The sequence below is a fragment of the Arachis hypogaea genome, chromosome 6, assembly GCF_003086295.3.
Source record: "Arachis hypogaea cultivar Tifrunner chromosome 6, arahy.Tifrunner.gnm2.J5K5, whole genome shotgun sequence".
Taxonomy (NCBI): domain Eukaryota; kingdom Viridiplantae; phylum Streptophyta; class Magnoliopsida; order Fabales; family Fabaceae; genus Arachis; species Arachis hypogaea.
The window spans coordinates 15,068,283-15,140,371 of NC_092041.1; the positions used below are offsets into that span (position 1 = coordinate 15,068,283).

At 39.1% G+C, this 72,089-nt stretch overlaps 1 long non-coding RNA gene and 4 other non-coding genes across 5 annotated transcripts; 3 read left to right on the plus strand and 2 right to left on the minus strand.

Annotated features, from left to right (window-relative positions):
* Positions 1-3,728: 3,728 nt before the first annotated feature.
* Positions 3,729-3,836, plus strand: LOC112699768 (small nucleolar RNA R71). Its single transcript, XR_003152707.1, has one exon. It is a non-coding gene; the product is annotated as a small nucleolar RNA R71 (small nucleolar RNA).
* Positions 3,837-21,938: 18,102 nt separating this feature from the next.
* LOC112698109 (uncharacterized) lies at positions 21,939-25,698 on the minus strand. Its single transcript, XR_003151377.3, has 4 exons — positions 25,450-25,698; positions 25,185-25,319; positions 22,688-23,077; positions 21,939-22,164 (listed from the first exon to the last, which is right to left on the minus strand). It is a non-coding gene; the product is annotated as an uncharacterized lncRNA (long non-coding RNA).
* A 14,274-nt stretch (positions 25,699-39,972) lies between these two features.
* Positions 39,973-40,076, plus strand: LOC112700611 (small nucleolar RNA R71). The gene has a single exon (XR_003153518.1). It is a non-coding gene; the product is annotated as a small nucleolar RNA R71 (small nucleolar RNA).
* Positions 40,077-52,747: 12,671 nt separating this feature from the next.
* LOC112700133 (small nucleolar RNA R71) lies at positions 52,748-52,855 on the plus strand. Its single transcript, XR_003153051.1, has one exon. It is a non-coding gene; the product is annotated as a small nucleolar RNA R71 (small nucleolar RNA).
* Positions 52,856-57,352: 4,497 nt separating this feature from the next.
* LOC112700517 (small nucleolar RNA R71) lies at positions 57,353-57,456 on the minus strand. The gene has a single exon (XR_003153425.1). It is a non-coding gene; the product is annotated as a small nucleolar RNA R71 (small nucleolar RNA).
* Positions 57,457-72,089: the final 14,633 nt, after the last annotated feature.

Sequence of the window (72,089 nt, forward strand, 5' to 3'; positions counted from 1 at the left end):
AGAAAAACACACAAACTCATAGTAAAGTCCAGAAAAGTGAATTTTAACTAAAAACTAATAAAAATATACTAAAAACTAACTAGATCATACTAAAAACATACTAAAAACAATGCCAAAAAGTGTACAAATTATCCGCTCATCACAACACCAAACTTAAATTGTTGCTTGTCCCCAAGCAACTGAAAATCAAATAAGATAAAAAGAAGAGAATATACTATAGACTCCAAATTATCAATGAAACTAAGCTCCAAATTAGATGAGCGGGACTAGTAGCTTTTTGCCTCCGAATAGTTTTGGCATCTCACTTTATCCTTTGGAATTCAGAATGATTGGCTTCTTTAGGAACTCAGAATCCAGATAGTGTTATTGATTCTCTTAGTTAAGTATGATGATTCTTGAACACAGCTATTTTATGAGTCCTGACCGTGGCCCAAAGCACTCTGTCTTCCAGTATTACCACCGGATACATACATGCCACAGACACATAATCGGGTGAACCTTTTCAGATTGTGACTCAGCTTTGCTATAGTCCCCAATTAGAGGTGTCCAGGGTTCTTAAGCACACTCTTTTTGCCTTGGATCACAACTTTATTGCTTTCTTTTTCTTTTCTTTTTCTTTCTTTTTCGTTTTTCTCCTTCTCTCTCTCTTTTTTTTTTTGTTATTCACTGCCTTTTCTTGCTTCAAGAATCATTTTTATGATTTTTCAGATCCTCAGTAACATGTCTCCTTTTTCATCATTCTTTCAAGAGCCAACAATTTTAACATTCATGAACCACAAATTCAAAAGACATATGCACTGTTTAAGCATACATTTAGAAAACAAAAAGTATTGTCACCACATCAATCTAATTAAGCTAGTTTTAAAGATGAATTTGAAATCCTGTACTTCTTGTTCTTTTGTAATAAAAACAGTTTTCATTTAAGAAAGGTGATGGATTCATATAACTTTTTGGCATAGACACTAAGACACTAATGATCATAAGACATAAACATGGATAAACATAAAGCATAAATTTTCGAAAAACAAGAAAATAAAGAACAAGGAGATTAAAGAACGGGTCCACCTTAGTGATGGCGGCTTGTTCTTCCTCTTGAAGGTCTTATGGAGTGCTTGAGCTCCTCAATGTCTCTTCCTTGTCTTTGTTGCTCCTCTCTCATGATTCTTTGATCTTCTCTAATTTCAGGGAGGGAGATGGAATGTTCTTGGTGCTCCACCCTTAGTTGTCCCATGTTGGAACTTAATTCTCCTAGGGAGGTGTTCAGTTGCTCCCAATAGTCTTGTGGAGGAAAGTGCATCCCTTGAGATGCCATAAATGGTTATGGAAAAACAAAAAGCAATGCTTTTACCACACCAAACTTAAAAGGTTTGCTCGTCCTCGAGCAAAAGAAGAAAGAAGAGAGTAGAAGAAGAAGAAAATGGAGGAGATGGAGGAGGTTGTGTGGTTTTATGAAGGATGGATGTGAGTGGTGAAGAGAAAGATGGGATTTGATAGGTGAAGGGTGTTTGGGGAAGAGGTATTGAGGTGATTGGTGAATGGGGGAAGAAGAGAGAGAGAGTGGTGGGGTAGGTGGGGATCCTGTGGGGTCAACAGATCCTGAGGTGTCAAGGAAAAGTCATCCCTGCACCAAATGGCACTCAAAATCACGTTTTGAGCCAATTCTGGCGTTAAACGCCGGGCTGGTGCCCATTCCTGGCGTTTAACGCCAGGCTCTTGCCCATTCCTGGCGTTTAACGCCAGTCTGGTGCCCCTTTCTGGCGTTAAACGCCCAGAATGGTGCCAGACTGGGCGTTAAACGCCCAACTGCTAGGCTTACTGGCGTTTAAACGCCAGCAGCATCTTTCTCCAGGGTGTGCTGTTTTTCTTCCTGTTTTTCATTCTGTTTTTGCTTTTTTCATTATTTTTGTGACTTCTTATGATCATCAACCTACAAAAAAGATAAAATAACAAAAGAAAATAATTAATTATAAAACATTGGGTTGCCTCCCAACAAGCGCTTCTTTAATGTCAGTAGCTTGACAGAGGACTCTCATGAAGCCTCAGAAATGCTCAGAACCGTGTTGGAACTTCCCAACACCAAACTTAGAGTTTGAGTGTGGGGGTTCAACACCAAACTTAGAGTTTGGTTGTGGCCTCCCAACACCAAACTTAGAGTTTGACTGTGGGGGCTCAGTTTGGCTCTGTTTTGAGAGAAGCTCTTCATGCTTCCTCTCCATGGTGACAGAGGGATATCCTTGGGCCTTAAACACCAAGGATTCTTCATTCACTTGAATGATCAACTCTCCTCTATCAACATCAATCACAGCCTTTGCTGTGGCTAGGAAGGGTCTGCCAAGTATGATGGATTCATCCATGCACTTCCCAGTCTCTAGGACTATGAAATCAGTAGGGATGTAATGGTCTTCAACTTTGACCAAAACATCCTCTACAAGTCCATAGGCTTGTTTTCTTGAGTTGTCTGCCATCTCCAGTGAGATTTTTGCAGCTTGCACCTCAAAGATCCCTAATTTCTCCATTACAGAGAGGGGCATGAGGTTTACACTTGATCCTAAGTCACACAAGGCCTTCTTGAAGGTCATGGTGTCTATGGTACAAGGTATAGAAAACTTCCCAGGGTCCTGCCTCTTTTGAGGCAATTGCTGCCTAGACAAGTTATCCAGTTCTTTGGTGAGCAAAGGGGGTTCATCCTCCTTAGTCTCATTTCCAAATAACTTGTCATTTAGCTTCATGATTGCTCCAAGGTATTTAGCAACTTGCTCTTCAGTGACATACTCATCCTCTTCAGAAGAAGAATACTCATCATAGCTCATGAAAGGCAGAAGTAAGTCCAATGGAATCTCTATGGTCTCATTTTGAGCCTCAGATTCCCATGGTTCCTCATTAGGGAACCCATTGGAGTTCAGTGCATGCCCATTGAGGTCTTCCTCAGTGGCGTTCACTTCCTCTTCTTCCTCTCCAAATTCGGCCATGTTTATGGCTTTGCACTCTCCTTTTGGATTTTCTTTTGTATTGCTTGGGAGAGTACTTGGAGGGAGTTCAGTAATTTTCTTGCTCAGCTGTCCCACTTGTGCCTCCAAATTTCTAATGGAGGACCTTGTTTCATTCATGAAACTTTGAGTGGTTTTAATTAGATCAGAGACCATGGTAGCTAAGTCAGAGGGGTTCTGCTTAGGATTCTCTGTCTGTTGCTGAGAAGATGATGGAAAAGGTTTACCATTGCTAAACCTGTTTCTTCCACCATTATTGTTGTTGAAACCTTGTTGAGGTCTCTCTTGATTCTTCCATGAGAAATTTGGGTGATTTCTCCATGAAGAATTATAGGTGTTTCCATAGGGTTCTCCTAGGTAATTCACCTTTTCCATTGAAGGGTTCTCAGGATCATAAGCTTCTTCTTCAGATGAAGCATCCTTAGTACTGCTTGGTGCATTTTGCATTCCAGACAGACTTTGAGAAATTAAATTGACTTGTTGAGTCAATATCTTGTTCTGAGCCAAAATGGCATTCAGAGTATCAATCTCAAGAACTCCTTTCTTCTGACTAGTCCCATTGTTCACAGGATTCCTTTCAGAAGTGTACATGAATTGGTTATTTGCAACCATTTCAATTAGCTCTTGAGCTTCTGTAGGCGTCTTCTTCAGATGAAGAGATCCTCCAGCAGAGCTATCCAAAGACATCTTGGATAGTTCAGAGAGACCATCATAGAAAATACCTATGATGCTCCATTCAGAAAGCATGTCAGACGGACATTTTCTGATTAATTGTTTGTATCTTTCCCAAGCTTCATAGAGGGATTCACCATCCTTCTGTCTGAAGGTTTGGACTTCCACTCTAAGCTTACTCAATTTTTGAGGTGGAAAGAACTTTGTCAAGAAGGCATTGACTAGCTTTTCCCATGAGTCCAGGCTTTCTTTAGGTTGTGAATCCAACCATATCCTAGCTCTGTCTCTTATAGCAAAAGGGAATAGCATCAGTCTATAGACCTCAGGGTCTACCCCATTGGTCTTGACTGTGTCACAGATTTGCGAGAATTCAGCTAAGAACTGATGAGGATCTTCCATTGGAAGTCCATGGAACTTGCAATTCTGTTGCATTAGAGAAACTAATTGAGGCTTAAGCTCAAAGTTGTTTGCTCCAATGGCAGGGATAGAGATGCTTCTCCCATAAAAGTCGGGAGTAGGTGCAGTAAAGTCACCCAGCACCTTCCTTGCATTGTTGGCATTGTTGTTATTTTCGGCTGCCATGGGTTCTCCTTCTTTGAAGAATTCGGTCAGGTCCTCAATAAAGAGTTGTGCCTTAGCTTCTCTTAGCTTCCGCTTCAAGGTCCTTTCAGGTTCAGGGTCAGCTTCAACAAGAATGCCTTTGTCTTTGTTCCTGCTCATATGAAAGAGAAGAGAACAAGAAAATATGGAATCCTCTATGTCACAGTATAGAGATTCCTTAAGGTGTCAGAGGAAAAGAAGAATGGAAGACAGAGGTAGAAAATTCGAACTTATCAAAGAAGATGGAGTTCGAATTTTGCATTAAGGGATAGTGTTAGTCCATAAACAGAAGGATGTGAGAAGAAGGGAAGTAATTTTCGAAAATTAAGTAAAAGATTTTGAAAAATTTTTGAAAAACACTAATTGATTTTCGAAAATAAGAGTGGGAAAGAAATCAAGTGATTTTTGAAAAAGACTTTGAAATTAGAAGTTAAAAAGATTTGATTGAAAACCATTTTGAAAAAGATGTGATTAAGAAGATATGATTGGTTTTAAAAAAAATGTGATTGAGAAAATATGATTTGAAAACAATTTTAAAAGATATGATTTGAAAACAATTTTGAAAAGATATGATTTTAAAAATTAATGACTTGCCTAACAAGAAAAGATATGAATCAAACATAAAACCTTCCTCAACAGAAAAGGCAAAAAATGTTCAATCAAATCATTAATTGTTAGTAAGTATCTTTGAAAAAGGAAAGAAATTGATTTTGAAAAAGATTTGATTGAAAAGATTTGATTTGAAAAAGATTTGATTTTGAAAAACTTTGAAAACTTGAAAAAAAAAATTTGATTTGAAAACAAAATCTTCCCCCTTGTGCCATCCTGGCGTTAAACGCCCAGAATGTGCACATTCTGGCGTTTAACGCCCAAACTACTACCTTTTTGGGTGTTAAACGCCCAGCCAGGCACCCTGGCTGGCGTTTAAACGCCAGTCTGTCTTCTTCACTGGGCATTTTTGAATGCCCAGCTTTTTCTGTGTGATTCCTTTGCAGTATGTTCTGAATCTTCAATTCTCTGTATTATTGACTTGAAAAGACACAAATTAAAAATATTTTTGGATTTTTAATAATAAAAATGCAACTAAAATCAAATAACAATGCATGCAAGACACCAAACTTAGCAGTTTGCATACTACTGACACTAATGAGAATGCATATGAGACACATAAACACTCAAGTCAAGAGAATTCAAAGATCAAAACAAGGAAATCATCAAGAACAACTTGAAGATTAATGAAGACACATGCATGAATTCGAAAAATGCAAGAAGAACAAAAACATGCAATTGACACCAAACTTAAAATGAGACACTAGACTTAGACAAGAAATATTTTTGGTTTTTTATGATTTTGAAAATTTTTTTGGATTTTTCGAAAATTAAGTGAAAAAGGAAATAAAGGTATCAAAATTCTTAATGAGAATTCCAGGAATCATGCAATGTTAGTCTAAAGCTTTAGTCTAAAGGAATTAGACATAGCTAGCTAAGCTTCAGCAGGACATTGCATTCAAGAGCTAAATTGATGATGATCAATCAGCTTTGGTGATGATAAGAACATCACATAGAAACACTAGAATTCATTCTTAAGAACTCTGAAGAAAAATAATACCTAATCTAAGCAACAAGATGAACCGTCAGTTGTCCATACACAAGAACAATCCCCGGCAACGGCGCCAAAAACTTGGTGCACGAAATTGTGATCACTACAACTTTGCACAACTAACCAGCAAGTGCACTGGGTCGTCCAAGTAATACCTTACGCGAGTAAGGGTCGATCCCACGGAGATTGGTGGTATGAAGCAAGCTATGGTCACCTTGTAAATCTCAGTCAGGCAGACGCAAATGGGTATAGATGATGAATAAAGCATAAAGATAAAGATAGAGGTACTTATGTATATCATTGGTGGGAGCTTCAGATAAGCGTATGAAGATGCCTTCCCTTCCGTCTCTCTGCTTTCCTACTGCCTTCATTCAATCCTTCTTACTCCTTTCCATGGCAAGCTCGTGTAGGGTTTCACTGTTGTCAGCAGCTACCTCCCATCCTCGCAGTGAAAGCTAATGCACGCACTCTGTCACAGTGCTGCCAATCACCGGTGTGGTTCCCTCCCCTACCGGAATAGAATCCCTCTTTTGCGTTTGTCACTAACGCCCAGTAGGTTACAGGTTTGAAGCACGTCACAGTCATTCAATCATTGAATCCTACTCAGAATACCACAGACAAGGTTTAGACCTTCCGGATTCTCTTGAATGCCGCCATCAGGTCCTGCCTATACCACGAAGATTCCGATTAAAGAATCCAAGAGATATTCACTAGAGCCTCGAATGCTTGTAGAACAAGAATGGTTGTCAGTCACCTTGTTCATGGGTGAGAATGGTGATGGGCGTCAATCATCACCTTCATCAGGTTGAAGAACAAGTGATATCTTGGATAAAGAATAAGCGAAATTGAATGGAAGAACAATAGTAATTGCATTAATACTCGAGGTACAGCAGAGCTCCACACCTTAATCTATGGTGTGTAGAAACTCCACCGTTGAAAATACATAAGAACAAAGTCTAGGCATGGCCGAATGGCCAGCCTCCCAAAGAGGGTTCAATCATCAAAACATGATCAAAAAGATCCAAATACAATAGTAAAAGGTCCTATATATAGAGAACTAGTAGCCTAGGGTGTACAGAGATGAGTAAAAGACATAAAAATCCACTTCCGGGCCCACTTGGTGTGTGCTTGGGCTGAGCAATGAAGCATTTTCGTGTAGAGACTCTTCTTGGAGTTAAACGCCAGCTTTTATGCCAGTTTGGGCGTTTAACTCCCATTTAGGTGCCAGTTCCGGCGTTTAACGCTGGGATTTCTGTAGGTGACTTTGAACGCCGGTTTGGGCCATCAAATCTTGGGCAAAGTATGGACTATCATATATTGCTGGAAAGCCCAGGATGTCTACTTTCCAACTCCGTTGAGAGCGCGCCAATTGGGCTTCTGTAGCTCCAGAAAATCCACTTCGAGTGCAGGGAGGTCAGAATCCAACAGCATCTGCAGTCCTTTTCAGTCTCTGAATCAGATTTTTGCTCAGGTCCCTCAATTTCAGCCAGAAAATACCTGAAATCACAGAAAAACACACAAACTCATAGTAAAGTCCAGAAAAGTGAATTTTAACTAAAAACTAATAAAAATATACTAAAAACTAACTAGATCATACTAAAAACATACTAAAAACAATGCCAAAAAGTGTACAAATTATCCCCTCATCAGTACGCGTGGGGTGATGCGTACGCGTGGGTTGGTTTTTGTGCTAGAGGCACAAATCCAGCCCAAAACTCGCACAACTCTCGGGTTTTTGTATGGGAGTGGAAAAATTTGGATCCACGCGTACACGTGGATGATGCGTACGCATGGATTGTTGAAAAGCTGGCGGTCATGCGTATGCGTGGGGTGACGCGTACGCGTGGATTGGTGCTTTGTTTTTCAAACTTTTCTCAAGTTCTTGCACTAAACCAAGCATTCCAAACCTCCAAACAGCTACCAAAATACCATAAAACCTTATTTAACCTACTAGACTCCCAAATAAACTCAACTAACTAAATAAAACATGAAATTAAATTTATTTTACCAATATTTACAAAAAGAAAAAAAAGGGAAAGATGTTACCATGGTGGGGTGTCTCCCACCTAGAACTTTTGTTTATTGTCCTTAAGTTGGACTTATGGAGAGCTCCTCATCAAGGTGGCTTGTGCTTGAATCTATCCTTGAACATCCACCAATGCTTGGACTTCCAATAAGCTACATCTTTCAAAATTGATATCTCCCAGCCTTGAAGGAGTTCCTCACAAACCATGGGCTCCCAAAGTTGATTCTCTTTGTGTGATCCGGGATCCCACACTTTGTTTTCACACCCGTCCTTGAGTTGATCATGATAATCCCCTCAACCATGGCCTCCCAAAGTTAATTTTCTTTGTGTGATTCGGGATCCCACACTTTGTTTTCACACCCGTCCTTGAGTTGATCATGATAATCCCCTCCGGGTGGCAAGAAAGCCAAATTCTCATGAAGACACCAAACTATCCTCCTAGACCCATCCAATTGAGCATTAGTCCAACCTTTGCTCCTTGACGCTTCAACCATAATGAGCCTAGATTTACTATGCCAACCAGTAAATATTCTCCTCTTACGCTTAATTTCGCAAAGCACCATAAGTTGGCCATTCGTCTCAAGCAAACCAAATTCGAGTGGCATAATAAAGCTAAAAGTTAGAAGTTTTACCCACTCAAATGAAGGATTGGATGATAAATTAGGTTGAGGAGTTCCCAATGATCTTGACAAAGCACGTTCTACTCCTGTCCATCCTCTTCTAGAGGCTTCCACCACTTGGCGAGGTTCTTCAAGTTCCACTTCTTGCCAAGCTTCCTCAAGTTCACATTCTTCTTCATCGGTGTCCTCTAGGTCTTTAAAGCCTGAAACACTTAACACACAGATTACGGCATCGAATGGAATAAAAGAGAATTAAAAATACATAATTAAAAATCTCTAGGAAGCAGTTTTCAATCATGTAATAATTTCAGGAAGGAAATGTAAATGCATGCTAAATTAATGAATAAGTGGGTAAGGATCATGATAAAACCACACAATTAAACACAATATAAACCATAAAATAGTGGTTTATCAGTCTTCCCCATCACTCAAGTCATAAATAGGAGGTTTAGTGAAGTCTACCTCATCATCAATTCCAAGTAAAATAGGGAAAGATTCCTCAAACTCAAAAGGATCATGTGTTGATGCGGAATCATCATAGATAGGGGGACCTATTGCTTGAAACACTTCTTCCAATTCCTCACTCATAGTATGCCTTGCAGGTAGTGCACTATCCTCCTCAACACCAATTCTAAGCTCTATAGAAGAGGGTTCTTCAACTTGGGATTCCTCTTTGCACTCGACATCTCCTAAATTTTCAATAACTTCCTTTGGTTCAATTATCTTTACCTCTTCTTCTTTTTGCATTTCTTGCTTCAACTCCTCTTCTTCTCCTTGAAGCTTCGAGTTCACTTCCTCCCTAAGCTCTTTGGTTGCTTCTCCACATTCAACTATGGGAGTGTCTTGATCGTGTATGCTTAGGTAGGATGAGTATATGTTGCCAATGACTTCCTTGACGGTAGCAATCACGGCTTGTAGCTCCTTGAACTTCTCTTGCTTCTCTCCTTCCTGCCTTTGGATACGAGATCTAAGATCTCCAAGTTCTAGCATAAGGGCATGGTTGAGAGGTGGTGTGGGAAGAGAGGGTTCCTTGTTCGAGGGAAGGATATTGTGATTGGAAGGTGGTTCATATTGGTGAAAGTCTTGAGGTGGTATATGTGGAATTTGTGGTTCATGGGGGTATTGAGATTGGGAATGTGGTGGTTCTAGGTATGGTTCATATGGTGGTTAGTATGGTGTGTGTGAGTTATGGTCATGTGGAGGTGAATGGTGGTAGGAGGCTTGTGAGTGAGGTTGATAACAATGTTGAGGGTTTGGGTCATAATTGGGCACATCATGTGGTGGATTGTAGCCATGAGATGTTAAAGGAGGTTGTTGCCATGAAAGTTGACCATAAGCATGTGGCTCCTCCCTAGATTGAGATCCATTCCCATAATGTAGTTCCTCATTGAAGCTTTCATTCCCTACAACATAATCGTAACCAAACTCATAGCCAACGTGATGAGAATCCATATTGACAAGAGAAAATAAAAACAAAAAATAACAAGAAACAAAGAAAGCAAAGCCCTATAACTAGCAAAAACTAGCAAAGAAACAAAAGGCAAACATATTCACAATATATACAATAGCCAATAATATAACACCATTACAATTCCACGGCAATGGCGCCATTTGTTTGATGTGTGGATTTTGTCAGTAAAGAATTTCTCAAATAATTCTTGTTGCAAGTATAGTTCTAAACCAACAAACAATCCTCAATCAATCAAAATTTTGGTTGTCACAAGTAACAAACCCCAAATCAGAATTAATCAAAGTATTTAATCTCCGGGTCATCTCACAAGGAATTACAATGAAGTCCTCAACCATTGGGTATGAAAGAACATGGGGGGTTTGATTTATAAAAAGGGGCAAGAAAATGTAAATCAAGCACTACATGAAGCAATTAATAAAGAGAGAGACATTCATGGCAAGGATTGAGAATATAGGCTTTCTATCCTAGTCATGCAATAATTAATTCATCTTATTTAGCCAACTCAAACTAAGAAGAGGCATAATCAATACTTCCCACAAGAGAAAGTCAAACAAGACTAGTTAATCATTTTACAATAATAAACAAGAGCTTATCTTATTTATTCAACCCAAACAAGGAGGAAGGTATAATGTTATCTTCCTTGTTCAAGAACGTCAAATAAGAATTTCACAACTCTAGATCGCCAACATAAATGGGGGTAATCATGAATCAAGATTGCCTAATTCCTCTTTCCAAGCCAAGAATGCTAAAAAATCTACTCTAAAACCCAACCAAGCATTTTGTCAAACACTTGGTGGGTATAAAAGGAAAGCATAATAAATTGCAAGGAAAGATAAATCTAGCAACTACCAATTGCAAAGGAACAATAACAATAACTCAAATCAATAATAAAAGAACATAAATCATCAAATTGCATTAAAGAGAATATCCAAATCCAACATGAGAGTTCATCAACATAAAAGAGAGGCAAAATAAAGGAAATTTAACAAGAGAGAACAAGAGAATTAAGATGTAGCAACAAGAAATTACAAAGGAAATGAGATGAGAATAAGGATTTCAAGCTAGATCTAAGATGCAAATAGCCCTAAGAACCCTAATTCTAGAGAGAAGAGGGAGCTTCTCACTCTAGAAACTAAACTACATGATTCTATCCTACAACTAATTGCTCTCCCTTCGTCCAATCTTCAATTCTGCATGAAATACCCTCAGAAACGAGTTGGATTTGGGCCTGCGAAGCTCAAAAATCACCCCCAACATTTTCACTTTAATGAGGTCACGTGCGAGCACCGACGCGCACGCATGGGTCATGCGTACGCGTTGATTGGCAGTTTACTTTCCACGTGTATGCGTCATGTCACGCGTACGCATCACCATGCGACTTCATCTTCGCGTGCGCGTCTGTCACGCGTGCACATCACTTTAAGCACTCCAAATCCTTGTTTCTTTATGGATTCTTCATTATACATGCTTTTCTCTTCACTTCTCCCATGCAATACTTGCCTTATGAACCTGAGATCACTCAACAAACACATCAAGGCATCGAATGGAATTAAGGTAAATCAAAATTAGCTATTTTAAGGCCTAAAAAGCATGTTTTCACACTTAAGCACAAAATCAGGGAGAATTACACAACCATGCTATTTCATTGAATAAATATGGGGTTTATCACTCATTTCGCAATTTACAGTTTTTTCAGAATCCTTTTTTTTTTCTCTAAACCATGAGCAACTAAACTTCCACTGTTAAGGTTAGGAGCTCTATCTATTGAATGCATTGATACTATTACTTTTCTATTTAATTCATGTATTGATTTCAATTTCAAGAATTGTTTTCATTCTTTATCTTATGAATTTGGGTGGAACAAAAGTATGACCCTTGTTCTAATTGAATTCTTGTATAACTTGGAAAAGCTCTTTACTTGAACAATAGCTTGAAAATAATTTCTCCTAAACTACTAATTATCTGGACTTAACGGGATACGTGACATATAATCCTCTTATATTCGGGTAATTAGGGTTTCTGTGGCATATAAACTAGAATTGAACTTAACCCTCTGATTGGAATCAAGTGACTAAGGAATTGGCGGTTCATGAAGGTTAGAAGAGACTAAAAAAGTCTAAGGAATTAGGGTTTAGTCACATATAGTTTGCCATGAATTGAATCTTGCATGATTAAAATAGTTAGTAAGAAAAGTCAATCCGGAAGATAGATATCTCTGAAGCCTTAACTGTTTTCTCCATATATATTTCACCTCAATTTATTGCTTTTTTTTTATTCTCTAAATTACTATTTGATGTATTTGAACTCTCGACACTCTTTTCTATTTGTCTAACTAAGTAAATCACTTAACCATTGTTGCTTAATCCATCAATCCTCATGGAATCGACCTTCATTCACTTGAGGTACTACTTGGTACGACCCGGTGCATTTGCCGGTTAGTTTGTGGGTTATAAATTCCGCACCACCATTCCCAAACTCCTTGCATCTTCCATGATACTTCTGATGATCTAACTCCATCACCCGATATAGAACTCCACGACGGATGCTAAAATCCTTAACACTCAACACAACTTCCTCTTTAGTCAGGAAAGATTGGCCAATCTAAAATTCTCCAGAAGGATTTTCCTCGTGTAATCCTTGCCCTCTGAAGGTGCGATCTATTTCCGGTTGCTCGCCGACAACTTCCAAGTTCAACGTTGAGAAATGTGGCAGTTGTTAATGAGCGGATATTTTATACGCTTTTTGGCATCATTTTCATATAGTTTTCATTATGTTTTGTTTAAGTTTTATTATGTTTTCATAGGTTTTAGTGCAAAATTCACATTTTTGGATTCTACTTTGAGTTTGTGTGTTTTATGATGACTTCAGGTAAATTCTGGCTGAAATTGAGGAGCTTTGGAATAAGTATGATTCAGAGACAGAGAAAGGACTGCAGATGCTGTCGGATTCTAACCTATGTGCACTCGAAGGTACATTTTTGGAGCTACAGAAGTTCAAATGAAGCGCTCTCAATGATATTTTTAAAGCTAACATCCAGGGCTTTCCAGAAATATATAATAGTTCATACTTTGCTCTTGAGATGAAGGTCCAAAACTGGCGTTCAACGCCAGCCACTTACCCTATTCCTAGCATTAGAAGCCTAAAAGGGAGCAACTGGCATCCAACGCCCAAAAGGGAGTCCCAAGCCAGCGTTCAAACCCCTTAAGGAGTCCTAGGACGTGCAGACACCCTTAGCTCAACCCAAACATTCACCAAGTGGGCCCTAGAAGTGGATTTTTGCACTACAAGACCATTCTATCATATTTATGTAATCCTTAGTTATTAGATTAGTATATATAGACAAGATTTCACCCTTGTTTGGAGCTCTTGGATACTTTACATGTTTTTCATTACTTTTCTATAAGCCATTAGTCACTAACATTTTAGGCTAAGGTTAGGAGCTCTTCTAATTCTTATGAATTAATAATATCACTATTATACTTCAATCTATGCCTGATTCTATTCTAACATGTATCTTCGTTCTTCAACCTTATGAATCGGATGACCCGTGACAATCATCCTCATTCTACATGGGTTCTTGCGAGTCCTTGACAGGATAGTAATGAACCACAAGCTTGATTATACATCTCTTAGATGGCTAATCCACTGCTTCGTTGGGGATTTCTTGAAACATCAGTTCAGCCGAGGTGCAGAGTGATTAGGACCTTTGTGGTATAGACTAGAATCAACGAAGTAGTATTTCCTGATTCGGAAGATCCGACCTTGTTTGTGGCATTTTGAGTAGGATCACCAAGGGAATGGACTGCTAAAGCTTCACCTCCGTTCATATTGGATGACCGCTGACCCAGCGTTTGATCTGAAGCAGAGGAGATTAACGACCGTTGACCCGGCGTTAATCATATACAGCCTGCCATGAAATGAATAAGCAGAATTTGGAGTGGATGGTGAGAAAAATTGATCCAAAAGGAATAAGCATCTCCGAAACCTCCACCATTCTCATACCATTGATTTCATACCTATCTAGTAACGTTTTATTTATTTATTTATTTTATGCGTTTTACACAACACAATCATCTTTTCTATTCGCCTGACTAAGATCTACAAGGTGTCTACTGCTTGCTCAAACCAGCAATCCTCGTGGGATCGACCCTCACTCACCTGAGGTATTACTTAGATGACCCGGTATACTTGCCGGTCTATCTGTGCGAAACGTGCGGAGCCAATTTCGTGCACAAAATTTTTGGCACCGTTGCCGGAGATTGTTCGAGTTTGACAAACTATCAGACTATCTTGTTTCTTAGATTAGGTATTCTTTATGGTTTATCTACTCTTTTGTTTGTGTCTTTTATTTTCTTTTTCAAAAATTTTTCAAAACCTTTTCTTTTCTTTAGTAATCTTTGTCTATTGTTTAAGTCTTGTGTCAGTTTTCAAGTTTGGTGTCCCGTCTGTTTTCATTTTTTTAAATTTTCGAAACTGTTCTTCTTTTCCTTTCTTGATGTTAGAATTGTTCTTGGTAATTTTTCTTGTTTGATTTTAAAAATTTTAAGTTTGGTGTCTTGTAGTTGTTTTTCTTTAATTTTTGAAAACTAATGTCATTAGATCTTAAGTTTCTAAGTTTGGTGTCTCTTAGTTGTTTTAGTTTTACTTTTTCTTTAATAATTCAAAAAATACAAAAATATTTATTTTTATCTTAAATCAAAATTTCGAATTCTTTGCTATCTTTTCTTACTTTGATTTCAAAATCTTTAAGTTTGGTGTCTTGTTAGTTTTTCATTCCTTTAGTTTTTCAAAAATTTTCCTTGAGTGTTCTTCATAGTATTCGAACTGTTCTTGTTGTTTTCTTTTATTTGATCTTAAAATATTTAAGTTTGGTGTCATTTTGTGTTTTGTATCCAAAATTTTGAAAATTATAGCCTTTGATTTCCAAAAATTTTAAGTTTGGTGTTTTCTTGTTAGTAAAGTTTGAATTTTAATTTCAAAATCAATTCTTTCACATCTTATCTTTCTTTGTATGACTTTTTCTTTCCAATTTTAAATTTCAAAGATCTTTCTTTAACTTTCCCTTTTTAAATTTCAAAAGTTTCAAAATCAAATCTTTTATTTTTATTTTCAATTCTTTTCTCCTCTTGTTTGACTTTTTCTTTCCCAATTTAAAATTTAAAATCTTGCTTTGACTTTCTCTTTTTGATTTCAAAAATTTTTCAAAATCAAATCCCTTGTTTTAAATTTTGGATCTTATCTTATTTGGGTTGACTTTTTCTTTTCAAAATTTAATTTTTCAGATCTTTGTTTGACTCTTTCTTTTTCAATTTCAAAATTTTTTAAAATCAAATCTCTTATCTTAATCTTCAAATCTTATCTTATTTTGTTTCTCTGTCTTGATTCTTTCTTTCTAATTTTGAAATTTCAAAATCATTATTTGACTTTTTCTTTCTAACTTTTGAAAATCTCCTCTTAAATCTTGTTAGTTAATTGGTTGCTCATATCTTTTCTTAATCTTTCCTTTTCTTATTTTTTTGAAATTTTTTACTTATTATTTTCTTTATTTTTGAATTAGTTTTCTATTTTTATTTTATTCATTTATTTAATTTTCAAATAAAAATTAGTTGTCACTTTTATCTCTTTTTGGTATCTCACTGGGAGTTCTCTAGACTGTGACATAGAGACTCCCAGTTTTTATTATCTCTTGTTTATGCAGGAACACTGGAATCACTATGGATCTAGAGGAAGAGGCACAACCAAGAAGAACCTTGGGGTCTTATACAACCCCCACTCCTGACTTCAATGGAAGCAGCATTAGTATAACTCCTATTGGAGTAGCTCATTTTGAGCTTAACCCACAATTGGTCACTCTAGTGTAGCAAAACTGCCAGTTTCAAAGACTTCCTCAAGAGAAACCCACAGAATTCCTTGCTGAATTCTTGCAATATACTGACACAGTGTACACTGACGGAGTAGACCAGGATGTCTACAGGTTGTTGCTCTTTCCATTTGCTGTGAAAGGCCAAGCAAAGAGGTGGTTAGATAATCCACCCAAATCTAGCTTGAAAATATGGAGTCAGTTAGTAGATAAATTCTTGATCAATACTTTCCCCCAAAGAAGCTAACCTAGTTAAGACTGGACATTCAAGGCTTCAAACAAGAAGATAATAAATCCCTTTATGATGCTTGGGAGAGATACAGGATGATGCTACGAAAATGCCCTACTAAAATACTTTTAGATTGGGTAAAGTTAGACATCTTCTATTACAGACTCACAGATATGGCTAAGATGTCCTTAGACCATTCTGCTGGTGGTTCAATCTACATGGGAAAGACAATTGAGGAAGCTCAAGAACTCATTGAAATAGTTGTCTGCAATAATCATCGGTACTCATCTAGTGAGACTTCAATTAAGGGAGAGGTTGAGATAGTGTCCACTGAATCAGACCCTCTTAAGCAGAGTGAGTCGTTAACTCAGCGGCTACACTCTTTTGCACAATAAATGTCGACATTGCAAGAGATGTTGCAAAAAGCCTGAGCCTCTAACAAGAATATAGAGGCATAGTTGAGTCAAGCTAGACAGCACTTGTCTGAACAAATAAGAGAAAAGTGCCAAGCTATCCGATTAGGGAGTACCCTAAACACCTAGTCTCAGAACAGTAAGAGGTAGGGAGAGAAAGAACTGGCAGAAGATGAACAAGCTGCAGCCCAGAGTACCATCAGGGACGTTGAACATCCAAAAAGGGATGGCATGGGCGTCCAATGCCTAGAAGGTGGCAGCCCAAGCATTGAACGCCAGATACAAGGAGACCAGACATGTGTAAGTGCTGGGAACACCTCTCCTAAGTTGGTAACCCTTCTTTAGGCACTATGGACAGTCAACTTGCACCACCCATGACCCTCAAGTACAAGGCCAAGTTACCATACTCTCAAAGACTCCAGAAAGTAGAAAAGGATATGCAATTTGCCAAATTCTTAGAAGCTTTTAAGAAGCTAGAGATCAAAATCCCCTTTGCAGAGGCTCTTGAACAAATGCCTTCATATGCTAAGTTCATGAAGGAAATACTGAATAAAAAGAGGGATTGGAGAAAAGTAGAAATAATGGTGCTTACTAAGAAGTGTAGTGTAGTTATTCAAAGGAACCTTCCTCAGAAACTACAGAGTCCCCTTATCACTCTTCCCAGAAACACATAGTTGAATCCAAGAGAAGAGTGTATGGACCTCATTAGTACCAAGGAGACTGAGCCTAAAGTGGTACACACTGATGAGAAACTACATGAAGAAAAGGGTCAAGAAGAGGCTGGAAGTACACTGTTACACGCCCCTCTTATGGGAAGAAAGCCTAAAGTACCACACCCTCAGATGCCCAAAAAGGAGACTAAGAACGAGCACTGCTCACAATCCTTGGAAGGCTTTAAGAAGTTGCACATCAATAGTCATTTTGCTGAGGTTTAGGAGCAATGGTCTCTATCTATTGGAAGAAACATCTCTGATGCTGAGAGAGGAAAATTAGTGATGAGGTTACAGAAGGATTACATGATTATCAAGGTCCATCAACCTCCACTACCTCCTGACAAAGGAGGTACTTCCATGTAGAGTACAATACTGATGCCTCCTCCCTTGGTAAAAACTCATACAGTTTCCTCAGACATCAAACTTAAGTTTGGTGTTGGGTGGTGCACGAAATTGTGATCATCAACAATGGCGCCAAAGACTTTGAGCTTTCAAACGTGAATCACACTTTGTCACAACTTTGCACAACTAACCAGTAAGTGCATTGGGTCGTCCAAGTAATACCTTACGTGAGTAAGGGTCGATCCCACGGAGATTGTTGGTATGAAGCAAGCTATGGTCATCTTGTAAATCTCAATTAGGCATATTCAAATGGTTATAATGGTTTTCGAATATAAATATAAATAAAGCATAAAATAGAGATAGAGATACTTATGAAAATCATTGGTGGAAATTTCAGATAAGTGTATGGAGATGCTTTGTCCCTTCTGAATCTCTACTTTCCTACTGCCATCCTCCAATCATTCTTACTCCTTTTATGGCAAGCTGTATGTAGGGCATCACCATTGTCAATGGCTACTTCCCATCCTCTCTTTGAAAATCGTCCAAATGCTCTGTCACAGCACGGCTAATCATCTGTCGGTTCTCGATCATGTTGGAATAGGATCCATTGATCCTTTTGCGTCTGTCACTACGCCAAACACTCGCGAGTTTGAAGCTCATCATAGTCATCCCTTCCCAGATCCTACTCGGAATACCACAGATAAGGTTTAGACTTTCCAGATCTCAGGAATGGCCGCCAACAATTCTAGCTTATACCACAAAGATTTTGATTAAGGAATCCAAGAGATATGCGCTTGATCTAAAGTAGAACGGAAGTGGTTGTCAGGCACGCGTTCATAGGTGAGAATGATGATGAGTGTCACGGATCATCACATTCATCATGTTAAAGTGCAGCGAATATCTTAGAATAAGAATAAGCATGAATTGAATAGAAGAATAATAGTAATTGCATTAACACTCGAGGAACAGTAGAGCTCCACACCTTAATCTATGGTGTGTAGAAACTCCACCGTTGAAAATACATAAGTGATGGTCCAGGCATGGCCGAATGGCTAGCCTCCACAAAAGACAAGACAAGATAGGACCAGATAGGATCAGATGCCTAGTACAATAGTAAAAAGTTCTATTTATACTAAACTAGCTACTAGGGTTTACAGAAATAAGTCTAAGTGCAGAAATCCACTTCCGGGGCCCACTTTGGTGTGTGCTTGGGCTGAGCTTGAGCTTTACACGTACAGAGGCTTCTCTTGGAGTTAAACGCCAAGTTGTAACGTGTTTTTGGCGTTTAACTCTGGTTTGTGACGTGTTTTTGGCGTTTTACTTCAGAATGCAGCATCGAACTGGCATTGAACGCCAGTTTGCATCGTTTAAACTCAAATAAAGTATAAACTATTATATATTTCTAGAAAGCCCTGGATGTCTACTTTCTAACGCAATTGAGAGCGTGCCATTTGGAGTTCTGTAGCTCCAGAAAATCCATTTTGAGTGCAGGGAGGTCAGAATCCAATAGCATCAGCAGTCCTTTGTCAGCCATCTATCAGATCTTTGCTCAGGTCCCTCAATTTCAGCCAGAAAATACCTAAAATCATAGAAAAACACACAAACTCATAGTAATGTCCAGAAATGTGAATTTTTCATAAAAACTAATAAAAACATCCCTAAAAGAAGCTATATCCTACTAAAACTACCTAAAAATAATGCCAAAAAGCATATAAATTAGCCGCTCATCACAACACCAAACTTAAATTGTTGCTTGTCCCCAAGCAACTGAAAATCAAATAGTATAAAAATAAGAGAATATACTATAAATCTCAAAATATCAATGAAACTTAGTTCTAATTAGATGAGCGGGACTAGTAGCTTTTTGCTTCTGAACAGTTTTGGCATCTCACTTTATCCTTTGAAGTTTAGAATGATTGGCATCTATAGGAACTCAGAGTTCAGATAGTGTTATTAATTCTCCTAGTTAAGTATGTTGATTCTTGAACACAGCTACTTTTATGAGTCTTGGCCGTGGCCCTAAGCACTTTATTTTCCAGACACATGACTGGGTGAACCTTTTTAGATTGTGACTCAGCTTTGCTAAAGTTTCCAGTTAGAGGTGTCCAGAGCTCTCAAGCACACTCTTTTTGCTTTGGATCATGACTTTAACCACTCAGTCTCAAGCTTTTCACTTGGACCTGCATGCCACAAGCACATGGTTAGGGACAGCTTGATTTAGCTGCTTAGGCCTGGATTTTATTTCCTTGGGCCCTCCTATCCATTGATGCTCAAAGCCTTGGATCTTTTTTACCCTTGCCTTTTGGTTTTAAGGGCTATTGGCTTTTTTTGATTGCTTTTTCTTTTTCTTTTATATTTTTTCGCCACTTGTTTTTCGTAAGCTTTTGTTATTCACTGCTTTTTCTTGCTTCAAGAATCAATTTTATGATTTTTCAGATTATCAATAACATTTCTCTTGTTCATCATTCTTTCAAGAGCCAACAATTTTAACATTCATAAATAACAAGATAAAAAATATGCACTATTCAAGAATTCATTCAGAAAACAAAAAGTATTGTCACCTCATCAATATAATTAAACTAATTTCAAGGATGAATTCGAAACTCATGTACTTCTTGTTCTTTTGTATTAGAAACATTTTTCATTTAAGAAAGGTGAAGGATTCATGAAATTATTCATAGTCTTAAGACATAGATACTAGACACTAATGATCATGTAACAAAGACACAAATATAGACAAACATAAAGCATAAAATCAAAAAACAGAGAGATAAAAACAGGGAAGTTAAGGAATGAGTCCACCTTAGTGATAGTGGCGCCTTCTCCTTGAAGGACCAATGGTGTTCTTGAACTCTTCTATGTCTCTTCCTTGCCTTTTTTGCTCCTCCCTCATAGCTTTTTGATCTTTTCTAATCTCATTAAGAAGTGCTCTTGGTGTTCCACCCTTAATTGGTTCATGTCATGACTTAATCCTTCTAGAGAAGTGTTGAGTTGTTCCCAATAGTTGTTTGGAGGAAAGTGCATCCCTTGAGGCATCTCAGGGATTTCTTGATGATGAACTTCCTCATGCGTCTCTTGAGATCCATAAATGGGCTCTCTTGTTTGCTCTATCCTTTTCTTGGTGATGGGCTTGTCCTCTTCAATGAGGATGTCTCCTTCTATGACACTCCAGCTAAGTAGCATAGATGGAAAATGAGATGAGGAAAAGCTAGCCTTGCCAAGGTGGAGGGCTTTTCGGCTACTTTGTAGAGTTCTAGAGAGATAACTTCATGAACTTCTACTTCCTGTCCAATCATGATGCTATGGATCATGATGGCCCGATCCACAGTAAATTCGGATCGGTTGCTAGTGGGGATGATGGAGCGTTGGATAAACTCCAACCATCCTCTAGCCACAGGCTTAAGGTCCAGTCTTCTCAATTGAACCGGCTTGCCTTTAGAGTCTCTTTTCCATTGAGCTCCTTCCACACATATGTCCATGAGGACTTGGTCCAACCTTTGATCAAAGTTGACCCTTCTAGTGTAGGGGCGTGCGTCTTCTTGCATCATAGGCAAGTTGAATGCCAACCTAACATTTTTCGGACTGAAATCAAAGCATTTCTCCCGAACCATTGTAAGATAATTCTTTGGATTCGGGTTCATACTTTGATCATGGTTCCTAGTGATCCATGCATTGGCATAGAACTCTTGAACCATTAAGATTCTGACTTGTTGAATGGGGTTGGTGAGAACTTCCCAACCTCTTCTTTGGATCTCATATCGGATCACTACAAGAAAAACACCCATTCAAGTACACTTGAAAAGTGTAGCCAAAACCGAAAAAAATGATGCCTTAGGAAAAGGCTACGCTTTTTAGGCTTCAGAGACACTTTTGTAGGCGATGCCTATACTAGTGTTGCCTATTCTCAAAGGCTACGCTTTTCTGTAGCAAAGGCTACGCTTCTCGCCTTTGAAAATAGGGTACGCTTTTTAAGTGATGCTGTTCAGGACCTAAGGCTACGCTTTTCAGCACTAATAGTTACCATAATTCTAAAGAATAGGCTACACTTTTCAAGACTACTGCATCACTTTATAAATATAGCAAATAGTATACCTAAAGCTACTCTATATAAGTGTAGCCTTTTGTCCCTCATTTTTTTTAATTTCTGTTTATATATATATATATATATATATATATATATATATATATATATATAAACAGAAATTTGTAACAATTTTTTATCTAAACTCTAATATTTGAGAATATAATTATATATATAATCCTATATTGTTAATTAAATTAGTTAATTATTATAAAATAAAAATGTATACATATATAATAATACCATATAATAATCTTTAAACAATAAAAATTATACTGAAACAAAATATAATTATACAATGAACCAAAAATATTGGAATGATCATAATTTTGAACATTCATACATCTCAAACTAGAATAAGTATACTCATATAATGCACTTAGAGTTTACTACTAATAAACTAGGAAAAATCAAAATATTATATCATATAAATGTATCTTAGCTTCTAATAAAAGACATCATCATCAACCATACATCTTTCAATTTCCATCTTTGTCAATAAACCATTATGATAAGCATCTCAATCTTCATTCACATCTTCAGAATTATCCTGCATAATTATATAGAAAAATAATTATAATTTGAAAAAGTACAAGAAGAAAAAAGTAATTAACAGATTAATAACACATACAATATCCGAGAGGCATAGGATAATTGAAACTACTCTACTTTTCATATCACCAAAGTCTTTTGCTTTAAAATAACAATCACATTCAGGGGGATACTACAAATCACCATAAAGGACAACTAAAAAACGGACTAACACAACTTCATACTAAATGGGAACTAAAATCAGAAAAATCAGAAAAATCAGAAAACCAAAACCAGAAAAATCAGAAAAACCAGAAAAATTACAGCTTTCACCCTGATAACAATAATATTAAAATTACATAATGAAAAAACAAAACCAAAAAAACCAAATCACAGCTTCCATCTTCTTCAATTTCAGTTCAAATTAAAAAGATATGGCATCCTCCTAAGTTATAACAAATAAAAATTTTAAACTCAAAATCCTAATTAATAATTAACAATATATAAACAAATATTAGGGAATAAGAAAAAACTGGTCATACCATATTTATGTTTGGAATATGTGTTGATCCATGAGTGCTATTTGCATCAATTGGAGAGTGTTGGGCATCTTGTAACAAAGCTTCAATTTCTTCCGGCCTCATTCCAGGTTCAGATCACTGAACTAGTAACTTAATCATGTTTCGCAATCCATGAAGGTCAGCCTCTTGGTGTTGCTGTTTGGCCTTCATGTCTCCAAGTTCAGCCTTCAAAGATGTGGCTTCCTCCTGGTGTTGTTGCTTGAGTTCAGAAATTTCTGCATGCTTTTTTAAGTCACGTCGTGTAATAGATCTTCCATAGCACCTAACCCGACCTGGTTGTTCTTTTCCAAATAAAGACTCAAAAGCTTCCTCATCTGTTTCACCAGCAGCTTGCCAGTTTTGGAATTCATCCTAATTAAAAGAAACATTTGACATAAAATTAGTTACCGTATCCTAAATTTGATTTATAATCATTAGTAATTCAATGAATTCTCATACAATTGAAAAATATTATCATAAATCTCAATAAGTCACGGGATTTGAAGTTGTTACGGAGTAGAGCCTGTGATATAATATAACTTTGGAAGTTCTAACTTTAAAAAATAAAAGTAAAGTTATGAAAATAGATGGAGGTGGGCAGAGTGAGACAGTGAGTGATGTGAATTATTATCAAGTGATAGAGTATGATAATAACGTGAAGACTCATATTTTAACACATTATTACCATTACCTTAATAAATGCTACCAAGATTTTGCCTCCATGTGTTGCTCTGCTCTGTTACTACTTACTACTATTATGTTTTCTAATCAAAGTTATTCTCAAAAGTAATAAACAAACAAAACTACCACTTAAAAGGGACCAAAATTCATGAGATTTCTCTGAGGCGGCTTTTTTATTATTGATCTGTGCCACTGATGCCCTCAAAACAAGGCAAGTTAGTACTTATCCCTAACAATATCAATATCTGTGATTTCAGTTTAGATTTCACTGCTCACTGCTACGCTTCAAATTTCTTATTAAAGAGTATATGCAGTTTGCTTGGAATATTGAACAATCTCAATCAAACTAAAAACTATTTTCTTATCTTATCTATATAGTAAGTTGATGTTATGATACTGAGAAGAAAACCAATTGCAGAGGAAATAAGTGGGTGCTTTATCTGTGAGGGTCCACCTTCAGGGATCAGAGCCCATAGTTCTCATTAGCTCCCCTAATCATTCTATATTCTCACTTCTTGTCTCCCTCCTCTCCATTTATAATTTTTAGATCATTTTTAAGTTAACAAATCAGCTACAACATTTAACTTCTCTTTGAATAAGATTAAATTGAACTTCTCAATTAAGACACGATAATTTTCTAATTGTCAAGTAAATTACTATCAACACAAGACACTTGTTAGGAATCAAATTAAAGCAACAAGAAAGTATTCATAGAATCAATTTTAATATCGACTATCTTATAACCACACTTCTAAACACAAACCAATTTTTTAAGAAAAAAAATTCACAACGCAGAATATTCCAAATAAAGAGAGAGCTAAAACAATATTTTTTTCAGGAGCAATCGTCAGACTTAATTACACAACAAAAACCGACGAAACTGTTATAAAAAAAATACTGACATCACAATTATTTATCTTTACTATACTCACTATTATTGAGAGAAGAGACAAGTTAACATCAACACTTTACGCCTGTAAAAACTTATTTGAGATCCTAAAATGATGCAACTCTTGATCAAGTCTCTCAACAATTTTTTTCATTCGACCAGATCTCTTGAGAATGAAACATTTTTCGGTGTCAAATCCACCACAACTCAATAAAAAAGATGAATTCATCTTTTACAAGAAACTCAACATGATAGTATAGAATCAATAGAAAAAATGTCGTTGTCCAACCAAAACCCCAGAAAACACTACAAATCAATTAAATTACGAAACTCAAATTTTATTTTTATGACAATAGATCTCTAAAAAATCACAGTTTCCTTTTAATTAGTTAAAAGTTTGCATGTCTTTTAGAATTAGATATGCCTTTTAAGTGCCACTACGGCACTAACTTCAAACTTCCCTAAAAGCTAACACAGCTAACTCCACTACTTTGACATATCAAAATTTATTATATATAAAATCTATTTCCCAATTTTGACACTGCTCTACACACAGGATTTTAATTATTCAAGTTTTAAAAAGTGCAAATTGATTTGAATTGGAGAAATCAAATGGAAAAATAAAAAGGAAGTGCTGGAATGTAATTGAGCTTGTGTATTCCTAATAGAACAAGTAATTGTGGATGGAAAGGGAAGCTTTTTCATCAATCATCATATACAACAAAGCTTTTCACTTAAAATCCATTCATAATAGACAATAATAACTGAACCAAAAGGTTTAGTGTGACTACTTAAGGGGAAAAAAATTAAAAGTATGCAAGAAGAGAACAAAAAAAATTCCCCAACCCAAACTCATAGTTATATGAACAAGGAATTAAAATGAAAGTTGGCTTACAAACTATACAGTACCTGCGTAAATGGAATGAAACCCCAATCCCAAATTCACGAGTTCGATCTCCTGCGTCGCAACAATCCCAAATTCACGAGTTCTGCTGCGCCGCAGCAATAACGGAATGAAACCAGCAAATTCTGAGTTCTCCTGCGCTGCAAGATTAGCATGCATGTTCATCAATTCACGAATTCAAAGGATTTTGTACCAAACCCCCAAATTGCAACCCGAAAATCGGAACCCTACCCTCTCAGATTTTAGAAACCAAATGAAGGTGATACATACCTTTCTTGACGACGGTGAGCGAATAAAGAGAAGCTTTTAGTCGAGCGCACAGTCGATCTTCCTGATGTCAGCGCGCAGCGAAGAGAACCGGTGATGAAGATGAGTGGCGGCGTGGTGAGAGGTGAGTGATGAAGATGAGTGAGTGGTGGAGATGGTGACGCCATGAGCGGTGACGCCGTGAGTGGTGACACCGTGAGAGTTGATGCCGTCAGTGGTCTTCTCTGATTTGGGGGTGACGAAGGGAATGGTAGCTAGGGATCGCGAGTTCAATGGCCATGTTATTTTGTTTTTATTTGCCTAAGTGTCTACTGTACACGTGCTTAGCTTGTATATTTGGTGAAATATGAAAAAAATTTACTAAGTGTTGACATATTTGACTTGAAATACATTAGGCAACACTTTTAAAATGCATCTGAAATATGACAAATAGGCTACACTTTAAAAGTGTTCTCTTTGGTGTAAAAAATGAACCCATAACTCTTAAGTTAAGGCTACGCTTTATAAGTGATCTTTATAATATCTAAGGCATCGCTTTTCAAGTGATGCCACAAATGTGATTCCTATTCTTCTGCAAAAAGGAAACACAGAGAAAAGCGTAGCCTATTCCTAGAATAGGCTACGCTTTTCAAATGTAACTTAAAAAAAGTGTGGCTGAATGGGTATTTTTCTTGTAGTGGATCTCCGGATACTCATTTTTCTTGAGCATGAAAGGGACCTCGGGGATCACCTTCTTCTTGGCCACAACTTCATAGAAGTGGTCTTGATGGGCTTTTGAGATGAATCTCTCCATCTCCCACGACTCGGAGGTGAAAGCTTTTGTCTTCCCTTTCCTCTTTCCAGAGGTTTCTCCGGCCTTAGGTGCTGATGAGCGGATATTTTATACGCTTTTTGGGGGTAATTTCATGTAGATTTTAGTGTGTTTTAATTAGTTTTTAGTAGAATATTATTAGTTTTTAGGCAAAAATCATATTTCTGGACTTTACTATGAGTGTGTGTATTTTCCTGTGATTTCAGGTATTTTCTGGCTGAAATTGAGGGAGCTGAGCAAAAATCTGACTTAGGCTGAAAAAGGAATGCTGATGCTGTTGGATCCTGACCTCCCTGCACTCGGAATGGATTTTTTGGAGCTACAGGAGTCCAATTGGCGCGCTCTCAACGACGTTGGAAAGTAGACATCCAGGGCTTTCCAGCAATATATAATAGTCTATACTTTGCGCAAAGATAGACGACGTAACTTGGCGTTGAACGCCAAGTTCATGCTGCTGTCTGGAGTTAAACGCCAGAAAAACGTCATGATCCGGAGTTGAACGCCCAAAACACGTCATAACCTGGAGTTTAACGCCAAGAAAGGCCTCTACACGTGGATAGCTTTAGTCTCAGCCCCAGCACACACCAAGTGGGCCCCAGAAGTGGATTTCTGCACCAATTATCTTAGTTTACTCATTTTCTGTAAACCTAGGTTACTAGTTTACTATTTAAACAACTTTTAGAGACTTACCTTGTACCTCATGACATTTTCAGATCTGAATTACATACTTTGTGACGGCATGAGTCTCTAAACTCCATTGTTGGGGGTGAGGAGCTCTGCAGCGTCTCGATGATTTAATACAATTCCTTTGTTTTCCATTCAAACACGCTTGTTCTTATCTAAGATGTTTATTCGCGCTTAATTGTGAAGAAGGTGATGATCCGTGACACTCATCACCTTCCTCAATCTATGAACGTGTGCCTGACAAACACCTCCGTTCTACATCAGATTGAATGAATATCTCTTAGATTCCTTAATCAGAATCTTCGTGGTATAGGCCGGATTGATAGCGGCATTCATGAGAATCCGGAAGGTCTAAACCTTGTCTGTGGTATTCCGAGTAGGATTCTGGGATTGAATGACTGTGACGTGCTTCAAACTCCTGAGGGCTGGGCGTTAGTGACAGACGCAAAAGAATCAATGGATTCTATTCCAACCTGATTGAGAACCGACAGATGATTAGCCGTGCTGTGACAGAGCATAGGAACGTTTTCATTGAGAGGATGGGAAGTAGCCACTGACAACGGTGACACCCTACATAGAGCTTGCCATGGAAGGAGCCTTGCGTGTGTTGAAGGATTTCAAGGAAGAGTTGAAGTTCAAAGGACAAAGCATCTCCAAAACTCCAACATATTCCCCATTACTGCACAACAAGTAACGCTATTATTCTCTATTATTTTAACTTACAATTTTAAATACTTTGACTTCTTACAACTAAATCCAAATAACTTTATTAGCCTCCTGACTAAGATTAATAAAATAAACATTGATTGCTTCAAACCAATAATCTCCGTGGGATCGACCCTTACTCACGTAAGGTATTACTTGGACGACCCAGTGCACTTGCTGGTTAGTTGAACGGAGTTGTGAGCTTCTCTAACAGTGCTTGAAACTCTTTTATCACAATTTCGTCCACCAAGTTTTTGGCGCCGTTGCCGGGGATTATTGAGTTTGAACAATTGAAGGCATATTTTATTTCTTAGATTAGGAATAATTTATTTTTGTTGTTATAGAGTCATCAAATTTTGATAGGATAGTTTCTTTTCAAAAATTTCTTTTCAAAATTTATTATTTTTCTTAATTATTTGCTAATTTTCGTGAGTTTAGTGTCTTGTTCTAAGTTTGGTGTCAATTGCATATTTTATATTTAAAAAAAAAAATTCGACTTGTGTTCTTTGTTCTTCATTGATTTTCAAGTTGTTCTTGGTTATTTTTCTTGTTTGATCTTGAGTTTTTCTTGTTTTGTGTCTTTTCTTGTTTTTCTTGTGCTTTTTCAAAACATTAACTTTCAAAAATTATACTTTTATCCACAAAATTAATACATCTTTAAAATACATTACATTTTTAACTCAGTTGGTTATAGCGTTGGCTTATGTTCTTGGCAATTGGGCACCAGTTCTTTTGAAAATCTTTTTCAAAAATAATTTTTCTTGATTTAATCTGTGCCAAACTTTAAGTTTGGTGTTTTCTTGTTAATTTTGATATAATTTTCGAAAATTTGTCTTGGTTTTCTAAAAATTTTAAGTTTGGTGTTCTTTCTTTTGTTCTTGGTGTTCTTGTGAATCTTCAAGGTGTTCTTGAGTCTTTCTTGTGCTCTGATCTTAAAATTTTTAAGTTTGGTGTTCCTTGGTGTTTTCCCTCCAAAAATTTTCGAAAATAAGGGACATTAGATCTAAAAATTTTAAGTCTTGTGCCTTTTGTGTGTTTTTCTCTTTCATCATAAAATTCAAAATTCAAAAAAAATTTATATTTTCTAACTAATTTTGAACTACTTTTTCGAAATTTTTTTATATAAAATCCAAATTTCAATTTCAAATTTTTTCGAAAAAAATTTTCACAAAGTATTTTCAAAATATTTTTTTTATATATTCCATTTTTATTTATTCAACTATTATAAAATAAATAATATCAACATACATATCATCACTCTTGTATTCCATTATGGAAGTAAGTATGAATGGACAAGACAAGAGGACTCTGGGGTCATATGCTAACCCCACTACTGCTTCATATGGGAGTAGTATCTGTATACCCTCCATTGGAGTTAGTAGCTTTGAGCTGAATCCTCAGCTCATTATCATGGTGCAGCAAAACTGCCAGTATTCTGGTCTTCCACATGAAGAACCTACAGAGTTTCTGGCACAATTTCTGCAAATTGCTGATACAGTACATGATAAGGAAGTAGATCAGGATGTCTACAGATTATTACTGTTTCCATTTGCTGTAAAAGATCAAGCTAAGAGGTGGTTAAATAACCAACCTAAGAACAGCATAAAAACATGGAAACAGCTGTCAGAAAAATTCCTGAATCACTATTTCCCTCCCAAACGGATGACACAGCTAAGGCTAAACATCCAAGGCTTCAAACAAGGAGATAATGAATCCCTTTATGATGCTTGGGAGAGATACAGGGAGATGCTAAGAAAATGCCCCTCTGAAATGTTTTCAGAATGGGTGCAATTAGACATCTTCTACTATGGGCTTACAGAAAAAGCTTAGATTTCTCTAGACCACTCATCTGGTGGATCTATACACATGAGAAAAACAATTGAAGAAGCTCAAGAGCTTATTGATACAGTTGCCAGAAATCAGCATCTGTTCCTAAGCAGTGAATCTTCCATGAAAGAAGAAGCTAAAATAGTAACTGCAGAACTCAGTCCGGTGGATCAGGCTAATGAATTTAATCAGCAATTAGACTTTCTAACTCAGCAGCTAGCTGAATTCAAGGAAATATTACAGGAAACAAGAATGGCTAACAGGAATATGGAAGTGCAATTAAAGCAGACAGAAAAGCAACTGTCAAAACAAATAGCAGAAGAATGCCAAGCAGTTCAATTAAGAAGTGGGAAGACATTAAATACCTCACTTCAAAGCAACAGGAAGCTAAGAAATGAACAGATGGCCAATCAAAATCCCTCTGAGGACAATCAGAGCCCAGAGAGGAATAATGCTGGCGCTGAACGCCCAGCCCATGCTCATTCCTGGCGTTCAACGCCAGAAACAAGCATGGATCTGGCGTTAAACCGCTTTGCAGACTATCTCAGGACTCTTGAAATAAAGATTCCGTTTGCAGAAGCACTTGAGCAAATACCCTCTTATGCTAAGTTCATGAAAGAGATCTTAAGTCATAAGAAGGATTGGAGGGAAACTGAAAAAGTTTACCTCACTGAAGAATGCAGTGCAGTCATTCTGAAAAGCTTACCTGAGAAGCTTAAAGATCCTGGGAGCTTTATGATACCATGCACATTAGAGGGTGTTTGTACCAAGCAAGCTTTATGTGATCTTGGGGCAAGTATCAACCTAATACCTGCATCTACTATCAGAAAGCTTGGTTTAGCTGAAGAAATCAAACCAACCAGGATATGCCTACAACTTGCTGATGGCTCAATTAAATACCCATCAGGAGTGATTGAAGACATGATTGTCAAGGTTGGGCCATTTGCCTTTCCTACTGACTTTGTGGTGCTGGAAATGGAGGAGCACAAGAGTGCAACTCTCATTCTAGGAAGACCTTTCCTAGCAACTGGCCGAACCCTCATTGATGTCCAAAAAGGGGAAGTAACCTTGAGAGTCAATGAGGAGGAGTTCAAGTTGAATGTTGTTAAAGCCATGCAACATCCAGACACCCCAAATGACTGCATGAGTGTTGATATTATTGACTCTCTGGTAAGAGAGGTCAATATGGCTGAGAGTCTCGAATCAGAGCTAGAGGACATCTTTAAAGATATTCAGCCTGATTTGGAGGAATCAGAAAAGATAATAGAACCTCTGAAAATTCCTCAGGAAGAGGAGAAACCTCCTAAACCCGAGCTCAAACCATTACCACCATCCCTGAAATATGCATTTCTGGGAGAAGGTGATACCTTTCCTGTAATTATAAGCTCCACCTTAGAGCCACAAGAAGAGGAAGCATTAATTCAAGTGCTAAGGACACACAAAACAGCTCTTGGGTGGTCCATCAGTGATCTTAAGGGCATTAGTCCAGCCAGATGCATGCACAAAATCCTATTGGAAGGTGACGCCAAACCTGTGGTCCAACCACAAAGGCGGTTGAACCCAGCCATGAAGGAAGTGGTGCAAAAGGAGGTCACTAAATTACTAGAGGTTGGGATTATTTATCCTATTTCTGACAGCCCCTGGGTGAGCCCTGTCCAAGTTGTCCCTAAGAAAGGTGGCATGACAGTGGTTCATAATGAAAAAAATGAACTGGTTCCTACAAGAACAGTTACAGGGTGGCGTATGTGCATTGATTATAGAAGGCTCAATACAGCCACCAGAAAGGATCATTTTCCTTTACCATTCATAGACCAAATGCTAGAAAGATTAGCAGGTCATGAATACTACTGCTTCCTGGATGGATATTCAGGTTATAATCAAATTGCAGTAGATCCCCAGGATCAGGAGAAAACGGCATTCACATGCCCATCTGGAGTATTTGCATGCAGAAGGATGCCATTTGGCCTGTGCAATGCACCTGCAACCTTTCAAAGGTGCATGCTCTCAATTTTCTCTGATATGGTGGAAAAATTCCTGGAAGTCTTCATGGATGACTTTTCAGTATTTGGAGACTCATTCAGCTCCTGCCTTAACCATTTAGCACTTGTTCTGAAAAGATGCCAAGAGACTAACCTGGTTTTAAACTGGGAAAAATGTCACTTTATGGTGACTGAAGGAATTGTCCTTGGGCACAAAATTTCGAACAAGGGAATAGAGGTGGATCAAGCTAAGGTAGAAGTAATTGAAAAATTGCCACCACCTGCTAATGTTAAGGCAATCAGAAGCTTTCTGGGGCATGCAGGATTCTATAGGAGGTTTATAAAGGATTTTTCAAAAATCGCCAAACCTCTGAGCAACCTGCTAGCTGCTGACACGCCATTTATCTTTAATAAAGAGTGTCTGCAGGCATTTGAGACTCTGAAAGCTAAATTGGTTACAGCACCAATAATCTCTGCACCAGACTGGACATTACCATTTGAACTGATGTGTGATGCCAGTGACCATGCCATTGGTGCAGTGTTGGGACAAAGGCATGACAAGCTTCTGCACGTCATTTACTATGCCAGCCGTGTTCTAAATGATGCACAGAAGAATTACATAACCACAGAAAAAGAGCTACTTGCAGTGGTTTACGCCATTGACAAATTCAGATCCTATTTAGTAGGATCAAAAGTGATTGTGTACACTGATCATGCTGCTCTTAAATATCTACTCACAAAGCAGGATTCAAAACCCAGACTCATCAAATGGGTGTTGCTTCTGCAAGAGTTTGATATAGAAATAAGAGACAGAAAAGGGACAGAGAATCAAGTAGCAGATCACCTGTCCCGAATAGAACCAGTGGAAGGGGCGTCCCTCCCTCTCACTGAGATCTCTGAAACTTTTCTGGATGAGCAACTCTTTGCCATCCAGGAAGTGCCATGGTTTGCAGACATTGCAAACTACAAGGCAGTGAGATTCATACCCAAAGAGTACAGTAGGGTGCAATCAAAGAAATTAATCACAGATGCAAAGTACTATCTTTGGGATGAACCATATCTCTTCAAGAGATGTGCAGACGGAGTAATCCGTAGATGTGTGCCTAAGGAAGAAGCGCAAAAGATTTTATGGCACTGCCATGGATCACAGTATGGAGGACATTTTGGAAGTGAGCGAACAGCCACAAGGGTCCTCCGAAGTGGCTTCTACTGGCCCACTCTCTATAAAGATTCCCGAGCATTTGTGCTTAATTGTGACAGTTGCCAAAGATCAGGCAACCTACCTCACAGTTATGCAATGCCTCAACAAGGAATCTTGGAGATTGAGTTGTTTGATGTATGGGGTATTGACTTCATGGGACCTTTCCCACCATCATACTCAAACACTTATATTCTGGTGGCAGTGGATTATGTATCCAAATGGGTGGAGGCCATTGCAACACCCACTAATGACACTAAAACAGTGTTAAAATTCCTCCAAAAACACATTTTCAGCAGATTTGGTATTCCTAGAGTATTAATGAGTGATGGGGGCACTCATTTCTGCAATAAACAGCTTTACTCTGCTCTGGTACGTTATGGAGTTAGCCACAGGGTAGCTACTCCATACCACCCACAAACTAATGGGCAAGCTGAAGTCTCAAATAGAGAACTCAAAAGAATCCTGGAATGGACTGTAATTAACCGTAGAAAGGATTGGGCAAGAAGCTTGGATGATGCTCTGTGGGCATACAGAACAGCGTTCAAGACCCCTATAGGGACCTCTCCATACCAGCTTGTGTATGGAAAGGCATGTCACTTGCCAGTGGAACTGGAACACAAGGCCTACTGGGCAACCAGATTCCTAAACCTTGATGCCAAATTAGCTGGAGAAAAACGTTTACTCCAGTTAAATGAGCTAGAGGAATTTAGACTCAATGCTTTCGAGAATGCAAAAATATACAAGGAGAAAGCAAAAAGATGGCATGATAAGAAATTGTCATCCAGAGTCTTTGAGCCGGGGCAGAAAGTTCTGCTATTTAATTCTAGGCTCAAATTATTCCCCGGGAAATTAAAATCCCGGTGGAGAGGTCCATATGTAATCACAAGTGTATCACCATATGGATACATAGAGCTTCAGGATAATGACTCTAACAAAAAGTTCATTGTTAATGGACAAAGAGTTAAACATTATCTTGAAGGTAATTTTGAGCAAGACTGCTCAAAACTGAGGCTTAATTAAAACTCAGTAACAGTCCAGCTAATGACATAAAAGAAGCGCTTGCTGGGAGGCAACCCAGCCAAATCACAAAATTTAATTTTATTTGTTTATTTAATTGATCAAGTTTTACAGGTAGATGCTAGAGTATCTTCAAAAGGTGAAATAGCAATTGATTGAAGTCACAGAGTTACAGGGAAAATTGGAAGCTCACTGGCGTGAAAAAGCCAGTAAGAAACAATTTGGGCGTTGAACGCCCATGAGAAGCACCCACTGGGCGTTTAACGCCAGTAAGGGTAGCATCTGGGCGTTAAACGCCAGAAAGAAGCACCTTCTGGGCGTTTAACGCCAGATTGTTAGCATCCTGGGCGTTCAGAAAAACGCCCAGTGACAAAGGCCTTCCTGGCGTTCAACGCCAGAAAGATGCATCAGCTGGGCGTTGAACGCCCAGGAGAAGCAGCATTTGGGCGTTAAACACCCAAACCATGCACCAGTTGGGCGTTTAACGCCAGGATGGTGGGGAGGAGGTAAAATTCGTTTTTCTTTATAATTTTTCTAAATTTTTATGTTTCAATTCATGATTTCTTGCATAAACATGTTTCAAAATGTCATCCTTCAATTCCAAAATTTTAATCCTAATTTCTAAAAACACTAATTTCTAAAATCCCTTTTTCAAAAATATCAAATATATCTTAATTCATAAACCCAAATCTTTTTCCAATTCAAATCTTTTTCAACTCATCATATCTTTTGGATTTCAAAAATGCCTCTCCCTCTATTCCTCTCCTGTCATTTCTTTTGCTTGAGGACAAGCAAACCTCTAAGTTTGGTGTGAGTTGCCATGATCACTGAGCTAAAACTCATCAAGATCATGGCACCTAAGGGAACAAGAAGATCAAGGATGTGAACTTAAGGGAGCTGAAGCGTCAGAAAGTAATTCTTGAAGGCACCCTACAGACTAGAGGAACATCCACTTCCCAAAATACAGGTTGTTAAGTTCTAATTCTAGCTTTAACTCTGTGATAGTATTATTATAGGATTCTACCTTAGAAGTTATATAGGAGTAGTAATTAGCATATCTATTTTGGTTTTATTTCCAATTAAGTTATAATTTATTCTTTCCATCATCATCAAACATGAATAAAATAGTAGATTTGTAGAATAAAGAGGCAATTTAATTTTTTCGAGTTCTTAATAAGGAAAATTCTAATTATTTATATGTGGTGGCAATACTTTTTGTCTTCTGAATGAATGCTTGAACAGTGCATATTTTTGATCTTGTTGTTTATGAATGTTAAAATTGTTGGCTCTTGAAAGAATGATGAACAAAGAGAAATGTTATTGATGATCTGAAAAATCATGAAATTGATTCTTGAAGCAAGAAAAAGCAGTGAAAAAGCAAAAGCTTGTGAAAAAAAAGTGGCGAAAAAAAAATAGAAAGAAAAAGAAAAAGCAAGCAGAAAAAGCCAATAGCCCTTAAAACCAAAAGGCAAGGGTAAAAAGGATCCAAGGCTTTGAGCATCAATGGATAGGAGGGCCCAAGGAAATAAAATCCAGGCCTAAGCGGCTAAATCAAGCTGTCCCTAACCATGTGCTTGTGTCATGAAGGTCCAAGTGAAAAGCTTGAGACTAAGTGGTTAAAGTCGTGATCCAAAGCAAAAAGAGTGTGCTTAAGAGCTCTGGACACCTCTAACTGGGGACTCTAGCAAAGCTGAGTCACAATCTGAAAAAGGTTCACCTAATTATGTGTCTGTGGCATTTGTGTATCCGGTGGTAATACTGGAAAACAAAGTGCTTAGGGCCACGGCCAAGACTCATAAAAGTAGCTGTGTTCAAGAATCAACATACTTAACTAGGAAAATCAATAATACTATCTGACTTCTGAGTTCCTATGGATGCCAATCATTCTGAATTTCAAGGGATAAAGTGAGATGCCAAAACTGTTTGGAAGCAAAAAGCTACTAGCCCCGCTCATCTAATTAGAATCTGAGCTTCACTTAAAACTCTGAGATATTATTGCTTCTTAATTTCTTTTTATCCTCTTTTATTCATCTAGTTGCTTGAGGACAAGCAACAGTTTAAGTTTGGTGTTGTGATGAGCGGATATTTTATACGCTTTTTGGGGGTAATTTCATGTAGATTTTAGTGTGTTTTAATTAGTTTTTAGTAGAATATTATTAGTTTTTAGGCAAAAATCATATTTCTGGACTTTACTATGAGTGTGTGTATTTTTCTGTGATTTCAGGTATTTTCTGGCTGAAATTGAGGGAGCTGAGCAAAAATCTGACTTAGGCTGAAAAAGGACTGCTGATGCTGTTGGATCCTGACCTCCCTGCACTCGGAATGGATTTTTTGGAGCTACAGGAGTCCAATTGGCGCGCTCTCAACGGCGTTGGAAAGTAGACATCCAGGGCTTTCCAGCAATATATAATAGTCCATACTTTGCGCAAAGATAGACGACGTAACTTGGCGTTGAACGCCAAGTTCATGCTGCTGTCTGGAGTTAAACGCCAGAAAAACGTCATGATCCGGAGTTGAACGCCCAAAACACGTCATAACCTGGAGTTTAACGCCAAGAAAGGCCTCTACACGTGGATAGCTTTAGTCTCAGCCCCAGCACACACCAAGTGGGCCCAAGAAGTGGATTTCTGCACCAATTATCTTAGTTTACTCATTTTCTGTAAACCTAGGTTACTAGTTTACTATTTAAACAACTTTTAGAGACTTACCTTGTACCTCATGACATTTTCAGATCTGAATTACATACTTTGTGACGGCATGAGTCTCTAAACTCCATTGTTGGGGGTGAGGAGCTCTGCAGCGTCTCGATGATTTAATACAATTCCTTTGTTTTCCATTCAAACACGCTTGTTCTTATCTAAGATGTTTATTCGCGCTTAATTGTGAAGAAGGTGATGATCCGTGACACTCATCACCTTCCTCAATCTATGAACGTGTGCCTGACAAACACCTCCGTTCTACATCAGATTGAATGAATATCTCTTAGATTCCTTAATCAGAATCTTCGTGGTATAGGCCGGATTGATGGCGGCATTCATGAGAATCCGGAAGGTCTAAACCTTGTCTGTGGTATTTCGAGTAGGATTCTGGGATTGAATGACTGTGACGTGCTTCAAACTCCTGAGGGCTGGGCGTTAGTGACAGACGCAAAAGAATCAATGGATTCTATTCCAACCTGATTGAGAACCGACAGATGATTAGCCGTGCTGTGACAGAGCATAGGAACGTTTTCACTGAGAGGATGGGAAGTAGCCACTGACAACGGTGACACCCTACATAGAGCTTGCCATGGAAGGAGCCTTGCGTGTGTTGAAGGATTTCAAGGAAGAGTTGAAGTTCAAAGGACAAAGCATCTCCAAAACTCCAACATATTCCCCATTACTGCACAACAAGTAACGCTATTATTCTCTATTATTTTAACTTACAATTTTAAATACTTTGACTTCTTACAACTAAATCCAAATAACTTTATTAGCCTCCTGACTAAGATTAATAAAATAAACATTGATTGCTTCAAACCAATAATCTCCGTGGGATCGACCCTTACTCACGTAAGGTATTACTTGGACGACCCAGTGCACTTGCTGGTTAGTTGAACGGAGTTGTGAGCTTCTCTAACAGTGCTTGAAACTCTTTTATCACAATTTCGTCCACCAGGTGCCATCAATGGTTATGGAAAACAAAAAAGCTATGCTTTTACCATACTAAACTTAGAATGTTGCTCGTCCTCGAGCAAAAGAAGAAAGAATATGAGAAGAAAAGGGAGAAAATGGAGGAGATAGAGGGAGGTTTATGGTTCGGCCAAGGGGAGAAGTATTGATGGTTGTGTGTGTGAAAATGAAGAAGGAGTAAGGGGTTTATATAGTGGAGAGAAAGGGGTTAGGGTTTGGTCATTTAGGGTGGGTTTGGGTGGGAAATAGATTTTGAATTTGAAGGTAGGTGGGGTTTATGAGGAAGAGTGGATGGATGTGAGTGGTGAAGAGGTGATGAGGAAGAGTGATTGAGGTTATTGGTGAATGATGTTTAGGGAAGAGTGTTATGAAAAGGTGTGAGAGAGAGCGAGAAAGTAGGTGGGGATCCTGTGGGGTCCACAGATCCTGAGGTGTCAAAGATTTCTCATCCCTGCACCCTTTAGGCGTGTAAAATTCTTTCTGTATGCAATCCCGGCGTTTAACGCCAGACTGATGCTTGTTTCTGGCGTTAAACGCCAGCTCTATGCTTGTTCCTGGCGTTAAACGCCACTTTGTTGCTTGTTTCTGGCGTTTAACGCCAGCTTTCCTCAGGGTGCAATCCTGGCATTTAAACGCCAGACTGCTGCTTGTTTCTGGCGTTCAATGCCAGCTTCATACTCTGTTCTGGCATTAAACGCCAGCCAGATGCTCCTTACTGGCGTTTAAACGCCAGTAAGCTCTTCCTCCAGGGTGTGCTTTTTTTCTACAATTTTTGATTTAGTTTTTAATTTTTGCAATTGTTTTGTGACTCCACATGATCATAAACCTAATAAAATATAAAAGAACAATAGAAATATAGATAAATAAAAATTGGGTTGCCTCCCAATAAGCGCTTCTTTAATGTCAATAGCTTGACAGTGAGCTCTCATGGAGCTTTACAGATGTTCAGAGCATTGTTGGGACCTCCCAACACCAAACTTAGAGTTTGAATGTGGGGGTTCAACACCAAAAATAGAGTTTGGTTGTGGCCTCCCAACACCAAACTTAGAGTTTGACTGTGGGGGCTTTGTTTGACTCTGTATTGAGAGAAGCTTATCGTGCCTCTTTTCCATGGTTGCAGAGGAAGATCCTTGAGCTTTAAACACAAGGTAGTCCCCATTCAATTGAAGGACTAACTCTCCTCTATCAACATCAATCACAGCTCCTGCTGTGGCTAGGAAAGGTCTTCCAAGAATGATGGATTCATTCTCATCCTTCCCAGTATCTAAGATTATGAAATCAGCAGGGATGTAAAGGCCTTTAACCTTCACTAACACGTCCTCTACCAATCCATAAGCTTGTTTTATTGACTTGTCTGCCATCTCTAATGAGATTTTTGCAGCTTATACCTCAAAGATCCCCAGTTTCTCCATTACAGAGAGTGGCATAAGATTTATACCTGACCCCAGGTCACACAGAGCCTTCTCAAAGGTCATGGTGCCTATGGTACAGGGTATTAAGAATTTACCAGGATCTTATTTCTTTTGAGGTAAAGTTTGCTGAACCCATGTATCTAGTTTACTAATGAGCAAGGGAGGTTCACCTTTCCAAGTCTCATTACCAAACAACTTGGCATTCAGCTTCATGATGGCTCCTAGATATTGAGCAACTTGCTCTTTAGTTACATGTTCATCCTCTTCCGAGGAAGAATAGTTCTCAGAGCTCATGAATGGCAGAAGGAAGTTTAATGGAATCTCTATGGTCTCTATATGAGCCTCAGATTCCTTTAGGTCCTCAATAGGGAACTCCTTACTGTCTGGGAGACGTCCCATGAGGTCTTCCTCATTGGGATTCACATCCTCCCCTTCCTCTTTGGATTCGTCCATTTTGATTATATCAATGGCCTTGCACTCTCTTTTTGGATTCTCTTCTGTATTGCTTGGGAGAGTACTAGGAGGAGTTTCAGTGATTTTCTTACTTAGCTGACCCACTTGTGCCTCCAAATTTTTAATGGAGGACCTTGTTTCGCTCATAAAATGTAAAGTGGCCTTAGATATATCAGAGACTATGTTTGCTAAGCTAGAGGGGCTCTGCTTAGAATTCTCTGTCTGTTGCTAAGAAGATGATGGAAAAGGCTTGCTATTGCTAAGCCTATTTCTTCCACCATTATTAAAGCCTTGTTGAGGCTTTTGTTGATCCTTCCATGAGAAATTTGGATGATTTCTCCATGAGAAATTATAGGTGTTCCCATAGGGTTTACCCATGTAATTCACCTCTACCATTGCAGGGTTCTCAGGATCATAAGCTTCTTCTTCAGAAGATGCCTCTTTAGTACTGTTGGATGCATTTTGCCATCCATTCAGACTCTGAGAAATCATGTTGACTTGCTGAGTCAACATTTTGTTCTGAGTCAATATGGCATTCAGAGTATCAATTTCAAGAACTCCCTTCCTCTGAGGCGTCCCATTACTTACAGGATTCCTCTCAGAGGTGTACATGAATTAGTTATTTGCAACCATGTCAATGAGTTCTTGAGCTTCTGCAGGCATTTTCTTTAGGTGAATGCATCCACCTGCAGAATGATCTAGTGACATCTTAGAAAGCTCAGATAGACCGTCATAGAATATATCTAAAATGGTCCACTCTGAAAGCATGCCAGAAGGACACTTTTTGATCAACTGCTTGTATCTTTTCTAAGCTTCATAGAGGGATTCACCATCTTTTTGCTTGAAGGTCTGAACATCCAATCTAAGCTTGCTCAGCTTTTGATGAGGAAAGAACTTGGCCAAGAAGGCCGTGACCAGCTTATCCCAAGAATCCAGGCTATCTTTAGGTTGTGAGTCCAACCATGCTCTAGCTCTGTCTCTTACAGCAAAAGGGAAAAGCATGAGCCTGTAGACTTCAGGATCTACTCCATTTGTCTTAACAGTATCACAGATCTACAAGAATTCAGTTAAAAACTGATAGGAATCTTCTGATGGAAGTCCATGGAACTTGCAATTCTGTTGCATTAGAGCAACTAGTTGAGGCTTCAGCTCAAAATTGTTTGCCCAATGGCAGGGATTGAGATGCTTCTTCCATAAAAATTGGAATTAGGTGTAGTATAATCACCAAGCATCCTCCTTGCGCCTCCACCATTGTTATTGGGTTCGGCCATGTCTCTTTCTTTTTCGAGATTCTCTGTAAGATTTTCTCTGAATTATTGTGCTTTAGCTTCTCTTAGCTTCTTCTTTAGGGTCCCTTCAGGTTCAGGATCTGTTTCAACAAGAATGTCCTTGTCCTTGCTCCTGCTCATATGAAAAAGAAGAGAACAGAAAAGAAGAGGAATCCTCTATGTCACAGTATAGATATTCCTTTATGTTAGTAGGAGAAAAGAAGAATAAGAATGAGAAGAGAAAAATTCAAACACAGAGGAGAAGAGAGGGTTCGAATTTTGAGTAGAAGAGAAGTGTTAGTAATTAAATAAATAAATAGAAGAAGATGAGAGGGAGAGAATTTCGAAAATTGTTTTTGAAAAATGGTTAGTGATTTTCGTAAATTGAGAGAAGAAATACAATTAAAATTAAAATTTGAAATAATTAGTTAATTAAAAAGAATTTTGAAAAAGAGTAAGGTGATTTTCGAAAATTAGAAAGAGAAAAGCAGTTAGGTGGTTTTGAAAAAGATAAGAAATAGTAAAACAAACAAAAAGTTAATTAGTTAGTTGAAAAAGATTTGAAAATCAATTTTGAAAAGATAAGAAGTTAGAAAAGATTTTGAAATTGATTTTGAAAAAAAAAAGATATGATTTGAAAAAGATATGGTTGAGATTTGTTTGAAAAAGATTTGATTTTTAAAATTAAATTGATTACTTGACTAACAAGAAACTAAAAGATATGATTCTAGAATTTAAAGATTGAACCTTTCTTAACAAGAAAGTAACAAACTTGAAATTTTTGAATCAATCACATTAATTGTTAGTAAAGTTTTTGAAAATCATGAAATAAAGATAAGAAAAAATTTTGAAAATCAATTTAAAAAAAATTTCGAAAATAATAAAAAATGAAAAAGATTTGATTTTTGAAAAAGTTTTGAAAAGATAAAATTTTTAAAATTGAAATCTTGACTTGACTAACAAGAAACAACTAATTTTAAAATTTTTTAACTAAGTCAACCCAAAGATTTCGAATTTTATGAGAGAGATAAGGAAAAGATATTTTTTATTTTTGAATTTTTAATGATGAGAGAGGAAAACACAAATATGACCCAAAACATGAAAATTTTGGATCAAAACCAATGATGCATGCAAGAACACTATGAATGTCAAGATGAACACCAAGAACACTTTGAAGATCAAGATGAACATCAAAAATTATTTTTGAAAAATTTTCAAGAAAAGAAAAATATGCAAGACACCAAACTTATAAATTTTCAATGCTTAGACACTATGAATGCAAAAATACATATGAAAAACAACAAAAAACACAAAACAAAAAAATTTGAAGATCAAACAAGAAGACTTATCAAGAACAACTTAAAGATCATGAAGAACACCATGCATGAATTTTTCGAAAAAATGCATAAATTTTAAAAACATGCAATTGACACCAAACTTAAAAATTGAAACTAGACTCAAACAAGAAACACAAAATATTTTTGGTTTTTTATGATTTTATTAATTTTTTGGTTTTTCGAAAATTACTTTTTGGAAAAACGAAAACAAAGAAAAAAAATTTTGAAAGATTTTTGAAAACTTTTTGAAAAGAAAATTACCTAATCTGAGCAACAAGATGAACCGTCAGTTGTCTAAACTCGAACAATCCCCGGCAACGGCGCCAAAAACTTGGTGCACAAAATTATGATCATCAACAATGGTGCCAAAGACTTAGAGCTCTCAAACGTGAATCACACTTTGTCACAACTTCGCACAACTAACCAGCAAGTGTACTGGATCGTGCAAGTAACACCTTACGTCAGTAAGGGTCGATCCCACAGAGATTGTTGGTATGAAGCAAGCTATGGTCATCTTGTAAATCTCAGTTAGGCGGATTCAAATGGTTAAAATGGTTTTCGAATATAAAGATAAATAAAGTATAAAATAGAGCTAGAGATACTTATGTAAATCATTGGTGGGAATTTCAGATTAGTGTATGGAGATGCTTTGTCCCTTCTGAATCTCTGCTTTCATACTGCCTTCCTCCAATCATTCTTACTCCTTTCTATGGCAAGCTGTATGTAGGGCGTCACCATTGTCAATGATTACTTCCCATCCTCTCAGTGAAAATGGTCTAAATGCTCTGTCACAGCACGGCTAATCATCTGTCGGTTCTCGATCATGTTGGAATAGGATCCATTGATCCTTTTGCGTCTGTCAATACGCCCAACACTCGCGAGTTTGAAACTCGTCACAGTCATCCCTTCCCAGATCCTACTCGGAATACCACAGACAAGGTTTAGACTTTCCGGATCTAAGGAATGGCCGCCAATAATTCTAGCTTATACCACGAAGATTCTGATTAAGGGATCCAAGAGATATGCGCTCGATCTAAAGTAGAACGGGAGTGGTTGTCAGGCACGCGTTCATAGGTGAGAATGATGATGAGTGTCACAGATTATCACATTCATCATGTTGAAGTGCAACGAATATCTTAGAATAAGAATAAGCATGAATTGAATAGAAGAATAATAGTAATTGCATTAACTAGCAAATCTCCACACCTTAATCTATGGTGTGTAGAAACTCCACCATTGAAAATACATAAGTGATGGTCCAGGCATGGCCGAATGGCCAGCCTCCACAAAAGACAAGACAAGATAGGACCAAATAGGATCAGATGCCTAGTACAATAGTAAAAAGTTCTATTTATACTAAACCAGCTACTAGGGTTTACAGAAATAAGTCTAAGTGCAAAAATCCACTTCCGGGGTCCACTTTGGTGTGTGATTGGGCTGAGCTTGAGCTTTACACGTGCAGAGGCTTCTCTTGGAGTTAAACGGCAAGTTGTAACGTGTTTTTGGCGTTTAACTCTGGTTTGTGACATGTTTTTGGCGTTGAACGCCGGTTTGCGTCATCTAAAATCGAACAAAGTATGGACTATTATATATTTCAGAAAAGCCCTGGATGTCGACTTTCCAACGCAATTAAGAGCGCGCCATTTGAAGTTCTGTAGCTCCTAAAAATCCATTTTGAGTGCAGGGAGGTCAGAATCCAACAGCATCAGCAGTCCTTTGTCAACCTTCTATCAGATGTTTGCTCAGGTCCCTCAATTTTAGCCAGAAAATACCTGAAATCACAGAAAAACACACAAACTCATAGTAAAGTCTAGAAATATGAATTTTGCATAAAAACTAATAAAAACATCCCTAAAAGTAGCTAGATCCTACTAAAAACTACCTAAAAACAATGCCAAAAAGCGTATAAATTATCCGCTCATCATTGGGCAGTCAACACCCACCAAGGAGGAAGGTCCCAAGAGAAAGATGCATAGGGGATGGAGAAACAATACATCCCCTACCCTAACAAGCAAGGAGAATCAAGCTGATCACACTAAAAGAAAGCTTGTTAGGAGGAATTCAAATTTGAGGGCACTCATCTCCTCCTCTTCTCCCATGGAGTCATTTTTGTTAACCGTTGTGAGAGTACCTAAAACTGTAGGTCGATCTCGGATGAGATCTTCTGTGCTGGTCAGAGCTGTTATGTCCGACTTGATGGACTTGGTAATGGTGCTGATCCTTCGTCCCCAGAGAATAGGGGGTACCTGCAAGGGACTCCGATGCTTAAGTTAGCAAGGGTATTAAGCAGGTATTTAGTAGAATCAGAGTATGAGTTATACCTGGGTGCTCCAGTGTATTTATAATGGTGTAGAGAGACCTTCCTTAGATAAGATAAGTTAGTTAGCTTATTTTTATCTTTATCTTCGAGCGAGGTCATCTTATCTTTAAGAGAACCGCCTTTATCTCTATAGGCTTGGGCTGCCCTTGGATTCGGGTCATGTTCCTCTGTTTGGGCCCTTTATTGGGCTTTTCTTGTAGTTTGGCCGAGCTCTTTGAGAAGAGGTCGGATTGTCCTGACCTAAGGAGGTCGGTCGCTTTGTCGGTAGAACATCCCGAATCGGACAACTCGACCCAGGGTATAACAGTGACCCTGCTCGAGCTCGGTCTTCCCTTTGAGGTCGAGTCTTTAGTTTTAGGACTTCGATCTTTCTTGGGTGAAACCGAACTCGAGCATTTCGTCGATTTTATCTTTGTAGAGTTCCTTTTTGAATGCGAAACGTTTCTGTTCCGTTTCCTCTGAAAGCGCGCGCTTTTGCAGGTTGGTTTTGCTTTTTCTTTTGTCGTCTATTTTTGCTGCTCTGTATTTGATTTTGAAGTTTTGATTTTGACTGAGTGCATGTTGGAAAGCTTGAATCTTTGTATATTATCACGCTCGGTTTATCACTGTGATGCATGCTTTCTGGTTTTCCTTTTGACCTTATGTATGCTTCTGGGTGTATTTTCCGGGTTTGGCTCTTTAGGGCTTCGTATGCTACTGCTGATTTCTGAACTGTTGTTTTTGAAAAAGGTTGCTCCTTTTGATGGTTTTTGTCCTATTGATTGCTTTTCTTTGATGGGGATTGCTCCGTAAAAGAACTTTTTCTTTTGGTGGCTCGTTTGATCTTCTTCGCGTTTGTTTTTCTTTTTGGGATGTTGCTTTCTGGGAAAGGGTTTCTCTTTGTTCTTGCTGCGAGTTTTTTGTTGGGATGTTTAGCCTTGTAGATTTTCTTGAATCTTTGTTCCCTGATTGCCTCCAAAGGATGCCCCTGGACCTTCTTGGTGTGGGTCCTGGGGTTTCTTTTTGTTGTTTGTGCCGTGTTTGGACTGTGCTGGACTGTGCTGGCTGAGTTGTTTTGATTTTGTCCGAGATGTTTTTAGTAATCCACTCTCCTTTTCTTGTTTGTAGGACTAGTTGGCTATGTCTTCTCGCAAAAATATTGTAGAGACATCCTCTAAGGTTCCTGAGGGTATGTCCGATTGGTTGGACTCCCTTATTTTGATGTGTGTTTCTGTGGTCAATGCTGAATTTTGTGTGGAGCTTAGGAAACATCACCGTCTCTGTAAGAGTAGGGATCAAGAGAAGAATTATGAGTTGGTGGCACCTGACTCCGAGGAGAGGGTTTGCTTCCCTGTCCTGACCCAGGGGGAGCGCCTTTTCTTTTATGCTTATGACTATTTCTTCAGCCAGTTGGACATCACCTTTCCCTTTACCTCGTTTGAGACTGATTTGTTGTGGTCGTGTAATGTAGCTCTGTCCCAGCTTCATCCACACTCGTGGGGCTTTATTAAGATTTTTCAACTTCTTTGTCAAGAACTGAATGTTATCCCTTCTCAAACTCTTTTCCTTTATTTGTTTGTTTTAACTAAGCCCGGAATTTCTTCAAAAAAGAAAGCTTTGTGGGTTTCTTTTAGATCTGCACAAGGAAATAAGGTTTTTACCATGTAAGACGAGTCTTTTAGGGACTTCAAGAATTATTTTTTCAAGGTTCGCGCTGTTGAGGGAGCTCGTCCCTTTTTTTCTGGAAGCGAATGGGGAGCCATCCTTCCCTTTTCATTGGTAGCAGAATGTAGTAGTATCCCGTTATACGTGAAAGATGCTTGATGAGGTCGAACAGGCCTTTATGACGATTTTGGAGGATCTTTGGGGGAAACCTCCTCATTTAGTTACCAAAAAATGTTTGGGAGACCCCTCCCTCGTCCGAGATATATTGGGTATTACTTGATGTATACTATTTCATGTTTTTTGCTTTTCTCCTTTCTTCCCAGTATGTAAAACTGTTGTTTTTCATTTTTCAGAGATGGCCAAGAATAATGATGCAATGAAGGCCTTCAAAAAGGTGAGGAAAGCCACTACAGCTCAAAACACCTCGGCCTGGGTAGATGGGGAAGGGTCCTCTCAGGTCCCATTGAAGCCATTTGTGCCGAGTTCTCCTGGTCTGAGGAGAATGATCCCTACTCCTCGGGTTCATTTAGTGGATCCCCCACAATCTTCTGCTGCTGCTGTTGTTTCTTCTTCGGTCGTCCCTCCTCCTAAAAGACCTCGAACTGTTGAACCTTTCAATCTGGATGCCCCGGATTTTGACCCCATTAGCTTTGTCGACCAGCAGATCGCTCCTTATGGTACCCTCTCCATGGATGATGTTTCTCTCTGGTGCACGAAATTGTGATCAATACTTTTCACAACTCAAATAATCCTTAGTAATGAATCCAAAAACTTGGTGTTCAATACCATGGCATAAACACAACTTCGCACAACTAACCAGCAAGTGTACTGGGTCGTCCAAGTAATAAACCTTACGCGAGTAAGGGTCGATCCCACAGAGATTGTTGGTATGAAGCAAGCTATGGTCACCTTGTAAATCTTAGTCAGGCAAACTCAAATGGATATGGGTGATATACGAATAAAACATAAAGATAAAGATAGAGATACTTATGTAATTCATTGGTGGGAATTTCAGATAAGCGCATGAAGATGCTATGTTCCTTCCGTCTCTCTGCTTTCCTACTGTCTTCATCCAATCCTTCTTACTCCTTTCCATGGCAAGCTGTATGCAAGGGTTTCACCGTTGTCAGTGGCTACCTTCCATCCTCTCAGTGGAAATGTTCAACGCACCCTGTCACGGCACGGCTATCCATCTGTCGGTTCTCAATCAGGCCGGAATAGAATCCAGTGATTCTTTTGAGTCTGTCACTAACGCCCCGCCCTCAGGAGTTTGAAGCTCGTCACAGTCATTCAATCATTGAATTCTACTCAGAATACCACAGACAAGGTTTAGACCTTCCAGATTCTCTTGAATGCCGCCATCAGTTCTAGCTTATACCACGAAGATTCCGGTTAAAGAATCCAAGAGATATCCACCCAATCTAAGGTAGAACGGAGGTGGTTGTCAGACACACGTTCATAGGTGAGAATGATGATGAGTGTCACGGATCATCACATTCATCAAGTTGAAGAACAAGTGATATCTTAGAACAAGAACAAGCGGAATTGAATAGAAGAACAATAGTAATTGCATTAATACTCGAGGTACAGCAGAGCTCCACACCTTAATCTATGGTGTGTAGAAACTCCACCGTTGAAAATACATAAGAACAAGGTCTAAGCATGGCCGTGAGGCCAGCCTCCCAATGATCAAAAGATCTAAAGATCAAAAGATTCCAAAGATCAGAAGATGAAAATACAATAGTAAAAGGTCCTATTTATAGAGAACTAGTAGCCTAGGGTTTACAGAGATGAGTAAATGACATAAAAATCCACTTCTGGGCCCACTTGGTGTGTGCTTGGGTTGAGCATTGAAGCATTTTCGTGTAGAGACTCTTCTTGGAGTTAAACGCCAGCTTTTATGCCAGTTTGGGCGTTTAACTCCCATCCTTGTGCCAGTTCCGGCGTTTAACGCTGGGAATTCTGAGGGTGACTTTGAACGCCGGTTTGGGCCATCAAATCTTGGGTAAAGTATGGACTATCATATATTGCTGGAAAGCCCAGGATGTCTACTTTCCAACGCCGTTGAGAGCGCGCAAATTGGGCCTTTGTAGCTCCAGAAAATCCACTTCGAGTGCAGGGAGGTCAGAATCCAACAGCATCTGCAGTCCTTTTTAGTCTCTGAATTAGATTTTTGCTCAGGTCCCTCAATTTCAGCCAGAAAATACCTGAAATCACAGAAAAATACACAAACTCATATTAAAGTCCAGAAAAGTGAATTTTAACTAAAAACTAATAAAAATATACTAAAAACTAACTAGATCATACTAAAAACATACTAAAAACAATGCCAAAAAGCGTACAAATTATCCGCTCATCACAATACCAAACTTAAATTATTGCTTGTCCTCAAGCAACTGAAAATCAAACAAGATAAAAAGAAGAGAATATGCAATGAATTCCAAAAACATCTATGAAGATCAGTATTAATTAGATGAGCGGGACTTTTAGCTTTTTGCCTCTGAACAGTTTTGGCATCTCACTCTATCCTTTGAAATTCAGAATGATTGGCTTCTTTAGGAACTCAGAATCCAGATAGTGTCATTGATTCTCCTAGTTAAGTATGATGATTCTTGAACACAGCTACTTATTGAGTCTTGGCCGTGGCCCAAAGCACTCTGTCTTCCAGTATTACCACCGGATACATACATGCCACAGACACATAATTGGGTGAACCTTTTCAGATTGTGACTCAGCTTTGCTAGAGTCCCCAATTAGAGGTGTCCAGGGTTCTTAAGCACACTCTTTTTGCCTTGGATCACAACTTTATTTCTTTCTTTTTCTCTTTCTTTTTCTTTTTCTTTCTCTCTTTTTTTTTCGATTTTTTTTCTATTTCTTTTTTTTTGTATTAATTGCTTTTTCTTGCTTCAAGAATCATTTTAATGATTTTTCAGATCCTCAGTAACATGTCTCCTTTTTCATCATTCTTTCAAGAGCCAACATTCATGAACCACAAATTCAAAAGACATATGCACTGTCTAAGCATACATTCAGAAAACAAAAGTATTGCCACCACATCAAAATAATTAAACTGTTATAAAATTCAAAATTCATGCAATTCTTCTCTTTTTCAATTAAGAACACTTTTCATTCAAGAAAGGTGATGGATTCATAGGACATTCATAACTTTAAGGCATAGACACTAAGACACTAATGATCACAAGACACAAACATAGATAAACATAAGCACTAAAATTCGAAAAATAGGAAAATAAAGAACAAGGAAATTAAAGAACGGGTCCACCTTAGTGATGGCGGCTTGTTCTTCCTCTTGAAGTTCATATGGAGTGCTTGAGCTCCTCAATGTCTCTTTCTTGTCTTTGTTGCTCCTCTCTCATGATTCTTTGATCTTCTCTAATTTCATGGAGGAGAATGGAATGTTCTTGGTGCTCCACCCTTAGTTGTCCCATGTTGGAACTCAATTCTCCTAGGGAGGTGTTTAGTTGCTCCCAATAATTTTGTGGAGGAAAGTGCATCCCTTGAGGCATCTCAGGGATTTGATGATGAGAGGGATCTATTGTTTGCTCTATCCTTTTCTTAGTGATGGGCTTATCCTCATCAATGGGGATGTCTCCCTCTATGTCAACTCCAACTGAATAACAGAGGTGACAAATGAGATGAGGAAAGGCTAACCTTGCCAAGGTGGAGGACTTGTCCGCCACCTTATAAAGTTCTTGGGATATCACCTCATGAACTTCTATTTCTTCTCCAATCATGATGCTATGGATCATGATGGCTCGGTCTATAGTAACTTCGGACCGGTTGCTAGTGGGAATGATTGAGCGTTGGTTAAACTCCAACCATCCTCTAGCCACAGGTTTGAGGTCATGCCTTCTCAGTTGAACAGGATTCCCTCTTGAATCTCTCTTCCATTGGGCACCCTCTTCACAAATGATTGTGAGGACTTGGTCCAACCTTTGATCAAAGTTGACCCTTCTAGTGTAAGGATGTTCATCTCCTTGCATCATGGGCAAGTTGAAAGCCAACCTTACATTTTCCGGACTAAAATCCAAGTATTTCCCCCGAACCATAGTAAGCCAATTCTTTGGGTCCGGGTTCACACTTTGATCATGGTTCTTGGTGATCCATGCATTGGCATAGAACTCTTGAACCATTAAGATTCCGACTTGTTGAATGGGGTTGGTAAGAACTTCCCAACCTCTTCTTCGGATCTCATGTCGGATCTCCGGATATTCACTCTTTTTGAGTTTGAAAGGGACCTCGGGGATCACCTTCTTCAAGGCCACAACTTCATAGAAGTGGTCTTGATGCACCCTTGAGATGAATCTCTCCATCTCCCATGACTCAGAGGTGGAAGCTTTTGCCTTCCCTTTCCTCTTTCTAGAGGTTTCTCCGGCCTTGGATGTCATAAATGGTTATGGAAAACAAAAAGCAATGCTTTTACCACACCAAACTTAAAAGGTTTGCTCGTCCTCAAGCAAAAGAAGAAAGAAGAGAGTAGAAGAAGAAGAAATAGAGGAGATGGATATGGCCTTGTGGTTCGGCTATAGGAGGGAGACGTAGTGTTTATGTTGTGTGAAAATGAAGGAGTGAAGATGTGTTTATATAGGAGTGGGGGGGAGGGTGATGTTCGGCTATGTGAGGGTGGGTTTGGGAGGGAAAGTGGTTTAAATTTGAATGGTGGGGTGGGTGGGGTTTTATGAAGGATGTGAGTGGTGAAGAGAAAGATGGGATTTGATAGGTGAATGGTTTTTGGGGAAGAGGTGTTGAGGTGATTGGTGAATGGGTGAAGAAGAGAGAGAATGGTGGGGTAGGTGGGGATCCTGTGGGGTCCACAGATCCTGAGGTGTCAAGGAAAAGTCATCCCTGCACCAAATGGCATGCAAAAATGTGTTTTGAGCCAGTTCTGGCGTTAAACGCCGGGCTGGTGCCCATTTCTGGCGTTTAACGCCAAGTGCTTGCCCTTTTCTGGCGTTTAACGCCAGTCTGGTGCCCCTTTCTGGCGTTAAACGCCCAGAATGGTGCCAGACTGGGCGTTAAACGCCCATCTGCTAGCCTTACTGGCGTTTAAACGCCAGCAGGATCTTCCTCCAGGGTGTGCTGTTTTTCTTTCTGTTTTTCATTCTGTTTTTTCTTTTTCAATTGTTTTTGTGACTTCTCATGATCATCAACCTACAGAAAACATAAAATAACAAAGGAAAATAGATAAAATATAACATTGGGTTGCCTCCCAACAAGCGCTTCTTTAATGTCAGTAGCTTGACAGAGGGCTCTCATGGAGCCTCACAGATGCTCAGAGAAATATTGGAACCTCCCAACACCAAACTTAGAGTTTGAATGTGGGGGTTCAACACCAAACTTAGAAGTTGGTTGTGGCCTCCCAACACCAAACTTAGAGTTTGACTGTGGGGGCTCTGTTTGACTCTGTTTTGAGAGAAGCTCTTCATGCTTCTTCTCCATGATGACAGGGGGATATCCTTGAGCCTTAAACACCAAGGATTCTTCATTCACTTGAATGATCAATTCTCCTCTATCAACATCAATCACAGCCTTTGCTGTGGCTAGGAAGGGTCTGCCAAGGATGATGGATTTATCCATGCACTTCCCAGTCTCTAGGACTATGAAATCAGCAGGGATGTAATGGTCTTCAACCTTTACCAGAGCATCGTCTACAAGTCCATAAGCTTGTTTTCTTGAGTTGTCTGCCATCTCTAGTGAGATTTTTGCAGCTTGCACCTCAAAGATCCCTAGCTTCTCCATTACAGAGAGAGGCATGAGGTTTACACTTGACCCTAGGTCACACAAGGCCTTCTTGAAGGTCATGGTGCCTATGGTACAAGGTATTGAGAACTTTCCAGGATCTTGTCTCTTTTGAGGTAATTTCTGCCCAGACAAGTTATCCAGTTCTTTGATGAGCAAAGGGGGGTCATCCTCCCAAGTCTCATTTCCAAATAACTTGTCATTTAGCTTCATGATTGCTCCAAGGTATTTAGCAACTTGCTCTTCAGTGACATACTCATCCTCTTCAGAGGAAGAATACTCATCAGAGCTCATGAATGGCAGAAGTAAGTCCAATGGAATCTTTATGGTCTCATTTTGAGCCTCAGATTCCCATGGTTTCTCATTGGGGAACTCATTGAAGGTTAGTGGACGTCCATTGAGGTCTTCCTCAGTGGCGTTCACTGCCTCTTCCTCCTCTCCAAATTCGGCCATGTTGATGGCCTTACACTCTCCTTTTGGATTTTCTTCTGTATTGCTTGGAAGAGTACTAGGAGGGAGTGCAGTAATTTTCTTGCTCAGCTGACCCACTTGTGCCTCCAAATTTCTAATGGAGGATCTTGTTTCAGTCATGAAACTTTGAGTGGTTTTGATTAGATCAGAGACCATGGTTGCTAAGTCAGAGGTGTTCTGCTTAGAACTCTCTGTCTGTTGCTAAGAAGATGATGGAAAAGGCTTGCTATTGCTAAACCTGTTTCTTCCACCATTATTGTTGTTGAAACCTTGTTGAGGTCTCTGTTGATCCTTCCATGAGAGATTTGGATGATTTCTCCATGAAGGATTATAGGTGTTTCCATAGGGTTCTCCCATGTAATTCACCTCTTCCATTGAAGGGTTCTCAGGATCATAAGCTTCTTCTTCAGATGAAGCTTCCTTAGTACTGCTTGGTGCATTTTGCATTCCAGACAGACTTTGAGAAATCATATTGACTTGTTGAGTCAATATTTTGTTTTGAGCCAATATGGCATTCAGAGTATCAATCTCAAGAACTCCTTTCTTCTGATTTATCCCATTGTTCACAGGATTCCTTTCAGAAGTGTACATGAATTGGTTATTTGCAACCATTTCAATTAGTTCTTGAGCTTCTGTAGGCGTCTTCTTCAGATGAAGAGATCCTCCAGCAGAGCTATCCAAAGACATCTTGGATAGTTCAGAGAAACCATCATAGAAAATACCTATGATGCTCCATTCAGAAAGCATATCAGAGGGGCACTTTCTAATTAATTGTTTGTATCTTTCCCAAGCTTCATAGAGGGATTCTCCTTCCTTCTGTCTGAAGGTTTGGACTTCCACTCTAAGCTTACTCAATTTTTGAGGTGGAAAGAACTTTGCCAAGAAGGCATTGACTAGCTTTTCCCAAGAGTTTAGGCTTTCTTTAGGTTGAAAATCCAACCATGTTTTAGCTCTGGCTCTTACAGCAAAAGGGAATAGCATAAGTCTGTAGACTTCAGGGTCAACCCCATTAGTCTTGACAGTGTCACAGATTTGCAAGAACCCAGCTAAAAACTGATGAGGATCTTCCAATGGAAGTCCATGGAACTTGCAATTCTGTTGCATTAGAGAAACTAATTGAGACTTAAGCTCAAAGTTGTTTGCTCCAATGGCAGGGATAGAGATGCTTCTCCCATAGAAGTCGGGAGTAGGTGCAGTAAAGTCACCCAGCACCTTCCTTGCATTGTTGGCATTGTTGTTGTTTTCGACTGCCATGGGGTCTTCTTCTTTGAAGATTTCTGTTAGGTCCTCTACAGAGAATTGTGCCTTAGCTTCTCTTAGCTTTCGCTTCAAGGTCCTTTCAGGTTCAGGATCAGCCTCAACAAGAATGCTTTTGTCTTTGCTCCTGCTCATATGAAAGAGAAGAGAACAAGAAACTGTGGAATCCTCTATGTCACAGTATAGAGACTCCTTGAGGTGTCAGAGGAAAAGAAAAATAGAAGGCAGAGTGATGAGCGGATAATTTATACGCTTTTTGGCATTGTTTTCATATAGTTTTTAGTAAGTTTGAGCTACTTTTAGGGATATTTTCATTAGTTTTTATGTTAAATTCACATTTCTGGACTTTACTATGAGTTTGTGTGTTTTTCTGTGATTTCAGGTAAATTCTGACTGAAATTGAGGGATTTGAGCAAAACTCTGAAGAAGGCTGACAAAAGGACTGCTGATGCTGTTGGATTCTGACCTCCCTGCACTCGAAATGGATTTTCTGGAGCTACAGAACTTCAATTGGCGCGCTCTCAACGGAGTTGGAAAGTAGACATCCAGGGCTTTCCAGCAATATATAATAGTCCATACTTTATTCGAAGAATGACGACGTAACTTGGCGTTAAACGCCAAGTTCATGCTGCTGTCTGGAGTTAAACGCCAGAAAAACGTCATGATCCGGAGTTGAACGCCCAAAACACGTCATAACTCAGAGTTCAACGCCAAGATATGCCTTAGCTCGTGGAATGATCAAGCTCAGCCCAAGCATACACCAAGTGGGCCCCGGAAGTGGATTTATGCATCAATTACTTACTCATGTAAACCCTAGTAGCTAGTCTAGTATATATAGGACATTTATCTATTGTATTAGACATCCTGGATTGTATTTTGAATCCTGTGATCACGTTAGAGAGGGCTGGCCATTCGGCCATACCTGAACTCTTTGCTTATGTATTTTCAACGGTGGAGTTTCTGCACACCATAGATTAAGGGTGTGGAGCTCTGTTGTACCTCAAGTATCAATGCAATTCTATCTTCTTTTATTCAAATCTCTCTTATTCTTATTCCAAGATATTCATTCGTACCCAAGAACATGATGAATGTGATGAGTCAGATTACCCTCATTATCATTCTCACTTATGAATGCGCGTGATTGACAACCATGTCCGTTCTACATGCAACAGAGCTTGAATGTATATCTCTTAGATTCCCCAACAGAATCTTCGTGGTATAAGCTAGATAGATGGCGGCATTCATGAGGGTCCGGAAAGTCTCACCTTGTCTGTGGTATTCCGAGTAGGATCCTGGGAATCCGGAAAGTCCAACCTTGTCTGTGGTGTTCCGAGTAGGATTCCGTAATGAATGACCGTGACGTGCTTCAAACTTTAACCTGCTGAGCGTTAGTGACAGACGCAAAAGAGGGATTCTATTCCAGTAGGAGCGGGAACCAACCGGTGATTAGCCGTACTGTGACAGAGTGCGTTAGCATAGTTTTCACTGCGAGGATGGGATGTAGCCATCAGCCATGGGTGATGCCTCCAGACTGGTTAGCTGTGCGAGTGACAGCCGCACAGGATATTTCCCCGTGAGGAATGAAAGTAGCCACAGTTGATGGTGAACCCCTATACAAAGCTTGCCATGGAAAGGAGTAAGAAGGATTGAATAGAAGCAGTAGGAGAGCAGGCGTCCTTGGGCTCTACAGCATCTCCATCCCCTTATCTGAAATTCCCACCAATGAATCTGCATAAGTGTTCTATCCCTTTTATTGTTTATTTCCTTAACTTGCATTTTTCGAAAACCCATAAACAATTTTAATCTGCCTGACTGAGATTTACAAGGTGACCATAGCTTGCTTCATACCAACAATCTCTGTGGATTCGACCCTTACTCACATAAGGTTTATTACTTGGACGACCCAGTACACTTGCTGGTTAGTTGAACGGAGTTGTGAGAATAAACAGTGCCCTAAGGGTAAATATATGCTAAAGCTCAAAAGATAGAAATCACAATTTCGTCCACCAAGTTTTTGGCGCCGTTGCCGGGGATTGTTCGAGTATGGACAACTGACGGTTCATCTTGTTGCTCAGATTAGGTAATTTTCTTTTCAAAAATCTTTTTCAAAATTTTCCTTTTCTTTTTCGTTTTCTCCAAAAATATTTTCAAAAACAAAAATTAATAAAAATACAAAAAAATTAGAAAACCATAAAAATCAAAAATATTTTGTGTTTCTTGTTTGAGTCTTGTGTTAATTTTTAAGTTTGGTGTCAATTGCATGCTTTTAAAATTTTTCTTGCATTTTTCGAAAATCTCATGCATTCATAGTGTTCTTCATGATCTTCAAGTTGTTCTTGACAAGACTTCTTGTTTGATCTTGATGATTTCTTGTTTTGTGTTGATTGTTGTTTTTCATGTGCATCTTTGCATTCATATTTTCCATGCATTAAAAATTCCTAAGTTTGGTGTCTTGCATGTTTTCTTTGCATCAAAAATTTTTTCAAAATTATGTTCTTGATGTTCATCATGATCTTCATAGTGTTCTTGGTGTTCATCTTGACATTCATAGCATTCTTGCATGCATCTTGTGTCTTGATCCAAAATTTTCATGTTTTGGGTCATTTTTTGTGTTTTTCTTTAAAACTTTAAAAATCAAAAATATCTTTTCCTTATTTCCCTCCAAATTTTCGAAATTTTGGGTTGACTTGGTCAAAAATTTTTAAAATTAGTTGTTTCTTACAAGTCAAGTCAAAATTTCAATTTTAAAAATCTTATCTTTTCAAAATCTTTTTCAAAAATCATATCTTTTTCAAATTTTTTATAAATTTCGAAAATTTCAAAAATCTTTTTCAAGATATTTTCAAAATCTTTTTCTTATCTTTTTATCCAATTTTCGAAAATTTACTAACAAGTAATGTGATTGGTTCAAAAATTTGAAGTTTGTTACTTTCTTGTTAAGAAAGGTTCAATCTTTAAGTTCTAGAATCTTATCTTGTAGTTTCTTGTTAGTTAAGTCTTTTTAAAAATTAAATCTTTTTCAAAATAGCTTTTTCAAATATATCTTTTTATCTTTTATTTTATCTTTTTTCAAAACTTTTATCTTTTTTTTTTTAAAAATTTGATTTCAAAATATCTTATCTTTTTCTTATCTTCTTATCTTTTTCAAATTTTGATTTCAAATCTTTTTCAATCAACTAACTAACTTTTTGTTTGTTTCTTATCTTTTTCAAAACCACCTAACTACTTTCCCCTCTCTTATTTTCGAAAATTCTCCCTCTCTTTTTCAAAAATTCTTTTTAATTGTTTTAAATTTTAATTTTAATTATCTATTAACTTTAATTTTCGAAAATCACTAACTCTTTTTCAAAAATTAATTTCGAATTTCTCTTCTCTTTTCTTCTTTTATTTAATTATTTAATTACTAACACTTCTCTTCACCTCTCTTCATCTATAATCCGAATCTCCCTCTTCATTCTTCTACCCCTTTCTTCTTCTACTAACATAAGGGAATCTCTATACTGTGACATAGAGGATTCCTTTTTCTTTTCTTGTTTTCTTCTCTTTCTTATGAGCAGGAACAAGGATAAAGGCACTCTTGTTAAAGCTGATCCAGAACCTGAAAGGACTCTGAAGAGAAAATTAAGAGAAGCTAAATTACAACAATCCAGAAACAACCTTTCAGAAATTTTCGAACAAGAGAAGGAGATGGCAGCCGAAAATAATAATAATAATAATGCAAGGAGAATGCTTGGTGACTTCACAAAGCCCACATCCAAGTTTGATAGAAGAAGCATCTCCATTCCTGCCATTGGAGCCAATAACTTTGAGCTTAAGCCTCAACTAGTTGCTTTAATGCAACAAAACTGCAAGTTTTATGGACTTCCATCTGAAGATCCTTATCAGTTCTTAACTGAGTTCTTGCAAGTCTGTGATACTGTAAAGACGAATGGAGTTAATCCTGAAGTCTACAGACTCATGCTTTTCCCTTTTGCTGTAAGAGACAGAGCTAGAATATGGTTGGATTCACAACCTAAGGATAGCCTGGACTCCTGGGATAAGCTGGTCACTGCCTTCTTAGATAAGTTCTTTCCTCCTCAAAAGCTGAGCAAGCTGAGAGTGGATGTTCAAACCTTTAAGCAAAAAGATGGTGAATTCCTCTATGAAGCTTGGGAAAGATACAAGCAGTTGACCAAGAGATGTCCATCTGACATGTTTTCAGAATGGACCTTATTAGATATATTCTATTATAGTCTCTCTGAATTTTCGAAAATGTCACTGGATCACTCTGCAGGTGGATCTATTCACCTGAAGAAAACGCCTGAAGAGGCACAAGAACTCATTGATATGGTTGCTAACAACCAGTTCATGTATACCTCTGAGAGGAATTCTGTGAATAATGGGGTCCCTCAGAAGAAAGGAGTTCTTGAAATTGATGCTCTGAATGCCATACTGGCTCAGAACAAAGTGTTGACTCAACAGGTCAACATGATCTCTCAAAATCTGAATGGATTGCAACATGCATCCAACAGTACTAGAGAGGCAGCTTCTGAAGAAGCTTATGATCCTGAGAACCCTGCCATGGCAGAGGTTAATTATCTGGGTGAACCATATGGAAATACCTATAACCCATCATGGAGAAATCATCCAAATTTCTCCTGGAAGGATCAACAAAAACCTCAACAAGGTTTTAACAATGGTGGACGCAATAGGCTGAATAATAGTAAGCCATATCCATCATCTTCTCAGCAACAGACAGAGAATCCTGAACAAAATAATTCCAATTTAGCCAATATAGTCTCTGATCTATCAAAGGCCACTTTCAGTTTCATGAATGAAACAAGATCCTCCATTAGAAATTTGGAGGCACAAGTGGGCCAGCTGAGTAAGAAAGTTATTGAAACTCCTCCCAGTATTCTCCCAAGCAATACAGAAGAGAATTCAAAAGGAGAGTGCAAGGCCATTGATTTGATCAAAGTGGCCGAATGCACTAGGGAGGAGGAGGACGAAAATCCTAGTGAGGAAGACCTCCTGGGACGTCCCTCAAGCAAGAAGGAGTTTCCCATTAAGGATCCTGAGGAATCTGAGGCTCATATAGAGACCATAGAGATTCCATTAAATCTCCTTCTGCCATTCATGAGCTCTGACTATTATTCATCCTCTGAAGAGGATGAAGATGTGACTGGTGAGCAAGTTGCTCAATATCTAGGAGCTATCATGAAACTGAATGCCAAGCTATTTGGTAATAAGACTTGGGAAAGTGAACCTCCCTTGCTCATTCGTGATTTGGATACTTGGATTCAGGAAACTCTACCTCAAAAGAGACAAGATCCTGGCAAGTTCTTGATACCTTGCACCATTGGCACCATGAGCTTTGAAAAAGCTCTGTGTGATCTTGGGTCAGGGATAAACCTTATGCCACTCTCTGTAATGGAGAAGCTAGGGATCATTGAGGTGCAACCTGCTTTGTTCTCACTGCAATTGGCAGATAAGTCAGTGAGACAAGCTCATGGGATAGTAGAGGACGTGCTAGTAAAAGTTGAAGACTTTTACATCCCTGCTGATTTCCTAATCCTAGATACTAGGAAGGAAGATGATGAATGCATCATCCTAGGAAGACCTTTCCTAGCCACAGCAGAAGCTGTGATAGATGTCAACAGAGGAGAGTTAGTCCTTCAATTGAATGGAGAATACCTTGTGTTCCAAGCACATGGCAATCCCTCTGTGACAAAAGAGAGTAAGCATGAAGAGCTTCTCTCAGTTCAAGGTCAAGAAGAGCCCACACAGTCAAACTCTAAGTTTGGTGTTGTGAAGCCACAACCAAACTCTAAGTTTGGTGTTCAAACCCCATATCCAAACTCTAAGTTTGGTGTTGGGACCATACAACATTGACCTGATCACCTTGTGGCTCCATGAGAGCCACTGTCAAGCTATTGACATTAAAGAAGCGCTTGTTGGGAGGCAACCCAATTCTATTTATCTAATTTTATTTTATTTTGTTTCTTTGTTATTTTTATGTTTAATTAGGTACATGATCATGAGGAGTCACGAAAAAATCAAAAAAAATTTAAAACAGAGTCAAAAACAGAAGAAAAAATTTTTCACCCTGGAGGACGCACGGGCCGGCGTTCAGCGCCCAGAAGATGCATCTGGCCAGCGTTCAGCGCCAGAACAGAGCATCTTCCTGGCGCTGAACGCCCAAAACAAGCAACATCCTGGCGTTTAACGCCAGGATGCGCACGTAGAGGACAATCTGGCGCTGAACGCCAGAAACAAGCTTGAAACTGGCGTTCAACGCCAGAATCAAGCATAACATGGGTGTTTAACGCCCAGAACATGCATCAATGGGCGTTTGAACGCCAGAATGGTGCATGAAGGCAATTTACACGCCTATAGGGTGAAGGAATGGTATTTCTTTTCACCTCAGGACCTGTGGACCCCACAGGATCCCTACCTCAGGATCTGTGGACCCCACAGGATCCCCACCTACCCAATTCTCACCTTCCCTCTTAATCCTACTTTTGTGATTTGAATATCCATGTCACAATTCCCAATACCCTTCACCAATCACCTCAATTCCTCTTCCCAATTACCCCATGCACCATTCACATCAACCTCCTCTTCCCCATAAACCCCACCTACCCCCACTACATTCAAAATTCAATTTCCCACCCATTCCCACCCAAATTGGCCGAAACCTACCCTCCCCCCTCCCTATAAATACCTCTCCTTTCTTCTTCATTTTCACACATCACTACCCATTCCTCTCTCATATAGCCGAACCCACTTCTCTCCCTCTCTTCCAAATTCTCTTCTTCTTCTTCTTCTACTCTTCTTTTCTTTTTGCTCGAGGACGAGCAAATTTTAAGTTTGGTGTGGTAAAAAGCCTAGCTTTTTATTTTTCATTCACCATCAATGGCACCCAAGACCGGAGTTTCCTCAAGAAAAGGAAAAGGGAAGGCAAAAGCTTCCACTTCCGAATCATGGGAAAAGGAGAGATTCATCTCCAAGAGCCACCAAGACCACTTCTATGATGTTGTGGCAAAGAAGAGGGTGATCCCTGAGGTCCCCTTCAAGCTCAAAAAGAATGAGTATCCGGAAATCCGACATGAGATCCAAAGAAGAGGGTGGGAAGTCATAACCAACCCCATGCAACAAGTCGGATTACTGATGGTTCAAGAGTTCTATGCTAATGCATGGATCACAAGGAACCATGATCAAAGTATGAACCCGAATCCAAAGAACTATCTCACAATGGTTCGGGGGAAATACTTAGATTTCAGTCCGGAAAATGTGAGGTTGGCATTTCATCTACCCATGATGCAAGGTGATGAACGCCCCTACACAAGGAGGGTCAACTTCAACCAAAGGTTGGACCAAGTCCTAATGGACATTTGTGTGGAAGGCACCCAATGGAGAGTAGACTCCAAAGGCAAACCAGTCCAACTAAGAAGACTGGACCTCAAGCCTGTAGCTAGAGGATGGTTGGAGTTCATCCAAAGATCCATCATCCCTACAAGCAACCGATCTGAAGTTACTGTGGATCGGGCCATCATGATTCATAGCATCATGATTGGAGAGGAAGTAGAGGTTCATGAAGTCATAGCCAATGAACTCTACAAAATAGCTGACAAGCCTTCATACATGGCACGGCTAGCCTTCCCCCACCTCATATGCCATTTATGCTACTCAGCTGGAGTTATCATAGATGGAGATGTCTCCATTGAAGAAGACAAGCCCATCACCAAGAAAAGGATGGAGCAAACAAGGGAAGTTCCTCACGGCCCCCAAGGAGAACATGAGGACGTTCATCAACAAATGCCTCATGGAATGCACTTTCCTCCCAACAACTATTGGGAGCAACTCAGTACCTCCTTAGAAGACTTGAGCCAAAACGTGGAACAACTAAGGGTGGAGCACCATGAACACGCCCTCACTCTTTAAGAAATAAGAGAAGATCAAAGAGCTATGAGGGAGGAGCAACAAAGGCAAGGAAGGGACATAGAAGAGTTGAAGAACATCATTGGTCCTTCAAGAAGAAGACGCCACTAGAGGTGGATTCATTCCTTGTTCTTTATTTTCTTTCTGTTTTCTGTTTTTAAATGTTATGTTTATCTATGTTTTTGTGTCTCTACTTCATGATCATTAGTGTGTAACCATGCCTTAAAGATTATGAATAATTCCATGAATCCTTCACCTCTCTTAAAAGAAAAATGTTTTAATTCAAAAGAACAAGAAGTACATAATTTTCGAAATTATTAGTGAATTTAATTTAATTATATTGATGTGGTGGCAATAATTTTTGTTTTCTGAATGAATGCTTGAACAGTGCATATTTTTGATCTTGTTGTTTATGAGTGTTAAAATTGTTGGCTCTTGAAAGAATGATGAACAAAGAGAAATGTTATTGATGAACTGAAAAATTCATGAATTGATTCTTGAAGCAAGAAAAAGCAGTGAAAAAAAAAAAGTGGCGAAAAAAAAATAATAGAAAGAAAAAGCAAGCAGAAAAAGCCAATAGCCCTTAAAACCAAAAGGCAAGGGTAGCAAGGATCCAAGGCTTTGAGCATCAATGGATAGGAGGGCCCAAGGAAGTTAAATCCAGGCCTAAGCGGCTAAATCAAGCTGTCCCTAACCATGTGCTTGTGTCATGAAGGTCCAAGTGAAAAGCTTGAGACTGAATGGTTAAAGTCGTGATCCAAAGCTAAAGAGTGTGCTTAAGAGCTCTGGACACCACTAACTGGGGACTTTAGCAAAGCTAAGTCACAATCTGAAAAGGTTCACCCAGTTATGTGTCTGTGGCATTTGTGTATCCGGTGGTAATACTGGAAGACAAAGTGCTTAGGGCCACAGCCAAGACTCATAAAGTAGCTGTGTTCAAGAATCAACATGCCTAACTAGGAAAGTCAATAACACTATCTGAAATTCTAAGTTCCTAGAGAAGCCAATCACTCTAAACTTCAAAGGAAAAAGTGAGATGCCAAAACTGTTCAGAAGCAAAAAGCTACAAGTCCCGCTCATCTAATTAAATTAATATTCATTGATATTTTGGACTTTATAGTATATTCTCTTCTTTTTATCCTATTTGATTTTCAGTTGCTTGGGGACAAGCAACAATTTAAGTTTGGTGTTGTGATGAGCGGATAATTTATACGCTTTTTGGCATTGTTTTCATATAGTTTTTAGTAAGTTTGAGCTACTTTTAGGGATATTTTCATTAGTTTTTATGTTAAATTCACATTTCTGGACTTTACTATGAGTTTGTGTGTTTTTCTGTGATTTCAGGTAAATTCTGACTGAAATTGAGGGATTTGAGCAAAACTCTGAAGAAGGCTGACAAAAGGACTGCTGATGCTGTTGGATTCTGACCTCCCTGCACTCGAAATGGATTTTCTGGAGCTACAGAACTTCAATTGGCGCGCTCTCAACGGAGTTGGAAAGTAGACATCCAGGGCTTTCCAGCAATATATAATAGTCCATACTTTATTCGAAGAATGACGACGTAACTTGGCGTTAAACGCCAAGTTCATGCTGCTGTCTGGAGTTAAACGCCAGAAAAACGTCATGATCCGGAGTTGAACGCCCAAAACACGTCATAACTCAGAGTTCAACGCCAAGATATGCCTTAGCTCGTGGAATGATCAAGCTCAGCCCAAGCATACACCAAGTGGGCCCCGGAAGTGGATTTATGCATCAATTACTTACTCATGTAAACCCTAGTAGCTAGTCTAGTATATATAGGACATTTATCTATTGTATTAGACATCCTGGATTGTATTTTGAATCCTGTGATCACGTTAGAGAGGGCTGGCCATTCGGCCATACCTGAACTCTTTGCTTATGTATTTTCAACGGTGGAGTTTCTGCACACCATAGATTAAGGGTGTGGAGCTCTGCTGTACCTCAAGTATCAATGCAATTCTATCTTCTTTTATTCAAATCTCTCTTATTCTTATTCCAAGATATTCATTCGTACCCAAGAACATGATGAATGTGATGAGTCAGATTACCCTCATTATCATTCTCACTTATGAATGCGCGTGATTGACAACCATGTCCGTTCTACATGCAACAGAGCTTGAATGTATATCTCTTAGATTCCCCAACAGAATCTTCGTGGTATAAGCTAGATAGATGGCGGCATTCATGAGGGTCCGGAAAGTCTCACCTTGTCTGTGGTATTCCGAGTAGGATCCTGGGAATCCGGAAAGTCCAACCTTGTCTGTGGTGTTCCGAGTAGGATTCCGGTAATGAATGACCGTGACGTGCTTCAAACTTTAACCTGCTGGGCGTTAGTGACAGACGCAAAAGAGGGATTCTATTCCAGTAGGAGCGGGAACCAACCGGTGATTAGCCGTACTGTGACAGAGTGCGTTAGCATAGTTTTCACTGCGAGGATGGGATGTAGCCATCAGCCATGGGTGATGCCTCCAGACTGGTTAGCTGTGCGAGTGACAGCCGCACAGGATATTTCCCCGTGAGGAATGAAAGTAGCCACAGTTGATGGTGAACCCCTATACAAAGCTTGCCATGGAAAGGAGTAAGAAGGATTGAATAGAAGCAGTAGGAGAGCAGGCGTCCTTGGGCTCTACAGCATCTCCATCCCCTTATCTGAAATTCCCACCAATGAATCTGCATAAGTGTTCTATCCCTTTTATTGTTTATTTCCTTAACTTGCATTTTTCGAAAACCCATAAACAATTTTAATCTGCCTGACTGAGATTTACAAGGTGACCATAGCTTGCTTCATACCAAAAATCTCTGTGGATTCGACCCTTACTCACGTAAGGTTTATTACTTGGACGACCCAGTACACTTGCTGGTTAGTTGAACGGAGTTGTGAGAATAAACAGTGCCCTAAGGGTAAATATATGCTAAAGCTCAAAAGATAGAAATCACAATTTCGTCCACCACAGAGGTAGAAGAAGAATGTGAGAAGAGGGGAAGAATTTTCGAAAATTAAGTAAAAGATTTTAAAAACATTTTGAAAAATAGTATTTAATTTTCGAAAACTAAGGCAAAAAATGATTTTTGAAAAAGATTTTGAAATTAGAAATTAAAAAGATTTGATTGAAAACTATTTTGAAAAAGAAGTGATTAGAAAGATATGATTGGTTTTTAAAAAAAAGATGTGATTGAGAAGATATGATTTGAAAAACATTTTAAAAAGATTTGATTTTTAAAAATTAATGACTTGGCTAACAAGAAAACATATGATTCAAACATTAAACCTTTCTCAACAGAAAAGGCAACATTCTTGAAATGTTGAATCAAATCATTGATTGATAGCAAGTATCTTTGAAAATGGAAAGAAATTGATTTTGAAAAAGATTTGATTGAAAAGATATGATTTGAAAAAGATTTGATTTTGAAAAACGTTGAAAACTTGAAAAAAATTTGCATTAAAAACAAAATCTTCCCTCTTGTGCCATCCTGGCGTTAAACGCCCAGAATGGTGCACATTCTGGCGTTTAACGCCCAAACCACTACCTTTTTGGGCGTTAAACACCCAGCCAGGCACTCTGGCTGGCGTTTAAACGCCAGTCTGTCTTCTTCACTGGGCATTTTGAACGCCCAGCTTTTTCTGTGTAGTTCCTCTGCTGTATGTTCTGAATCTTCAATTCCCTGTATTATTGACTTGAAAAGACACAAATTAAAAATATTTTTGGATTTTTAATAATCAAAATGTAACTAAAATCAAATAACAATGCATGCAAGACACCAAACTTAGCAGTTTGTATACTACTGACACTAACAAAATGAGAATGCAATTAAACACTCAAGTCAATAGAATTCAAAGATCAGAGCAATGAAATCATCAAGAACAATTTGAAGATTAATGAAGACACATGCATGAATGCAAAAAGAACAAAAACATGCAATTGACACCAAACTTAACATGAGACTCTAGACTCAAACAAGAACTATAAAATATTTTTGGTTTTTATGATTTGTAATTTTTTTTTTCGAAAATTAAGTGGAAAAAGAAAATAAAGGTATCAAAATTCTTAATGAGAATTCCAGGAATCATGCAATGTTTAGTCTAAGACTCCGGTCCAGGAATTAGACATGGCTTCACAGCCAGCCAAGCTTTCAAAGAAAGCTTCGGTCCAAAACACTAGACATGGCCAATGGCCAGCCAAGCCTTAGCAGATCACTGCTCCAACAACAAGATTGATAGAAATCAACAAGCTCTTGTGATGATAGGTTGAAACCTCGGTCCAATAGAATTAGACATGGCTTCACAGCCAGCCAGACTTCAACAGATCATCATGAAACACTAGAATTCATTCTTAAGAACTCTGAAGAAAATACCTAATCTAAGCAACAAGATGAACCGTCAGTTGTCCAAACTCAACAATCCCCCGCAACGGCGCCAGAAACTTGGTGCACGAAATTGTGATCAATACTTTTCACAACTCAAATAATCCTTAGTAATGAATCCAAAAACTTGGTGTTCAATACCATGGCATAAACACAACTTCGCACAACTAACCAGCAAGTGTACTGGGTCGTCCAAGTAATAAACCTTACGCGAGTAAGGGTCGATCCCACAGAGATTGTTGGTATGAAGCAAGCTATGGTCACCTTGTAAATCTTAGTCAGGCAAACTCAAATGGATATGGGTGATATACGAATAAAACATAAAGATAAAGATAGAGATACTTATGTAATTCATTGGTGGGAATTTCAGATAAGCGCATGAAGATGCTATGTTCCTTCCGTCTCTCTGCTTTCCTACTGTCTTCATCCAATCCTTCTTACTCCTTTCCATGGCAAGCTGTATGCAAGGGTTTCACCGTTGTCAGTGGCTACCTCCCATCCTCTCAGTGGAAATGTTCAACGCACCCTGTCACGGCACGGCTATCCATCTGTTGGTTCTCAATCAGGCCGGAATAGAATCCAGTGATTCTTTTGCGTCTGTCACTAACGCCCCGCCCTCAGGAGTTTGAAGCTCGTCACAGTCATTCAATCATTGAATCCTACTCAGAATATCACAGACAAGGTTTAGACCTTCCGGATTCTCTTGAATGCCGCCATCAGTTCTAGCTTATACCACAAAGATTCCGGTTAAAGAATCCAAGAGATATCCACCCAATCTAAGGTAGAACGGAGGTGGTTGTCAGGCACACGTTCATAGGTGAGAATGATGATGAGTGTCACGGATCATCACATTCATCAAGTTGAAGAACAAGTGATATCTTAGAACAAGAACAAGCGGAATTGAATAGAAGAACAATAGTAATTGCATTAATACTCGAGGTACAGCAGAGCTCCACACCTTAATCTATGGTGTGTAGAAACTCCACCGTTGAAAATACATAAGAACAAGGTCTAGGCATGGCCGTGAGGCCAGCCTCCCAATGATCAAAAGATCTAAAGATCAAAAGATTCCAAAGATCAGAAGATGAAAATACAATAGTAAAAGGTCCTATTTATAGAGAACTAGTTGCCTAGGGTTTACAGAGATGAGTAAATGACATAAAAATCCACTTCCGGGCCCACTTGGTGTGTGCTTGGGCTGAGCATTGAAGCATTTTCGTGTAGAGACTCTTCTTGGAGTTAAACGCCAGCTTTTATGCCAGTTTGGGCGTTTAACTCCCATCCTTGTGCCAGTTCCGGCGTTTAACGCTGGGAATTCTGAGGGTGACTTTGAACGCCGGTTTGGGCCATCAAATCTTGGGCAAAGTATGAACTATCATATATTTCTAGAAAGCCCAGGATGTCTACTTTCCAACGCTGTTGAGAGCGCGCCAATTGGGCTTTTGTAGCTCCAGAAAATCCACTTCGAGTGCAGGGAGGTCAGAATCCAACAGCATCTGCAGTCCTTTTTAGTCTCTGAATCAGATTTTTGCTCAGGTCCTTCAATTTCAGCCAGAAAATACTTGAAATCACAGAAAAACACACAAACTCATAGTAAAGTCCAGAAAAGTGAATTTTAACTAAAAACTAATAAAAATATACTAAAAACTAACTAGATCATACTAAAAACATACTAAAAACAATGCCAGAAAGCGTACAAATTATCCGCTCATCACTCTCCTTCATCACTTAGATTTTATAACTCGCGGCAGTGTTAAGATGGCTCATATGGGAGCTGCTTTGTATCGAACTACTCAAAATCTTCCTCTGCATGCTACCAAAGCCTTTATGGAGGAAGCTAAACAAGAGTTTGATCGGATGAAGGGTCTGAAAGAGGAGCTCGAAGCGGAGGTGACTAAATTGAAGAAGGAGCTGGAGGGGGAGAAGGCCAGCTCTCTTGCCTTGGCGGCCTCTGTGCAGTTGGCTGAAGATATGGCATTGAAGCACAAAGACAGCTATGTCACGACTTACCGAGAAGTGATGCATCTCAGAGGGGAGTTAGAGTCGGTCCGGGTTGAGTATTCTGAGCTCCAGGGTCACCTTGTGGGCAGCGTAATTGCTGCTTATGAGAACTTGAAGGAGCAGGTTTGGGTTCTTGCCCCAGAGGTCGACTTTGCTTTATTTAGTTTGGATAATGTTGTGAAGGATGGCAAGATCGTCTCTGATGATCCTGATGATGACGACGTTGAGCCTCCCTCTGAGCCTGTTGCCAAAGCTTCTGTTGTGTCAGCTTCTTCAGCTCCTGCTCGTCCCGAATTAGATCCTGATTGCCAGATATTGAATCGAGATGACGGGATAGTGGACGCAGTGCCTCTCTAGACTCGCCCTCCTTCACCCCGTACTGATGTTGCTGAGAAGCCTTTCGGTGTTTAACTGATTTCTGTAATTACCTGTGTAGATAGCCCCGCTTGTGGGCTTTTGAACTCTTTATTTTGCTGACTTTTGATACTTTTTTAGTTACTAGTTTAGCAACTTTATTTTGATAAACAAAGTAATTTCCAGACTTTGTGGGCTGAATTTGGTGGCCTTTGAAGCTGGCTATTATTATAATTTTTTTATATCATGTCTGTCTGCACTTCTCTTGGTATCTTCGTAGGCTTTGGGAGTGTTGGAACTCTGTCTGACATGATCGGCTTGATTCCTTTACCTGATGCTGTTTTTCAGCAATTCGTCTTGTTTGAACTTTGTTCAAGTCTTCATTAAGAATTATAATGCCGAGGTCGCTGACTTCTTCATGTCGGTTTTTGTCCGAAGAGTTATTAGTGACCCTCTTTTAGGGGTTACTTTTGTAGAGTTATGTTACGGGTTGGCTTCGTCTCGTCAGGCTACGTCGAGTTACTTTGGAATCCTCTTTCTTGGACTTTTGTTCATGTCTCTTTCAGGGATTACCTTTGTAGCTTTATATTGTGGGCTGACTTTCGTCATGTCGGGCCCAGTCGAGTTACTTGGTAATCCTTTTTCTTGGACCTTGTTCAAGTCACTTTCAGGGATTACCTTTGTAGCTTTATATTGTGGGCCGACTTTGTCACGTCGGGCCCTGTTAAGTTACTTGGTAATCCTCTTTCTTGGACCTTGTTCTGGTCTCTTTCAGGGATTACCTTCGTAACTTTATACTTTGGGCCGACTTTGTCACGTCGGGCCCTGTCGAGTTACTTGGTAATCCTCTTTCTTGGACCTTGTTCAGGTCTCTTTCAGGGATTACCTTTGTAACTTTATACTTTGGGCCGACTTTATCACGTCGGGCCCTGTCGAGTTACTTGGTAATCCTCTTTCTTGGACCTTGTTCAGGTCTCTTTCAGGGATTACCTCGTAACTTTATACTTTGGGCCGACTTTGTCACGTCGGGCCCTGTCGAGTTACTTGGTAATCCTCTTTCTTGGACCTTGTTCAGGTCTCTTTCAGGGATTACCTCGTAACTTTATATTTTGGGCCGACTTTGTCACGTCGGGCCCTGTCGAGTTACTTGGTAATCCTCTTTCTTGGACCTTGTTCAGGTCTCTTTCAGGGATTACCTTTGTAACTTTATCGTGGGAGTCCGACTTCAACATGCCGGACTCTTCTAAGTTATAGTAATCCTCTTTTATAGGGCTGGCCAGACCTCTTTTCAGGGCTTTACTTATAACTTTGGTTGTTGTGGCTGGTCCGACTTCTTTATGCTGGCTAATCTTTAAGTTATTTTATAGCAATCCATTATATTAGGACCTCGTCAGGTCCTTTCTATGGATCACTTTCTATAACTTCTTGCATTATTCTATTTTTCATCTTTGCCGATTTTGTAGAGTTTGGGTTTTAACCCTCGTTTGGTCGACCTTTTAATGAATTTGGTTTTCATCTTTGGTCTTTATCGCGATCGCGCAGTGAATTTGATTTTCACTTTCTGTCGATCTGTAGCTTTATAATCGGGTGATGAATGTTTCAGAATAATGCGGCTTGAGCGTTTGTAGAAAATTTGAACATATTTTATTAAAAGAAAATACAAATATATACATGCGGGGGTTAATTTCCTAAGTCGGGTGATTTGTAGGTCTTGGCTTGGCGCCTCGTTAAAAAACCTTATCAGGAAAAAGAGTGCGCCTTGTCCAAGGTCCTTTATCATCTCTAGCTATAGTACCTTCTTAGGTTGCAGGTGTGCCATGACCTAGGAAGCTCTCGCCCGTCAAGTTCGGAAAGCCTGTAGTAGCCCTTTTCCAGTACTTCTATGACTCGGTAGGGTCCTTTCCAGTTTGCTGCCAGCTTTCCTTCTCCAGGTCGAGTTGTTCCAATGTCGTTTCGGATTAGGATGAGGTCGTCCTCAGCAAAGGCCCGCTGCATTACCTTTTGATTGTATATGGAAGCCATTCGTTATTTCAATGCCTCTTCCCTTATCCGAGCTCTTTCTCGGATTTTCGGAAGTAGGTCGAGCTCTTCCCTTTGGAGTTGGGAGTTGGCTTTTTTGCTATAGTGGATCACTCTAGGTGATCCTTCTTTGACCTCCACTGGGATCATTGCCTCCATTCCGTAAGCTAATCGGAAAGGTGACTCCTTTGTGGTGGAATGTGGAGTTGTCCGATATGCCCATAGGACTTACGGGAGCTCTTCAGCCCAGGCTCTCTTTGCATCTTGTGATCTCCGTTTTAACCCGGCTAATATGACTTTGTTGGCAGCTTCAGCTTGTCCATTGGTTTGGGGGTGTTCAACTGAGGTGAATTGTTGTTTTATATTCAAGTCGGCCGCTAGCTTTCTGAAGCCTGCATCTGTGAACTGGGTATCATTATCTGTAGTGATGGAGTATGGAACCCCAAACCTTGTGACGATATTTCTATATAGGAATTTTTGACTTCTTTGAGCAGTGGCGTTAGCTAGGGGTTCTGCCTCAATCCATTTTGTGAAGTAGTCTATTCCCACTATGAGGAATTTGACTTGTCCCGATCCTTGGGGAAAGGGTCCGAGAAGATCGAGTCACCATTTTGCGAATGGCCAAGGTGAGGTCACGCTAATGAGTTCCTCTGGCGGAGCGATGTGAAAGTTGGCATGTTTCTGACATGATGAACATGTCTTTACAAATTATATGGCTTCTTTTTGTAGAGTTGGCCAATAAAATCCCGCCCGAAGTACTTTTTTGGTAAGTGCCTGCGCTCTGAGGTGATTGCCACAAATGCCACTGTGTACTTCTTCTAGGACTTCCTTTGTGTTGGAAGTTGGCACACATTTTAGCAGTGGTATTGAAATCTCTCTTTTGTATAGAGTATTATTTATGATAGTGTAGTATTGTGCCTCCCGTTTCAACCTCTTTGCCTCCTTTTCTTCTGTGGTGAGTGCTTCTGTTTTGAGGAAGTTTATTTTGGGAGTCATCCATCCTTGATCCTGACATGTTATAGTCATGACTTTTTCTTCTTCTAAGATTGATGGATTTTGTAGAATTTCTTGGATGAGTCTTCTATTGTTGCCCCCCTGGTTTGGTGCTGGCTAGTTTTGAGAGTGCGTCAGCTCGGGTATTCTGTTCTCGAGGTATGTGACGGATCTCATATTTTCTGAGTTGTCCGAGCTGTTCCCTGGTTTTGTCCAAGTACTTTTTCATAGTGGTGTCTTTGGCTTGGTAGCTTCCTGCTATTTGTGAAGTAACTACCTGTGAGTCACTGAAGATGATAAGTTTTTGAGCCCCAACCTCCCTAGCCAGCTTCAAACCAGCTAGTGGTGCCTCATATTCCGCTTGATTGTTTGAGGTAGGGAACCCGAATTTGAGGGAGAGTTCGATTTGGGTTCCCTGGTCGCTTTCAATTATCACACCTGCGTTGCTTCCTATTTTATTTAAGGAACCATCCACGTAGAGATTCCATTCTGTGGGATTTCCGGTGTGTCTGTGAATTTCGCAATGAAGTCGGCCAGGTATTGTGATTTGATGGCCGTCCGAGCTTCGTATTAAAGATCAAATTTGGACAACTCGACTGCCCATTGCAAGATTCTGCCCGCCAGGTCTGTTTTCTGTAAGATTCTTTTTATGGGCTGGTTGGTCCGAACTTTAATGGTGTAGGCTTGAAAGTATGGGTGAAGTCATCGTGATGTTAGTATGAGAGCATAAGCAAATTTTTCTATTTTCTGATAGTTCAGCTCGGATCCTTGTAATGCTTTGCTGATGAAGTATAGGGGTTGTTGCCCACTTTCATCTTCTCGGACTAGTGTTGAGGCTATCCCTGACTTCCGACCGCGAGGTACACTATGAGTGGCTCTCCTTCCCAGGGTCGAGTTAGTATAGGTGGCTGTCCAAGGAATCTTTTGAAATCTTGGAAGGCTTGCTCGCACTCCGCCGTCCATTCAAACTCCTTTCCTTTCCTTAGAGTGGCGTAGAAGGGGAGAGATCTTATTGCCGATCTGGCCAGGAATCTGAACAAGGCTTCCAACCTCCCGTTGAGTTATTGTACCTCTTTGACACAAGTCGGACTTTTCATGTCGAGTATGGCCCGGCATTTATTTGGGTTTGCCTCGATTCCTCTCTGTGTGATCATAA